This window comes from Miscanthus floridulus, chromosome 9 (genome assembly GCF_019320115.1).
Source record: "Miscanthus floridulus cultivar M001 chromosome 9, ASM1932011v1, whole genome shotgun sequence".
Taxonomy (NCBI): Eukaryota; Viridiplantae; Streptophyta; class Magnoliopsida; order Poales; family Poaceae; genus Miscanthus; species Miscanthus floridulus.
Genome location: NC_089588.1, coordinates 131437237 through 131509325, shown reverse-complemented (window position 1 = coordinate 131509325; position 72089 = coordinate 131437237). Strand labels below are relative to the sequence as shown.

The 72089-nt window shown below is 43.8% G+C and overlaps 1 protein-coding gene and 3 pseudogenes across 1 annotated transcript; 3 read left to right on the top strand and 1 right to left on the bottom strand.

Annotated features, from left to right (window-relative positions):
• LOC136482966 (protein CYCLOPS-like) overlaps positions 1 to 1795 on the top strand; it is a 3035-nt pseudogene extending 1240 nt beyond the window's left edge.
• Positions 1796 to 38858: 37063 nt separating this feature from the next.
• LOC136482965 (uncharacterized) lies at positions 38859 to 41045 on the top strand (annotated as a pseudogene).
• Positions 41016 to 42047, top strand: LOC136480952 (uncharacterized; the record flags this gene model as incomplete). Its single annotated transcript, XM_066478367.1, has 3 exons — positions 41016 to 41491; positions 41570 to 41833; positions 41924 to 42047. Coding segments are annotated over 3 exons (864 nt in total), but the record flags the coding sequence as incomplete, so codon positions are not given.
• Positions 42048 to 67954: 25907 nt separating this feature from the next.
• On the bottom strand, positions 67955 to 69879 carry LOC136480950 (scarecrow-like protein 9; annotated as a pseudogene).
• Between the last annotated feature and the right edge of the window lie 2210 nt (positions 69880 to 72089).

Sequence of the window (72089 nt, the reverse complement as noted above, 5' to 3'; positions counted from 1 at the left end):
GTGCACTATTACCTTCCCGCATGAAATATATGGTTCTTGACTCAATTTTCTTGGTCATATTTACAGGAGGAGGTATGCTGCAATGCAAACTAATTTGGCACCAATAACTATAGGAAGCATTGAAGCAACTAACCAATTAAAACAAGATTTTACAAACACAACAACAGCACACCAATGAGCAACACACCTGTTCATACACCAAAGTTTGTATCTCCTTCAAGTTCATCAACATCCCCTCTGGATAATCCACATATGGCAGCACAAGATACTGTTACCTCAGTGGTGAGCATGCTCAAGGACACGCTTGAGCGCAAGAAGCTTGGTAGCCATGCTAACAAAGACACCTCAGTAGGCAATTCTTTTGGATTCTATACTCAGCAGTTTCAACAGAACATTCTTGGAGGAACAGATTTCTTTCCCATAGTGACAACTGCCCAAGTTGAGGATTCCCTGATGCTTCCCAAGGTTGAGAGGCCCATGGAACCAAACAATGGTAACTTCGTTGCTCCTGCAAACCAGGTTTGGTTCGTGCAGCGTCTCGAGAGCCTTCGCACAGTGGATCCTCTACTGCTATGACCACTCATTCAGCTGGATTTGAAATGTGTGATGAGCTACCTCCCACAGGGCAAGCGATGTCTGTTTGTGAGAGCACTAGAAAAAATGCTGCAAATGGAACAACCGACTGCAAATCAAAAGGCAAAGGTATACTTCTATCAATACAGATATCCTTGAGTTTAGCAAAACTTTACTTGGCCTGACACAAATACTTATGAGTCACAACATGGATGTGAGAATGCTTGATCTTTTCTCCTATAACGATGTCATTGTTATCATGCCATGGGAGAATAAAATTGTGTTTATATTTGTTCAAAATGTACAGAATACAGAGAGAGGGTACAAAAGGATACTTTGAAAGATGAGAGAAAGGTAAGTTCAACTCATACTTCTGAGCATCAAAAGTTTGTTCTGTTGAATTATTTTAATATGGATCATTTTTCTCATTTGCAGAAAGCAGCCCTAACTCGAATGGGATCCATTTCATCGGAACAAGCAGGTATATCCAACAGATAACTTATTTTTAGGTACCAAATAATGGTATATGGTCATTTCTCGAAATAATCACTCACCCTAAACACATGTTCATAAGATATTTGGGGGAACTTGAATATATGAAATTGTCATGTAAGTATGTACTTGTGTCAAATGAGCATAGTCGCTTAAATATCATATACTACCGTGCAGTTTCTTCTTAATCACCAAACAATCTAATTAGTTAACTCTGCAGCTGATGATGGAGATCCTACAAAGAAGCGCAGGGTTGAGCGCTCACGCAAGTATGTGATGGTTTTCTCTTCTTTCAACAAAATGGTCTTGACCAATGAGTTATAATTATCATACAGTATGTGATGTTCCATTACATTCTTATGGTTTAGAATGGCAGAAGCAAAGGAAAGAAGTTCCACACCAGTAATACCATCTGACATGCAAGCCGTACTTAAACGCTGCGAAACCCTAGAGAAGGAGGTCCGATCACTAAAACTTAACCTGTCTTTCATGAACAGGTGGGTACACTGCTGCAAGGACAAGTTTCCAAGGAAAATTCTTGTCAAGTAATCACAGGCCACCTTTGTAAACCTATTTAATTAAATTAAATGTTTATAAACACGATTTCAGGAAAGATTCAGAGCAGACCAAGCAGATCGAGGAGCTACAGAAGCAAAACGAGGACTTAACCGAAGAGAAGGAGCGGCTGCTGGAAGAGATCGAAAGAATTGTCTCCGACCCCAACACATGAGCACCCAATCATTTTTACCCTTTTCTATATACTAATAGAATTAGACTTGAAATGGTCCTAGATACAAATACATACACAATCCAGCAGGGCAGCAAGAATTAAGTGCTGGCCTAAATGTACTATTCTTTCCTTGTTATCACAAGTTTAACGTATACGAATACCAACAAGCAAAGGGGTCAGAGATTACAGTTTACTTCCTATGACTTAATTGATTACAGCATGAAATGGAGCCCAAAAAAAGGTGGCAGCATCTTGGCCTCTTGGGTATCAGAACAGGAACTACATTATTTCAAGGTTGGTTCAGATTTGAGTATACAAAGACAGCACCACATATAACAAAGAGCAGGAAGAACTTTCATTTCAGGGATATTTCAGAGACAAAACCACCACATTTCATCATGATCCCAGTATTGTATGGTATGTATGTGCCTAAATGCAATAGTATTGTATGGTCCGTGGCGTGCGTGGGTCTGGGTAATCGCAAGATTACCGTGTAATGCTTAAACCATCTTCCTCTTAATGAAAAACGTGCTATGGCACGGCGCGGGAAAAAAATGCCATGTTGTCACTGTAGCAAACTAGCACTTCATGCGAGCATCTGAACATATGATCTGTAGTTTCGTTTCAAGCTTCGACAGATTAAAAGATGCTAAGCTTTGACAGAACAAAAGATGCTAAATGATTTCCAATTTACCAAGCATGAAGTTTCAGTTAAATAGTTAATGATTCAAACATGAGAAATAAGACAAACATGTTTATTCAAATGATTAATACAGAACAACCATCAATTCGATTCCATTTTGGATATAACCATCATCTCGATTCCATTTCATCATCATTCCAATCCAGCACGATTCCATTTCATCACCATTCCAATCCAGCAGTTGCGACACAACCACACATCACATTTCCAAGAATAGCACCCCACGATCGCCAACGAACAGATAAAAAAACTAGAGCAGCACATACAACGACCTCCGCTCAGTGCTTGTTCCTCGGCGAGGTCCTCCTTGCCCCAGCCGCCGATGATGGCGCCGCGGCCTTTGCAGCAGCCTTCCTCTTTGGCGACGCCCACGCCGGCGCCCCAGCGGGTGCAGAAGCCTTCCTCTTCGGCGACGCCTCGCCGGCGCCGCGACCTCAGGCGCGGAAGCCTGCCTCCTCGGCGACGTCCTCGCCGGCGTGGCGGCACCAGCCTTCTGCTTCTTCTCCACCATCTGCTGCTGCGGCTGCTGCTCCGCGGCGATGCGATCGAACTCGTCGCTGAGCTTCCTCGCGCGCGTCTTCTTGGCTGCGGTGACGATGGCCGCGAGTGGCTCGTCCTCCTCTTCCTCCTCCGACTCGTCGGACCCATCGGAGTCCTCGTAGTCGTCGACGAGCTCCCGCTTCATGGCCCGCTCCCGCGCCGCCACCTCGTCCTCGTCCTCGGAGGCGTCGTCGTCGGATCGATCCGCGCGGCGGCGAGCAGGCATGCATGTGGCCGGCGGAGCGGGTGGCCTTGGCCTTGGCCCTGGCGTCGCGGCGCGCGCTGCGGCGGAGCTTGTCGATGGAGCCCTCGATGCGGCCCTGCAGGCGGAGGCGCTTCACGCTGAAGCCACCCATGGACCAGTGCGCCTCGCGCGCCCACTCAAGGAGCGGGTCCGTGACGGATGCCGGCGGGTCGACACGGTCGCCCGGGAAGAAGCGCGGCCTCGGTAGGGAGCTGCCGTAGAACCGGCCGGGTCCGAGCGCCACCACCATGCTGATCTGTCGCTCTCGGTTGTGGATCTGTCGCTCTCGGGTAGATCTGCCCTCTCTGGATCTCGGTAACTGCAAGCGGCGGAGTGTGGGGGAGGAGAGAGGAATCGGGGGGGGGGGGGGGGGGGGGGGGGGGGGGCGGCGCGGAGTTTATAGGAGGAGGGGGCGCGTGGCGGGTAGGATAGGCGAGTTTGGCGCCAAGAAAGTGGCGGTAAAAGGCTCGGTGGATCGAAATGGGGATCGGGCGGCCGGGCGCGGGAAAGTCGCCGCCTCGTCGTGTGAACCGGAGGGAAATATGGCGGGAGCCCGCTGCTTCCCTCGCGGCGCTGACACCGGGGCCCCACCGGCCCGCTGCACTTCAGTTCACACGAACACACGGCCCAGTTGAAGATTGGAGACTAAGAGTTGACGTAGCTATTTACTGGACCGGCCTAGTGGACTCGCTCGTCGTGCTGATCGTCGACCTGTGGGCTGGCTGACTAAGATATGGCGCCTCCTCAAGGGCTGAGAGAGGCTGGGCCGACCTTAATATTTTGTTTGATTCTTTTTGGAAAAAGTCCACGTTACCTCCTCAACTTTACGAAAATCTATTTTTTCTTCATGAACTCTAAAACCAGGTAAACCACCTCTCTAAACTTTTAAAACCGTTCGTTTTACCTCCCTGACCGGTTATAAGCAGTTTTCAAAGGTGGTTTTGTCTTTTTCGGCTGAATTTTTGAAAAATCATAGTAAATCATAGAAAATTAATAATAGAAAATCAAATTTTGTTGGACTCTACATGAGTAGATCTACACATTGAATATATAATATAGTATGCTTTAGTACAAAATTTTTGTTGTACCTTTAGATATGATTTTTTATAATTAAATAACTGTAGTTTTTATGGTCCAATTATGGTGAAATTTGTATGGTGGGCTAATTATTGTATCCTTGAATTGTAGTAAAAATTTCATACTCATTAGATCATGTATAACATAGTTATAGATTTATTTAGGTGTATGCTTGTTAAAAAATATTTATAACAAGCATATATTATCATAGTATTGTAAATATTAACTTATATTATGAACGCCATGGTCATCATAAAATAAATTAGTTTTTAAATTTATAAAAAATTATAAAACATAACTAAATAATATATAACATTTTTATCATTGTTTGTCACATGTTTAATAGTTTTTTTCTCCGTTGCAACACACGAGCATATTTGCTAGTACGAGAAAAAATGCAAAAAAAGGTGACACATTGCTGACTGTAAAGCATATAAAAGGTAATCATGGCACCTAAACAAATCATTAGTATCAACACCGGCATTAATAATGTTGCAATCCATAGCCCATCGCCTCGCATTCATCGACTACCGGTGAAAGGTCCTATATGACTAGAGGGGGGTGAATAGCCTATTTAAAAATCTACAAATCAACTAGAGCAATTTGATTAGTATGACAATAGCGTAATGCAAACTTGCTCTAGCTCTACAAGGGTTGCAAGCCACCTATCCAACAATTCTAGTTGCAATAATTACTTAGGCACCCAAACTTGCTATGTAACTACTCACTAAGAACTCTCAATCTTGCTACTCTAAAGAGCTCAACTAGATGAATGACAATAATTAAGCAAGCTCTTAATTCTAATTACACTAAAGAGCTTATATCAACTAGTTTGTAAGAATATAAATAGGTGAGTAGGGTGATTATATCGCCGTGTAGTGGATGAATCAATCACAAGATGAAGATTAAGCCAATCACCGGGAGAATGCAAATGACAAGAGACAACCGATTTTCTCCCGAGGTTCACGTGCTTGCCAACACGCTAGTCCCTGTTGTGTCAACCAACACTTGGTGGTTCGGCGGCTAAGAGGTGTTTCACAAACCTCGTCCACACGATAGGACACCGCAAGAACCGACCCACAAGTGAGGTAACTCAATGACACGAGCAATTTACTAGAGTTACCTTTCGGCACTCCACCGGGGAAGGTACAACTCCCCTCACAATCACCGGAGATGGCCACGAACAATCACCAACTCGTGCCAATCCTCCACCGCTGCTCCAACTGTCTAGGTGGTGGCAACCACCAAGAGTAACAATCGAAATCCGCAGCGCAACACGAATACCAAGTGCCTCTAGATGCAATCACTCAAGCAATGCACTTGGATTCTCTCCCAATCTCACAAAGATGATGAATCAATGATGGAGATGGGTGGGAGGCCTTTGGCTAAGCTCACAAGGTTGCTATGTCAATGAAAATGTGCAAGAGTTATCCCTTGAGCCAACCATGGGGCTATAAATAGAGCCCCCATCAAATAGAGTCGTTATTCCCCTTCATTGGGCAAAACGCGCTCTGACCGGACCCTGGACACAGCGTCCGGTCCACAGATGTAAGCCACGTGTCATTCTGAGTTAAACTTGAGCCACCAGATCACAACGGCTATTAACTGACCGGACGCTCCGACAAAACTGACCGGACGCTGAACCACCAGCGTCCGGTCGTTTACAGTAAGGGTTCAAATCCGGTTTTCTTCGATCGGACGCGTCTGGTCCACCTTGACCGGCACAGACCAACGTCCGGTGCTAAACCCTAGTCACTGTGTCGCCATGTCAGTTTGATCGGACGCAGAAACCAGCGTCCGGTGCTTCTCAGGTCCAGCGTCCGGTCAGTTGAGCGACGCCAGCGTCTTCGCGATCAACTTGTTTTCACTTCTAATTCTTCACCCTTGCTCCAATGAGCCAACCACAAGAATTTGCATCCGGCGCAATAGAAAATAGGCATTCCATTTTCCGAAAGCGCCGAATATCCGGGACCCAAACCCATCTCAACCCTGCAAAACCTACCTCCTTTGTAGATGTGCCAACACCACCAAGTGTATCACCTTGTGCACAAGTGTTAGCATATTTTTACAAACATTTTCAAGGGTGTTAGCACTCCACTAGATCCTAAATGCATATGCAATGAGTTAGAGCATCTAGTGGCACTTTGATAACCGCATACCGATACGAGTTTCACTCCTCTTAATAGTACGGCTATCTATCCTAAATGTGATCACACTCACTAAGTGTCTTGATCACTAAAACAAAATGGCTCCTACATTTTATACCTTTGCCTTGAGCCTTTTGTTTTTCTCTTTCTTCTTTTCCAAGTTTAAGCATTTGACCATCACCATTGTCATGATCTTCACCATTGCTTCATCACTTGGAGTAGTGCTACCTATCTCATAATTATCTTGATAAACTAGGTTAGCACTTAGGGTTTCATCAATTAACCAAAACCAAACTAGAGCTTTCAACCGGGCTGTAATGAAAATTATTAAAAAGCTAATAGAGGCTGACCACCACCAAAGGCGTTGTAATTAGAAGTTTCTAATCTAAATTATAAACTACTACTGTAGCAACTATTTACATATGCCCTTTGAAGTTAGATTATTGACCGATGAACTCATTAACCACCATGTGAATGTGATTAAACTGTTGAGCCTCATACAATGATTTTATGCTAAAGGAGTACTGACATAATTAGTTTCTTCGCTCGTCGTCTCTTAGAGAAGATTATATTTCTTTGCCATAAAGAGAAATACAATTTTCTATACCTTTTAGACCCCCATGATTTTAATATAATTAGTGAAAGCATATATAATTCTTTGAATCGATGTGATATTGCCCTATGAGAAAAGGGGAAAAAGTAAAGCCGCAATCTTTCTTTCAACATGAAACATGCCATCTCGTAAAAAATGAAATCCTTTTGATACAACAATACAATACACTATATCCATTTATATTTCATAGTAAATTTTTCTATACTTAGTGAAATCACAGAAGAATAGCAAAATTGCTGGTCCTTTTCCTAAAATAGTATGAAAAAGAAAGGTACCAACATACATTCATACCCCTGCGTTGCAAAAACAATTCTTACTTTATTTGGTAAATTTTATTAAGAAGTATTAATATGTATGATACCGAGTAAGAACCTTCAAATCTATCAAAAACATATGTTTACATTAAACATATTTAAAACTATAAATATTGATATAGTTAACAAAACAAAATTAGTTAAACTTTAAAAAATGTAGTTAAGTCTGTAAAACCTTTTTGAACGGGGGAGTACTACGTCCGTTCCTAAATAAATCAATTCTTAGAATTGTTGTAATCAAACTTTTAAGAGTTTGATTGTATTTATAGAAAAGAGCACTAAAATTTGTGACGTCAAATTAGTATCATCAGATACTCCCTCCGTTCCAAATAAGTATTTGCTCGCTTTGACTTTTTTGGTACATCTATTTTGATATGCATAGATATAATAATATGTCTAGATACATAGCAAAATGGATCTCCCACAACTAAAAAGAACAAAACGTGGACACTTTTTTGGTACGACGTTCCAACATGGGCCTATAGTCCCGCCTCCTGCCATCCCACACCCCACGCTCCTTCTACCCGTGCCTAGCGAAAAAGGAAGGGGCTTCCCCCGACGTGCGCGTGATCTCATCCCGATCGCTTTTCCCACCACGCGCAAAACTCCTCCTCCAATCACGCAATCTCCCCCTCCAATCACATACACGGAAGAAACATCCAAGCACGCAATCTCCCCCTCCAATCGCAGATTCTCTATGGCATGCGATCTGTGGCTCCAGCATCCGCCCTCGCTGTGTAGCGCCACCACCGTGAGACCTCGCCCTTTCCCTCACGCCACCGTCGCCAGGAGCCCAGGACCGCCGCCTCCTGCTCGTACCTCCTTGTCCTCGCGCCGCCGCGTCGCACACCAAGAGCTCCTGTCTTCGTCGGTTACTTCGCTAGATCTTCATGAGGCCCTTCACCTATGATGAGAACCCAACAGGTATGCCCACCATTTGTGGACCCGAGCATTTGGTATTCAAATCTTATCTGATTAATTGCAAGTGTATGCAAGTATTATGCCTACGAACCTAATGTCCTTTACTGGATCCACGCCTGCGATTCTGTGTGCTTTGATCTTCTTTCCTCTGAATGTTCCTAGCCCTTGTGCTTGTAGCCATGTAACTATAGTCCAGTTTGGTCATATGTATCTTTCTATGCTTGATGCTGCAGGCGGGCTGAACAAACAAGGCATTGTATAACCAAAATAATATTAATGCTTGTCATTTGGCAAATGCAGCAGCGGGTAATTTATAGTTCAGATTTACTAGCATCACTGCTCTCTGCTTATTTGCCAGCCAAACCGATGGATATCATGATTCAAGTGTTGTCTTGTATTCTCTTTTTTTTCCATGCCCATTACACCTGCTTTTTATCCGTTTGGCATACGTAGTCATAATGGGATGGTGCGTCGCAAGGTCTTGTGCTCCGGTGCATGGTCATGTGCTCAAGAGTTCTTCATCCAAAGATGCAGCAATCCTTGGAATATTTTAGGTGTCCATTAGTGGTGGTTTTACTACAGTCGATTAGCATGACTCTGGCACCCCTCCCTTTTTGTCCCTTTGTTTTCTACTGAACCTGTGATTTAAGTCCTCTTATATGGTCGCTGGTGGATGAAATTATCCTCTATCCAGTTCCTGTCCACATGGACTGAAAGTTACACTTATGAGTCCGCAAATGCCTTCCACTATGAAATAGCAGTGGAAATCTAAATGACCAAACTCTCTGTGGACTAAGTATAGAGAATAATTGGACATAAGGATCGCTTACTTAGTTGCAGGACATAACAAAAATAAATGCTAATTTAGTTTTAGATACTAGCACAAGCATTCAGTTTGGTGAGACAGAGTGACAAGCAGAGTTTCTTCTTTATGCTCACTGGGTAGTTTAGTTCTAGATTACTCAAGTTAATATGTATTTTTTATCTCATTGACGTGCATGGTTATGTGCAGGAATCAGCACAGGCTGCCTATAGGTAAATAGGAGCATCATACTGCTTAAGTGGATCCCGAAGTCTTGTGCTTTTGACGGGTTCCACAATAGACTTGGCGACGGATCTCTTAATTTTGGTATTGCTGATTAGTTCTTAGTACTACTATAACAGTCGCCTGCATCTATTGTCAATAATATCCATTTTTCCTACCAATCCATATTTTTAGTACTAATGCATTTGGCACATGGTTCTCTGTGTGATATACATGCATTTGATGCTTAGCCTTATTTATATCTCAGTAAAATCATGAATTTTGTTAACTAGGCCGCAAAATCATGTCTTTATCAACTATCATGTTCAGACCTTATGTGCTTCACTACATCTGCTATCTTGCTGTTGCTTTTTTTCTCGTGGTTCAATTTATGGTCTTATGGTTCAGTCTATGGCGCTTTACTTAAAAAAGGGTTACATGAGAAAGATAAAATTGTAATACTTCTTTGATATGTGTATGTGTACATAAATTATCATTCTATTGCTATTTGTTTAACTGGCTCATGCTCTCCTATTTTGCGGTGTGAGCATTGGTGTTGTTGAGCTTCAATGGAGATGGTGGTTGTTTTTTTTTTGGCTGCTTCTTATATAAAGTTAATATAATAATACCGATTTGGTATCGTGGACACCAAGTCGATTTTGTTCATCCATTGCTCTCTGATGCATTGCAGCTGATATCAAGGCAGGGCGTTTTTCGATTTTTGTTGTAGTGCGGCTGTGCATGTCAGTCTATCTATTTTCATTGTTTTTTTTCTATTTTTTTTGAGGGGTTTGCTTTTTCTATTACATATGTGCAGACTAAGCGTCTGATGAGAAATTCTAATACAGAAACATAGAATGAGTTGATTCTTCTAATTTCCCTGGCTCCCTACCTGCTGCCTTTGAGATGCCTAAGAATAGGCCTTCTATTAGTGCCTGACACTCGGTGGCAAATAGTTCCACACTATCAGGAAATCCGTGTTACAGTGCTCAGATTCTTTTACAGTGCATGTGCTTAAAAAAGTTTAATTAATACATATGACTGAACCAACATGACTCTGGTCTATATTTACGATCGAGCTTAGCATTGTCTAATATGAGTTGTTCATGTTATTCACATATATGCATCTCTTGCTTAAAATTTACTTTGTTTACATGAGAGTTTCGCCATCTCTTACCGGGTTGGGATTACGTCATGCCAAGGTGTGTGCTCTATAACTGAGACAACTCTCTGCCTATGCGACACCTTCCTTATTTTACATATCTCTCCCGCACGTTGTTTCCGCTCACGCCTGTAAAATAAGGAAGGTCCCCCAATCTCCGCTGCAAATCAAAATCATGTGCCGCCCTCACAACCGCCCCCTCCAGCTAGACTCCTCACCCGCCCCTGCCCCTGCCCCTGCCCCCGCCCTCGACCCGCCCTCCAGCATCGCCATCGTCGGCCACCTCGCCTTCGCAGTCACGCGCCGCCCTCACCCTCGCCCTAGAGCCGGCGGTGCATGCGCTGCTGGTGGGGCTCGGCGAGGACGACCTCCGCGAGGGGCTACGTCGGACGCCCATAGCCATCGCCCGCCGCCATCGCCTTCGAAGTCACGCGCCATCCTCAACCTTGCCCTAGAGCCGGTGTGTAACACCCCAGGTGTTTGCCACCAGTTAAGCAATGGGTTTGAGCTAAAACATGGTATATTAAGTGATGATGAAGAGGTCAAGGTCGAACCTATAGAAACGAGCCCCAACCTAAACTTGGAGATTGCACCTTTGCTCGCCTATAGACCCCTTTTCAAGATATATGCTTGGGTGGTGTTATTGGAATATCTTCATGTGTCTCACATCAATAACCATCTATATTGATCCATGGAAAAGTTTCGTGAAGTTTGGAATCAAGAAGTCACATGAAATGACGAGTTATGTCCTTGCTTGAATAATTTTATAAAGCGAATGGAATTCTTGATCGTCAACCAAATCTTGCAACCTTGCCCAAATGACTCTAGATGAACTCTACAACGAAAGTCATGAAAGGTTCATGTTGAGGAGAAGTCAAGAAAATGCCTCAATCGGTCAATAACTCTAATTTAAGCTTTATAGTGACGATACTTTGACCTATGTTGACCAACCACTTACAGTGCTTGCATGGAGTTGCACCTTAAATAAAAGTTGAAGATTGGGTAGAGTAGAACAAACTTTGTTTTTGGACTAAGAGCTAGATCAACTTGGAAATAAGTCAAACAGAGGCTCGAAGTTGGAACCTGCTGCTGATTTCAGCACTTAGAAATATTCTAAGTCTGAAATTCATCGACATCGGCATTGACGTCTCGCGTTCTCCAAATTTCGTTAAGTAACTTGACTTGACCCCAAAATAAAAGTTGGAGCTTACACGATGGGGAAGAACATACAAGAAGATGGCACCAGTTGCATTTCATTTCGACCATCAATTTTGGATGTTTGCTTGTCGCTGTCAAATCACTGACACTATCAAGTTTAGTACTAATTATCTACTAATCCAACAGCCTAATGGCCGAGCACCCTTAATCAAGTTTGTAGAGCATCAGAAGATGAAGAATTTTGCTTCAAGGACCATAGCCCAGTTCGGAGCAGAGCTGGCCCAAAAACGGACTCCAAGTCGGGCACAGAGACGCACGCCACGTGTTCGTTGTTTTGTCTCCGTGGCAGCCATGCAACAGAGCGCGCACTCCATTGCCGCCGCGCGTCCCGCCTCCGCGCCACGCGCTGCCCTGCCCCTGCGCCTCCAAATGCGAACGCCCGAGCTGCCCGAGCACTCACTCGCCTCCCCACTCTCCTTCCCTCGCTCTCTGGTGCTGCGCGCGCTCCGGAACGCAGCCGCCATGGTTGCCGCCGCGAGCTCGAGTTTGGCCGCTGCCGTTCCCGCCGCTCCCAGTCTCCTCACTCCCCACAAGCACCGCCCTAAGCTTCGCCGCCATCTCCTTCACGTCGCGCTCGTGCTCGCCGTCGCAAACCGCCACCGTGGCCGTGGAAGCTCCGGTCGCCGCCGCTGCCCGCGCGTGGCCAAGCCGCCATGGGCCACCTCGGGTCGAGCCGAGGCCTCCGGCGGGTGCGTAAGGGCCCCCTAGTGCTCCCCCGCCCCTCAGCCGACGACGACGTGCCTTCTCCGGCCGGATTCCGCGAGCTCCGACGACCTCCCTGTTCAAAATCCCGCCAGGGACGTCATACGACAATTCGACGAAGTTCAGGGTCCTATCTGCATTGTCATAGACTCAGGTGAATAGTGCCGTAGGACTGGTTTGTAATTATTTTGCAGGAACTTTGGAAATTCATAGTAAATCGTAGAAAATTCGTAAAATAGTAAATGAAGACTTTTTGGAATCCTTGTGAAATTGTCTATGCAGTGGATCTATAATATGGCATGTTTTAGTTTAAATATTTTGCGGTAAAAATAGATTTGTTCAGGAAGGTTGTAATGCTAGTTGAATTTGTTATTTTTCATAACTGTAGATCTAGGGCTCCAAATGGAGTGAAATTTTTGTGGCATGCTACTCATATGATAGTTGATGTGTGATAAAAATTTCATGAGTATTGGATGAAGTATGAGTGAGTTATTGGTTTATCTTGCTCTCACATGAATTCTTGCTTTAGCAACTTGTCTTTTTCGTAGAGGTTGCTATACATATCCAAATGGAGTGAAATTTATACAGTAGACTATTAAGAGGATATGTGAGCCACTGTAATTTTTGTAGAAGTTATTGTGCACTTTTGGTATATGTTCATTAAGTCACCTTATTATCTAAAATAAATTAAGAAATGCATTAAAAGAATTTATTTGGTCATGGACACTAGGTTTTCTGGTGTTCTTTAGTCATGTGTGACATGTTGGTAAAGTTGGTTTTGCCTAATTATGTATTTGCAACATAAGTTAATAATTATTTTCTTGCCAATGTGGTTTATGGATAGATCTGGGAACTTAGCAAAGTTCTTCATGATAATGTGCTTTGTTGTGAAACTTGTTTATACAAAAGTTGTAGATAATTCATGTATCTAGCTTCTATTAAAATTTGGTGTCATTTGGCCAAGTAGTTTAAGAGTTACAGCTGTTTAAAGTTGGGTTTCAGAAATGGCTGTTTTCTGTCAATTGTGGACCAGTTTCTGTAAATGGATATATTTGACTTAGTTAACTTGAGAATCATGCTAAGATGATTAAAGATGAAATGTAGATAATTTCCTAAGCTTTCCAGAATGTCTTGTTTCATATCATTTGGATTTATAAAACTCCAGATATGATTGATTTATGAAGCTGCTGTTTGCAAGTCCAGAAATTGGCATATTCCGGTGATAGTTGTTGCTTCACCTTGACTTGCTTTGCATGTTGCTAAGTGTGGTTCACGTCCTTGGTAATTAAGTTAAATACACCTGAGATCTTGTGAGACTTATGTGCCATGTATAATATTCTTTGTTATCTTAGCATGATAGATTGTGTGATGTTAGTTAAATAGTTATTGGTGTCTATGTCTTGCATAATAACTTGTTTGTCTCGTATGCTTATGCGATGCATCTTGTGTTACCATTCATCACCTTCATACACATGCATCTGGCATCTCATCTAGGTGCGCTAGATGAACCACGTAAAGAACGTGATGTTGGAGCCAAACCCGAAGACGGTGTTTGATGGATCTGTCCCGAAGATGGAAGGACTAAGCGAGTGCTAGGATCTGAGATGTCACCAGGATGGTGCAAGCTAACTGAACTGACTTGTGTCGGATCCCAGGCAAGCCCCAGAGCATTATAAGTCTCCTACTTTATAAAAGCAATTCTTTCTATATATATGAGTTTATATATATTGTTGCATTAAGTTGTAGGAGTTGATTGAAACCGTTGATGCATTTATTACTATCCTTGCCTACCTTACTACCTTGTTACCCTGTTAGGTCAGGATCGAATAACTGCTTAGCCTTGCTTAGACCGGTAGTGATCGGTGATATCCGGTCACCTACATTATAGGTGGTTACTGGAAGAATTTAGCTATGGAAAGAATGATATCCTGGAATTAACCATATGTGATGGATAATTGGAGACCGGACGGAAAAAGTTGGAGGCAACCAGACAGGGTTCTGGGGTGCTGTTAGTTTCCGTCTGTGTCGATTAAGGACCGATCGTTGTTGGCCCTCGAGTCATGTTGAACGCATGCCTTACATTTAGCTGGCCGGATAAAGTACCTTCCGACCGCGAAGCTGGGAGATTTTTCGGGCCGAGTAGATTGCCCGCAGCGCACTGTGCCGGAGCAGGTGTGGTAGGACACGGGGGCGAGATGATAAGACCAAAGTGCAGTCGGTCGGCCCCCGGGTACATGTGGTTCCTGGCAAACTCGAGATTCCTGGAAAGTTGACTCGGTGATCAATATCTCACTTTAGCGGGTGAGTGAGGTTTGTGTAAGGAATAAATCACCAGCTGGTTAGGAATCGATTCGAATCGCCATCGCTCCTGGATAGTGAGCACTTGACTCGAGTTACTGCATCGTAGTAATTATTATGGAACAATGATGGTTATCTGGATGATATGGGATATGCTAAATCTAAATTGGTAACTGGATGTTATTGGTTAATCAAGTGATTGCTATAGTACATGTGCTTACCTAGATGGATAGGCCATAATAAAGATGATGCAAAGTACTTAAAATGGTTTCTTCATGATAGCTTATGCTTTTCGCAAACAAGTCAGCTAGCCCACTAAAGAAAGCCATGCATAATCCTTGGTGTCAATTGTTTTGGTTTCCGACGGGTAAGTCTGGCTGAGTACATTCGAGTACTCAGGGTTTATCCCACCTTGTTGCAGGTGATGTTCTCGACCTGTTGATGATGGTGGCTAACCACCGGTGGGCTCGGTGATTCTATACTTACTTCTCATCTATATGCTTTTGTCGGATGATGTCACTTATGCTAGCACTATATTTGGAACTTATATTAATGTAATCATTTGAAAGCTATGTTGTTTTCACTAAGCGGTTTTGAAACCCAAACTTGTACTATTATTTGTTAACCCCTTTGTAATATTATTTCCGCTGCAACCCAATGTATGTGATGTGTATTTGCTTAATCACGCGATCTTGGTTGTGATGTTGATTTACCGAGGTCTTTCGGGACACTCGGCGGACTACCGGGTTTATATGAGTGAAAGTATGGGTGTGTCAACGTGTTAGCGGGGACAACCGTACTTGATCTTGTATAAATTGGGCGGTTCTGTCACAGTAGGTCTTTTTGTTGACAACTTTTCCTGATCTGTCGAGTGCTTGTCTTCTGTGCCATGTAAACAACTCGTTATATGTAGGTCTTTGTGTTCTTGGGTATCTCCAGTGTAGCCCCCGAGCCTCTTGCTATTTGGAACAATTAGCTGGAGGGTCTTGTCTTGAAATTGCTCTGGTCTATGCCTAGGCTTAGTTTCAGTTGTTTTGCTTTTTGTTTCGGGTGTTAGCTCGTTAGCTATTCTCATCGGCGGGCTCAAGCGTTTTTTCAGCTATTTTGCTCTCGACCGGGATGCTCATGCGTCTTTTCAACCATTTTGCATTTTATTTCGGGTGTTAGCTTGTTAGCTACCCTCATCGGCGGGCTCAAGTGTCTTTTCAACTATTTTGCTCTCGGCCGGGATGCTCAGGCGTCTTTTCAGCCATTTTGCTTTTTATTTCGGGTTTTAGCTTGTTAGCTACCCTCATCGGCGGGCTCAAGCGTCTTTTCAGCTATTTTGCTCTCGGCCGGGATGCTCAGGCGTATTTTCAGCCATTTTGCATTTTATTTCGGGTGTTAGCTTGTTAGCTACCCTCATCGGCGGGCTCAAGCGTCTTTTCAGCTATTTTGCTCTCGGCCGGGATGCTCAGGCATCTTTTCAGCCATTTTGCATTTTATTTCGGGTGTTAGCTTGTTAGCTACCCTCATCGGCAGGCTCAAGCGTCTTTTCAGCTATTTTGCTCTCGGCCGGGATGCTCAGGCGTCTTTTCAGCCATTTTGCATTTTATTTTGGGTGTCAGCTTGTTAGCTACCCTCATCAGCGGGCTCAAGCGTCTTTTCAGCTATTTTGCTCTCGGCCGGGATGCTCAGGCATCTTTTTAGCCATTTTGCATTTAAGAAACAACTCAGAGAGAGCCATGAGACATATGTTTGTCGAGAGATAATCATCTTTATTGATCATGAATATTGATGTGTTACAATGATACTTAGCGCTATCTTTGTTGATCATGAACGTTGATCTCTTGTGTCTTGTATACATATTTGCCCTTGAGCTATTTTTATGCATAGAATCTTCATAGCTGACTGATGTGCCATGTATTGTTGACTTCTTTTCCATCTTTAGTTATGAGCTTGTATGTGCCTGGTTCGATGACTTTTGTGACTATAAAAGGACCTTCCCATGGACTGAGTAGTTTGTGGCGTTCGTCGGTTTTTTGTACTCTTCTTAGTACTAGGTCTCCGACTTGTAATGATTGAGACTGGGTATTCTTGTTGTAGTGGCGCCTTAGTCCTTGGAGGTATCTTGCTGATTGTAGGGTAGCATTTACTCTGACTTCTTCTGTACTGTCGAGTTCTAATCTTCGTGTGTGTTCTGCTTCTCCTTCGTCGTATTGCTCTATCCTTGGTGACGTCCAGATCAAGTCTATGGGTAGTATGGCTTCTGATCCATACACCAGGAAGAAAGGTGAGTATCTGGTGGCTCTGCTTATTTGAGTCCGTAGCCCCCATACAACCTTGGGTAATTCTTCAATCCATTTTGATCCATAGTCTACTAGTTCTTCATACAGTCTTGGTTTCAATCCAGCTAGTATGAGTCCATTAGCCCTTTCTACCTGTCCGTTGGCTTCTGGATGTGCGACTGATGCGTAATCAATGCTGAAGCCACAATCCTGTGCCCAACTTTTGAATTCTGTAGCTGTGAAGGGAGAACCCAAGTCTGTGATGATTCGATTGGGCATGCCGAAGCAGTGCATAATTTTTTGGATGAACTCGACTGCTTTGGCTGCGCTGTATTTTGCGAGTGGTTTGTATTTGATCTACTTGGTGAACTTGTCAATTGCTACAAAGATGTACTCGAAACCGCCCTTTGCTTTCTTGAGAGGTCCTACTTGATCCAGCCCCTAGCAGGAGAAAGGCCAAGCGGGTGGGATGCAGATGAGGTTGTGGGCTGGCACATGAGCCTGTCTTGCGAACATCTGACAACTTTTGCATCTTCTGACGAGTTCTTCTGCGTCTTTCAAAGCGGTTGGCCAGTAGAAACCAGTGCGAAATGCTTTGCTGACTAGTGTTCTTGAAGCGGCATGATTTCCACAGCAACCTGAGTGTATTTCGTCTAGGATTTGTTTGCCTTCTTCAAATGAGACGCATTTTAGGAGTACTCCTGATGATGCGGCTCTTCTGTATAGCTTGTCTCCTACTAGAACGTAATTCTTGCTTCTGCGAACGACTCGTGTGGCTTCCTTTTTTTCCGCTGGCAACTTATTCTCTTTGATGTAATCAATAAAAACCTGGGTCCATGAAGTGGTGATTACCAAGATCTGGGTGCCTTTTGCTGAGATTTGAGGGGTTATTTCTCCGGGTTGTTTGATAGAGGGGGCTGATAACTCCTCTATGAAAACACCTGGTGGGACCTCTGCCCTGTCTGATCCAAGCTTGGCAAGGACATCTGCTGCAATGTTGGAATCCCGCAGGACATGTAGAATTTCTAATCCTTGGAAATGTTTTTCGAGTTTTCGGATTTCAGCACAGTAAGCACCCTTGTTTTCTTTGGTGCAATCCCAATCTTTGTTGACTTGGTTGATGACTACTGCCGAGTCGCCGTATACGAGTAATCGCTTGATTCTGAGGGTAATAGCCACTCTTAGCCCGTGTATGAGAGCTTCATATTCTGCTTCATTGTTGGTAGCTTGCCATAATATCTGAAGGACATACTTTAGTTGTTTTTCGTCCGGAGAAATTAGGAGGACGCCTGCACCGGCTCCGCCTAGCTTGAGTGATCCATCAAAGTACATTTTCCAATGATCAAGGATGGCGCTTGACACGGGTTGTTGGATTTCTGTCCATTCAGCAACAAAATCAGCAAGGGCTTGAGATTTAATTGCTTTCCACGGGGTGAAATCGATGTTGAGAGCACCGAGTTCAACCGCCCACTTGGATATGCGTCCTGTTGCGTCTTTGTTGTGTAAGATGTCTCCTAGTGGGAAATCTGTCACCACGGTAATCTTGTGGCTTTCAAAATAGTGACGAAGCTTGCGTGAAGTGATCAGTAGGGCATAGAGTAGTTTTTGCACATGCGGGTACTAGAATTTTGATTCTGACAGTACTTCACTGATGTAGTATACTGGGCGTTGTACTTTATACACGCGCCCTTCTTCTTCCCTTTCCACTACAATCGCCGTGCTGACTACAGTAGAAGTTGCTGCAATGTATAGCATCATGTCTTCGTCTTTCTTTGGAGGTGTGAGGACTGGTGAGGAGGTGAGGTATGTCTTAAGTTTCTTGAAAGCTTCATTGGCTTCTTCTATCCATTCGAATTTGTCTGTCTTCTTTAGTAGTTTAAAGAAAGGCAACCCTTTTTCGCCGAGTCTTGATATGAAACGGTTGAGTGCCGCCATGTAGCCCGTTAGTTTTTGTACATCTTTGACGCTTCGAGGAGGGCCCATCTCTGTTATGGCTCGAATTTGCTTGGCGCTTGCTTCTATTCCGCGATGACTGACCAAGAATCCGAGTAGTTGTCATGAAGGAACTCCGAATACACACTTGTTTGGGTTCAATTTCCACCTCCACCTTTTTAGATTCTGAAAGGTTTGTTTTAAGTCTTTAATCAGTGTATCCGGGTTCTTTGTTTTTACAACCACGGCATCCACATATGCTTCTATGTTTTCGCCGATCTGATCACCAAGGCATGTTTGGATGGCTCTTTGGTAAGTGGCTCCAGCATTCTTAAGTCCAAACGACATGGTCCTGTAGCAGTAGGCGCCGAACGAAGTGATGAAAGATGTCTTGCTTTGGTCCTGTTCTTTTAATGCGATCTGGTGATATCCGGAATAGCAATCAAGAAAGGATAATAGGGCAGATCCTGCTGTTGAATCAACTATTTGATCAATGCGTGGTAGCCCAAACGGATCCTTTGGGCAATGTTTGTTGAGATCTGTGTGGTCAACACACATGCGCCACTCATCCGTGTTCTTTTTCTGTACCAGAACTGGATTTGCTAGCCAATCTGGATGGTGGATTTCCCTGATGAATCCAACTGCCATTAGTTTTGTAATTTCCTTTTTTATTGCTGCCTTCTTGTCGGGAGAGAATCGTCATAGTCGTTGCTTCACAGGCTTGGAGCCTTCATTGACATCAATTCCGTGCTCAGCCAACTCTCTTGGGACCCCTATCATGTTAGCCGGCTTCCAAGTGAAGATATCCTTGTTGTCCCGAAGAAAGTTGGTGAGCGCGAGTTCCTATTTTGCTGATAGATGGGCACTGATGGTTGCTGTTTTTGAGGGATCACCGGTGCCTAGGTCGATCTGCTTGACGTCGGCTTCTTTTGGTGGTGCTAGGATGCTTGGTCTTTTAGCCGGTATCTCTAGTTCTTCTTGGTTTGTTTCTGCGGCAATGGTGGCTATTTCTTTTCTTCCATTGTTTGCCTGTGCTTTTGCTGCAATTTGGATTGCTTGAACATCACAGTCAAATGCACGCTTTAAATCACTTTGAAGAGAAAGAACGCCGTTAGGCCCTGGCATCTTAAGCAATAGGTACGGATAATGCGGTATTGCCATGAATTTTGCTAGTGCTGGGCGCCCGAGGATTGCGTGATATGATGAATCGAAGTCTGCGACTTCAAACTTGATGAATTCTGTGCGGTAGTTCGAGGGAGTCCCAAAAGTAACCGGTAGAGTGATTTGTCCAAGTGGCATCACTGCCTTGCCGGGTACTATGCCATAAAAAGGTGTGCTTGTTGGTGTGATCATCCCGGCGAGTTGTAGTCCCATCTTCCTTAGAGTTTCTGAAAAAATGATGTTGAGTCCGGCTCCTCCGTCGATTAGTACTTTCGTAACAGTCATACCGGCAATGGTTGGATCTAGGACCAATGGGTAATGGCCTGCGTTTCCTACGCTGGTCCATTGGTCTTCTCTTGAAAATTGGATTGGATACTCTGACCAGTTGAGATATCTTGGTGTAGCAGGTTCTGCTGCCATGATGGTTCGTAACGCTAGTTTTTCTTGATGTTTGCTTCTGGAGTCTGGAACCCCGGCAAAGATTACTGCCACTGTCCCTCTAGATTTTTGGAATCCCTTGTCTTCATGGTTGTCTCCTTCTTTTTTCTGGTTGTCTTCTTTATTGTTTCCCTTGCTATCTTTTCTAGTGTATCTTTCGTTGAAGGTGTAGCAATTTCCGATGGTGTATTTTCCATTGGGGTGCAAAGGGCAACGTATGTTCTCAATGTCGTCATATCTTCTGGGCCTGGTAAATTTCTTTGATTTGTCAGCCATTGCTACTGTGTTGTCTGGACCTCGCTTTCTCTCCTGATGTCTATTGCATCGAGGATTTTGCCTGTCCGGGTTGTCTCTGTTGTTTCTATCCGGGAATCTTTTTCTCATTTTTTTCTCTGCGGTAATCATTTTTTCCACTGTTCGTCTAAATTCTTCATTGTTTCTTGGGTTTTCTTTGCAGAAATCTTGAAATTGCCACCTAGCCATGATTCCGTGAGAGAAAGCTTCGATTACTTCTCGTTGTGTGATGTCATGTACTTGAGCTCGTAGTTCGCCAAATCGTTGATAGTAATTTCTGAGACTTTCACCTCCTTTCTGCTTGAGTCCTTTTAATTCTACGTGGGTGATTGGGTGTGTAATAATTCCCGCGAAATTTTCACAGAAAGCTCTTTGCAAGTCTTCCCAATTTCTGATTGATCCTGGATTCAATTTGTCAAACCATTGAAGCGGCATGGTTTCTAGGGCCATGGGAAAGAACAAGGTTTTGATGTCATCGTCTCCCCCAGCTAATTCAATCGATTGTGAGTAAATCCTGAGCCATTGCTTTGGTTTGGTCTTGCCATCGTACTTGGAGTGGTTGGACGGTTTGAACTTGTGAGGTAGTCGTATTGAAGCAAGTCTGTTTGCAAAACAGGGGAATCTATCGTGCGTTCTTGTTTCCGTATATTCTGATTCTGCGCCCCCTTCTTGCCAACTGTCGTCTTGGTGAGAGTAGTTTTGCGTAGCTGTCCGAGTAGGTGCTCTGTTTCTGGCCTTTCTCGGTTGTTCGACTCGGTTGTTTTGACTATGATTTCTTCAGCTCTCTCCGTTGTGACTTTCGTTTGGTCCAAGCCTCTCGAAAGCGGTCTTCCTTTGGTTTTGATCTTCCTTTTCATGAGATGTTGCTCTTCCGTCGTGTGTCCTAAATACTGTTGATCGAAGGAAGTCCCGGGGTTGTTCTTGTTTTTCATTAGGATGTGAAGTTGCTCTGAGTTCTTCTAATGCTTCTCGGATCTTATCGTAGGGTGTATTCGTTGCTCGTCCTTCTTTGACTTCTCGCTCTGATTTTCTTCTGTTGTACTCGGCTAGATCTGACTCATATTTGATCCAAGTGTCCTTTCGCTGCTTAGCACGGTGTTGACGTCCTTGTTTCAATTTATTCTTTCTTTCTCTCGCTTGCCTTTGACTTTCGGTCTCACCATCGTACCCCTGGATAAATGGTGATATGTTGGATTCGGATTCATCTGAAGACCTTATGTCGGGTGCTTCTGGGGGGATCAATGGTGATTGAGGACGGCGAATCATCAATACTTCTCTAGCGTGAGTTATTTTGTGATCGTTGTTGATCTTCGTACAGCCAGAGCTATGATAACTTCAGTAGAGGTTTCAAGGTTATAGATTGAATCTCCTTCTTGGTAGGGTAGAATTGCTGTTGTCGTATCATCAACTAGTTGGGTGTTGTCATCCTTAGGAACGATACCTGGCTAGTGAACGATGTAGTCTTGAGATGTTATAGTTAAAACGAGACCTTCCTAGGCTCCTTTCAGTGGCATTCTAAGCACAGGATATGTGGGTCCTTCGTGCCATGTCTAATAAGGTGTTGCCATGTTGTGGAGTCCGAACGAAAGAGGACTCAACTTCTTTGAAGTACTTTCAGTGAACTCCAAGTAGTATTCTTGATATGTTGACATCATGTTCTAGAGCTTTGTCAGAAAAGAACTCGATTTTCTAAAAGAACTCGGATAAGACTTCGTCTCGGAAATGGAAATTGAGTCTGAATCGGATGCGTGAAGTCACGGAATCCGAGCTGGATTGGATATTACGAGCTGCGTGAATCTTCCAGCAAGCTGATCTATCGTTGTCGTCGAAATGAAAGAGTCCTGATGATGATCTGAATCTTCGAGGAGATGGCCTTGGAGTCTGCCATCGTCGCCTGCCTCGCAGATCTATGAACCGAAGATGAAGGTCGATCCCTTCGAGAAGATCATGTTGTCGAGGTCCATCGAGCTCTCGGATGCAAAGTCGCCAAAATCCCCTACCTGGCGCGCCAGCTGTCGATGTTTGATCACTGATAGCCTACCACGGGGGTACCCAGGGTAGTATGTTCGGGCTTCAGCGTATGCAGAACTCGACGGTAAACGCAAGAGACAGTCGATTTATCCTGGTTCGGACCCTCGATCTTTGATCGAGTAATAGCCCTACGTCCAGTCAGCGTTAGCCTTTGCGTTGGATTGATCGTAAAGTGTTGTGTTGTACAATTGTTCTCTTGAACTCCCGATCCAAAGAGCCCTGCCCTCCTTTATATAGTCAGGAGGCCAGAGTCCTAGTCGGTTTACAATGAGAGTTCCTAGTAGGATTGTAGAGTAATACTGCTACTAAGATTACAGGAGAAGAATCATAATTGGACTAGGTCTTTTCCCTTCCTTGCGGGGTATCCCGTGGGTCCCGCACCGACACCTTCCAAGAATCCAAAGCTCACTTTGGGAGCCGAGGAAGAAGCTGGAATTGACAAGAACGATCTTGCGTTCCAGTCACTCACTCAGTAACGGTAGTCTTCCATCTCCATATCGGATTCTATGTACGTACCTCCTGCAATGCCATGCAATCCTATCTGTGAGTCTGACTTGTTCTTAGTAGTAACCCCTTTTTAACCTTTAGATAAAAAAACAAGTAGTTGAGCAGTACATACAGTACTTACTAGTAGAGAACAAAAGTGGCAGATTCGGCCCAAAATCTCTTGGAATCCGAGGGATTCATAGCTCAGATCGTACAAAATCATGCTTTAAGCTGCAAGTAATCCGGCTGTCAGTGTCTCAGCGAGCACATCACCGTGGTAATTATAAACATGCAGCAACTTTTCACCCTCCCCCTCTCTCCCCAGCTCCTAATCATGACCTCAAATCTTTTATTTTCCCATATTTGGCAAGCAAGCAGGAATGATGCCAGCATAGTACGTAGTTGCCTAGGCCCTAGCTGAAGCAGAGCCTTTTTGCTCTTTGGGTAAGCACAAGACAAAATGTACATGGCATATGGCGACATGGCTTTGTTCCGCATCATGAGGCATCATTGGCCATGCTGCTGCCATTGTGCCTGAGAGGAGCAAGCTATCATGATTCATGATCCTTGGGCGTCCATGGCGACAACCCTCCAAAGTGCAGGATCAATTAGAGGATGGATGGATCGGCCAGGCTAATGAGCGTCCTTGATTGCAGAATCATGTGCTCTTTTTTTCCATTTTACAACCAAGTATTGCAATCCTCCTTAATAAACTGCCTGCTACTACATGCCTGCAACTGCAGTGCCACCATTGCAGAAAGCCAGAAACACACACACGCAGCGCCGCAGTGGCAGGCGAGGCGAGTGGACACTGGACAGCGGTGCCTGCCTCAGTGCCTCTGCTGGTTTGCCATCAAAGCGCCGTGGTGGTGGCCGTCTGAAACTCTGATGAAAGCCTCTGAGCCTGATCAAAGAAACAGAGTTGGAGTTTCTTTGATCAGCCAGTAGCTAATCAAAGAAATAGAAAGACACCCAGCTGATGCTAAATCATGCTGTGGAGTTTTATAAAATCCTCTTTGCAGAGGAAGAGGATTTGGGTGTTAGCTTAGATGAGTCCTTCTAGGAAGCAGAGGATTTAGTTACTATATCAGAAAATGAGATGTTAGAGTGTCCTTTCTCTGAAGAAGAAATTAGAGTGGCAGTCTTGGGCTCATATGCTGAAGGTGCACCTAGACCTTATGGGTTCCCTTTTCTTTTCTATCAAACCTTCTGGGAGGATATTAATGATGATTTTATGAACCTTGTTAGACGCTTTGAAGCTGATAACCTGAATCTAGATAGAATTAACTATGCTATGATTACTCTGATCCCAAAAGAACAAGATGCAAAGGATCTTAAAAAGTTTAGGCCGATTAGCCTAATCAACTGAAGATATCGAAAATGCTTGAGGGCTTCCTGGATGATGCCTATCTATTAGTGTTGACACCGTTTTTTGCACGTGTCAAAATGATCAGAGTGGGCTAATCGGCAGGAGGAAAGTTACTGTATACGCTGACAGCCGATGAAAATCAGCTTGTAAAGATGGTTGCCGATGAATGGTGGTGATCGATGGAAAGGTTGATTTAGACTCGGGCGTTGCCGATAAGGTTGGAGATGTTATTGTCGATGCCGATGAAGGAAGGCTTGAAGACTACTGCCGATGAAACAAGGAAGTATGCCGATGGAAAGGAGGTCGGTGAGATTTCCATCGTAATTGAGGCGGACAGGGAAATAGTTAGGAGTTGATTTCCTTTTCTATATTTGTTAGAATATGATTCATGTAAGAGTCACGTGTTTCCTTAGATATGGACTTGGTGTCCTAGTTGTATTTGGTTATGTCTCTTTAGATCAGGGTATAAATATAGATTGAGGGGCAATGTAATATAATATATATCAATCAATATCAAAACCAATTTTTACTCCTATTTGCATCTACTTACTTTTCGGCGACTTCGTCAATTTGCATATTTTTTCCTTTTTACGAGTTCTCATTGATTCGGCGAGTTGCATAGCTTCAGTGCGACCTTCGGCGATTCTCGAGTTCCGCGTGAGTACCTCTTGGCCGTGACTTCCGGGCGTATCGCTGTTGTCAGGACCAAAGTGCTCGTATCTTCATCCTTGTCGATTAACAGGTCAAATCGACTGGCACGCTTTGGATATCGATTCGGGTATTAGCCCTTTGTGTTTGCAGATCCACTTTTGCATCAACACATCTTTTGGCACGCCCGGTGGGACCAATCAATCCGATCAATATGTTCAATTCCGAGATCAATTCAGAGAACATTATCGCGGTATCAGAAGAAGATCTTAAGGAAGAGCAGAGGCAGGCTATGGAAAAGGCTGTAGAAGAATACAGGCAGCTTTGTCTGAAATCGTTTAGCCTGAACAAGAGTGGACAAGTCATCCAGAAGCAAGATTTGCCGTTGCCTCGGCAGGTTACCTTTGACTCCAATCCTGGTAAACTTCAAGAGATGGTTAATTCTGCAGTAAATCATGCTTTGATTAATCATTCCAATGTGCTGTCCAATACTGTTCATAATGCTGTGGTTCGAACTCTCAAAGAAGGACAAGCGTCACCGCATTACGTTGGGCCTGCCTATCACCAACCAGAGCCGGCATCTGTCAATACTCCATCGGCTCCCTCGGCCGTTGTGGGTACAGAAGTTACTTCCCCTCCAGTATCGGCAGGCTTACCTAATATTCAATCTACACCGATACGATCAGATCCGGTACTACCAGGAGGACGAGTTCAGCTTAATACAGATCTATCGGCATCAGCTATGTCAGGCCCTGTGTCTCAGAATAGCCAGATTCCTGCTAATTGGTGGGGATATGGTATGCCTCCGGAGTCATCTGCTTTCAATCCTGGATTACCTCAAGTGTTTGATGCAGTAGGAAAAGCTCCTATACCATCGGCTGTTTCGCCGATGGCTCAAGTGCCTCAATATGCCACAGCAACTACTGTGCAACCAACTCCAGGAGGTTTCCAGATGCCTTTGGTTCAAACACCCAATTCAAGGTCCATCGGCAAGCTTACTGCCGATGCAGCAGAAAGCCCCTGCTATGAGTCAAACTGGGGTTCAGTTCATGCCTCAAGCTGGTTATAATTATCCAACAATGTCAGCAAATTACCAGCCATCGGTAAGTTTTGTACCGATGAGTTCTAATAATGGTTGGTCAGGACAGTTACCTGTTCAACATACAGTTCAGCAAAATCAGCAGGTTGCAGGGATTCAACAAGGTCATATGCAAGCTGGTTTCCAGAATCAAGCATCGGTAGCTCAGCCGATGAATCCTTTCCAGCAGGTTAATGGACCACAAGTAACGGCAAATATGCCGATTGCTGGAGATCGTGGGCCACAAAGATATGTGGAGGGATATCAGCAGGTACCTCCTGTAGAAATTCAGCCAGTTCGTCAGCAGGAGGCTGATGCTTTTTGGGCCGATAAGATAGCAGAAATTATGAAGGATCAGTTTGGGATAAAGCCCAAGGTCAATACTTATTCTTATCGGACTCCATACCCTCCTGCATATGATTTAATTCCTCTCCCAAATCGGTACAAGGTACCAGATTTCACTAAATTCTCTGGGCAAGATGATACATCAACAATGGAACACGTCAATCGCTTCATTATTCAATGTGGAGAGGCAGCTAGCAGAGATGAATTAAGAGTTCGATTATTTTCATCATCTTTGTCTGGATCGGCATTTACATGGTTCATTTCATTACCACCAAATTCTATTATTACTTGGGCTGATCTAGAAAAACAATTTCATAAGTATTTCTTTGCTGGAATCCATGAAAAGAAGCTTACCGATTTAGTAAAATTGAGACAGCGTAATGATGAATCGGTAGAAAGCTTTGTGCAAAGGCTACGAGATGTAAAAAATAAGTGCTACAGCCTGGTGCTGGATGATCGGCAGCTTGCCGATCTGGCTTTCCAAGGGTTATTGCCACATCTTAAAGACAGATATGCTTCTCAGGAGTTTGAAAGCCTCAGTCATCTTGTGCAAAGGATCTCTGATCAAGATACTAGGGTTTTTGAACCTAAAAAGAATTGGAGTAAAAAAGTATCATTTGTTGAAGAAGTAGGAGATTCTGATTCTGATGAAGAACCAGTTATCGGCTTAGCTGAGTGGGTTAAGAATAAAAAGCCGATATCTTGTCCCTTTGGTCAGAAAGAGCCAGAAAAGTTTACCTTTGATATCACCAAGGCCGACAAGATATTTGATCTTCTGCTTCAAGAGGGCCAAATTAAGCTGTCACCTAATCATGTGATCCCATCGGCAGAAGAGTTGAAGAAGATCTTGTACTGCAAATGGCACAATGCAACTTCACACAGTACAAATGAGTGCAAGGTGTTCAGGCAACAGTTACAATCGGCTATTGAATCTGGGAGAATTAAGTTTGGTACTTCCAAGGCCCAGAAGCCGATGAAAATTGATCAACACCCTTTTCCAGCAAATATGTTGGAGGCCAAAGGGAAGACCAAGGTATTGACGTCAGAGGCTGCTGAGAAAAACGCATCAGTGGATCCCCAACATCGGATAACTACCGATGATGCAAAAAGTAAGGGTTTGCTGGGAGAAAGCAGTAGTTCCAAAAATCCTCCTCGACCTGGCATTGTGATTACTCATCGAAGGCAGCAGGAGGGTTGGCGTCAGCGTAATGACCGATATCGACAACAGCAAGAAGAGAGACGTCGGGAAGAATGGTATCGGCATAAAGATCATTGGAGGTGCCCGTTTTTCATCCATTGCTGGGAAGAAGGTATTAAATTGCCAACTGTTGAAAATTGCCCTGAGTGTAATGGTTATTATGGGGTCAATCGGTCAGAAAGGAGGTTTCAACCTGGCAATCAGGGTTTATTTATCAATGAGCCGATCAGAGGCAGAGCATCAGTGCATGATCGGCTGGGGGGCAGACTTAGTGTACATGAGAGGCTTGGTAAACGCGCTGGATATTTTCCAAGGAATCAAGAGGAGCTTGAGGAGATGGCAAACGCAAGAGTTCCCGATGAAGAAATATTCTACAGGGACCCTAATATACGCCGTGTAGAATCAACTAGGACCTGTTATCAGCCGGTTTGGAAAACCAAGTTTCCTCGATGGTGCCCGGAGGGTCTGACAAAGACACAGAAAAGGAGGATGCAACGTGAGCATCAGGAGGATTTATACCGAGAGGAAAATTCCTCCAATGAGAGGTCTGGTCATCAGCAGTGGCAGGTAAAACACAAAAATAAGGGTCCATCGGCAGATGTTAATATGGTATTCATGTTGCCGATGGAGTTTTTGGCACTATCTGATAATGAGGAAGAAGTTGTTCTCTCTGATCAAGTAGCTCAGTTGACACTAGATCCAATGATGGCTGTTTTTGAGAAACCTACCGATGACGAGAGACAGCATCTTAAGGCTTTGTTTGTGAAAGGCAGAGTTGATGGGCAGCCTGTATCTAAGATACTTATCGATGGAGGGGCTGCGATTAATATTATGCCTTATGTGATGTATCGGAAACTTGGTAAGGGAGATCAAGACTTGACCAAAACCGATATGATGCTGAAGGATTTTGAAGGCAATGTGTCACCGGCTAAAGGGGCAGTATGCGTTGAATTGACTATCGGCAGCAAAACCTTGCCGACGACGTTCTTTGTTATTAATGGCAAGGGTGCATATAATCTGCTTCTAGGGAGGGATTGGATTCATGCTAATTGTTGTGTTCCTTCTACAATGCATCAATGCCTCGTACAGTGGATTGGGGATAAGATTGAGTTTGTCCCTGGTGATTCTTCTTATATCATCGCATCGGCAGAATCAGATACTTATGAGCGAACTAAATGCATATCAGGAGAAGTTTGGGAAAAAGAGTTCCTTAGAGTTGTTGATTATGAAATTCCACCGATCCAAGCAGTCGGTTCTGAAGAAGAGTTTTAATGGATAGGTTTGCCGATGATGGAAAATTAGGTCAAGGGTTTACATCGGCAGATGATTTAGTAGAAGTAGATATTGGTGATGGCGATAGGCCAAGACCTACTTTTATTAGTGCTAAGTTAGATTCCAAGTGTAAGCAGCAAATAATTGATTTGTTAAAAGAGTATAAAGATTGTTTTGCTTGGGATTATACTGAGATGCCTGGATTAGACCGATCGGTAGTTGAACATCGGTTACCTATCAAATCTGGATTTCGGCCACATCAGCAGCCAGCGCGCCGATGCAACCCTAATATACTTCCTGACATTAAGGCCGAAATAACTAAATTAATTGAGGCAAAGTTTATTCGGCAGTGTCGATATGCAGAGTGGATCTCTAATGTGGTTCCTGTTTATAAGAAAAATGGAAAACTTCGTGTTTGTATTGATTTCAGGAATCTTAACAAAGCCACACCGATGGATGGCTATCCAATGCCGATTGCTGATTTGTTGATTGATGCTGCAGCCGGACATCAAATTATCAGCTTCATGGATGGTAATGCAGGTTACAATCAAATATTCATGGCTGAAGAAGATATTCCCAAGACTGCTTTTAGATGTCCAGGTCATGTAGGGCTGTTTGAGTGGATAGTCATGACGTTTGGTTTGAAAAATGCCGGCGCTACTTATCAAAGAGCTATGAACTTTATTTTTCATGAATACATCGGCACATTAGTGGAGATCTACATTGATGATGTAGTGATTAAGTCTGGAGATATCACAAAACATCTAGCCGATCTACGAAAGATATTGGAGTGCACAAGGAAGCATGGATTGAAGATGAATCCTAATAAATGTGCGTTTGGTGTATCGGCAGGTCAGTTCTTGGGTTTTATGGTGCATCAGCGGGGCATCGAAATCAGTAGGAAGTCTATTGATGCAATTAACAAGGTGGTTGCTCCTGCCAATAAAACTGAATTGCAATCTTTGATTGGTAAGATTAATTTCATTAGAAGATTCATATCTAATCTGTCGGGTAAGATCAAGGCTTTCAGTCCATTACTTAAATTGAAAGCCGATCAGGAATTTGTATGGGGAGCTGAGCAGCAGTTAGCCCTAGATGAAATTAAGAAATATTTAACAAATCCTCCAGTGCTAGTTCCACCTCAACACGGGAAACCTTTCAGGTTGTATTTGTCAACTGATGATACCGTTATCGGTTCAGCTCTTATTCAAGAATTTGAAGGGAAAGAACGTGTTATTTATTATTTGAGCAGAAGATTAGTGGATGCTGAGACAAGGTATTCGGCCATTGAAAAATTATGTCTGTGTTTATACTTTTCTTGTGTCAAATTAAGACATTATTTGTTATCTGCCGAATGTACGGTCATATGCAAAGACGACGTAGTCAAGTATATGCTGTCGATGCCGATATTAAGTGGTAGAATCGGCAAGTGGATTTTAGCATTATCAGAATTTGAACTACGTTACGAATCGACTAAGGCAGTTAAGGGGCAAGTTATGGCTGATTTTGTCACTCAGCATTGTAATACAGTGGACTCTCTGGAGGTTGCTCCTTGGACACTTTTCTTCGATGGGTCCACATGTGGTGAAGGAGCAGGTATCGGCATTGTGTTGATTTCACCTCAAGGAAGGAAGTATGAGTTTTCATTGCCGATTGTTGCTACATCGACAAACAATCAGGCTGAATACCAAGCCTTGATAAAAGGGTTAGAATTGCTGAAGGAGATACGTGCCGATGCTGTTGAAATCTTTGGTGATTCTATGCTAGTTATAAATCAATTGGCTGGGATTTATGAATGCCGAAGTGAAGTTTTGATTTCGTATTATGAAAGATGTTTGCAATTGTTGAAAGGATTTAGAGATTTTCGTCTTGAACATATTTCTCGACTGCATAATGAGGAGGCTAATCGACTAGCTCAGCATGCTTCAGGGTATCAGCCTATTCAGGAAGTGCTAACATCGGCAGTCGATACCGATGACTGGAGAAAGGAGATTGTCGATTATTTAAAGGATCCATATAAAAAGGTTGAAAGACGTATAAGGTTCCAAGCTACCAAGTATGTGCTCCTCGATGATGAATTATATTATCGAACTATAGATGGAGTTTTACTCAGATGTGTTAGCAGTGATGAATCGAAAAGCTTGATGGGTGAAATTCATGAAGGAGTGTGTGGGGCGCATCAATCGGCTTTCAAGATGAAGTGGATGATCAGAAGGAATGGATACTATTGGCCGACTATTCTTGAAGATTGTTTTAAATATTTTAAAGGATGTCAGGGGTGTCAAAAGTTTGGTAATATTCAAAGAGCGCCTGCATCGGCTATGAACCCTATAATCAAACCTTGGCTGTTCCGGGGATGGGCTATCGATCTCATCGGTCAGATTTATCCGCCATCGAGCAAAGGACATAAATTTATTCTGGTTGCTACCGATTATTTCACAAAATGGGTTGAGGCAATTCCTTTAAAAAAGGTGACATCGGCTAATATGATCGATTTTGTGAAAGAGCATATTGTTTACCGATTTGGTATTCCTCAGACTATCACTACCGATCAGGGTACTATGTTTACATCAGGAGAATTTGATGAGTTTGCTGTAGGTATGGGAATTAAAGTTTTAAATTCTTCTCCATATTATGCTCAAGCTAATGGTCAGGCTGAGGCTTCTAACAAAGGGATCATCAAACTCATTAAGCGCAAAATTAAAGAAAATCCTAAGAGGTGGCATACAGTATTAAATGAAGCCTTGTGGTCATATCGGATGTCATATCATGGTGCAACCAAAGTAATGCCTTATCAGTTAGTATATGGACACTGATGCAGTATTGCCTTGGGAAATTAAAACTGGCTCTAGGCGAATACGTTCTCAAAATCAGCTGACAGCCGATGATTATGATACTCTTATGAAGGATGAGTTGGAAGATGTGGTGGGTCATCGGTTAAGGGCTTTAGTTAGCATCGAAGAAAATAAGAAAAGAGTAGCCAGATGGTATGACAAGAAGGTGAAGGTAAAGGAGTTTGCCGATGGAGATCTGGTCTGGAAATTGATTTTACCGATTGGGACTAAAAGTTCAAAGTTTGGAAAGTGGTCTCCTAATTAGGAAGGTCCATATCGGATAAATCAGTCTGTTCCTGGTAACACATATATTCTAGAAACCCTCGAGGGGGTTGTCTTTCCCAGAGCATTAAATGGAAAATATTTAAAGAAATATTACCCTAGTATCTGGATGGATGCATAAAAGTATAAGTGCCGATAACAGTCCTATCGGCTAGAATTATACAAGGATGTCGATGTCTCATAAAGTGCCGATGCAATAGACAAGATTTACAAGTTTAACAAGGATTGGATAGCCAATATCGCACGCAGGACGAATCTGGTCGGCTTCCTTCATTTCTTTGATCTCTTCATCGGTAGCACCCTCCACAGGCTTGAGTTTTTTCTTCATGGCCAAGGCTTTGCGAGCCTGGATGTCTCTTTCTTGCTGAAGGGCCTTGATGGCATTGGGTAACTGGCTTTCTTCTTGTTGGGCATGAGTTAAGGCTGCCTCGACTTCTTTCAATTCAGCCAATAGAGCCATCCTCTTTGCCGATAAATCTGAGATTTTCTGCTTAAGTTCAGCGCCCGAAGTCTGCAAGTTGCCGATGCCCTTGTGCTTCTCATTGGCAATCTGTTTCAGTTGTAGCATCTCTTCTTTGAGTTGAGCCTGAGCTGCTCTATCGGCAATGCGTTGAGCAGCCCGTTGATATTGCAGTTGGCGGCTTTCTAAATGGGCTGCTGGGAAGAGTACTTCTTCAACATCGGCAGGGACCTGGCCACGGATTGTTTTGAAAATTGCCTTTGCGGGGTCCGAGTCATCTACCAGTTGGGCGGTATCCTGCTGTAACAAGTTCAGGAGAGCTTCCAGCTTGGACTTAATTTCTGCCGATATTGTTCCCAGTGCAAGGGAAGAACTTGTTTCCTCTCCATCATCGTCAGAGACGTCAATGGCAAAGGAAAATAGACTGTTTGGGGAGTCTTGTTCCTGAGAAAAAGAAAAAGAGGTCAGTTAAGGATAAGTATGAATGTTGTAAATCGACTAGGTCAATCGGCTTACCTGTTTTAAGGCAATTTCCTATATTTGGCTGGAGGAAGCAGCCTGGAGCATGCTGTGTGGAGGATCGGCTGAGCTTGCCGATGGGATATCTTCTGTGGCCTCATCGGTGGTTGGCCCTTGGGGTATGATGACCGATGGTGTGTCCTGTACAGGAGGATTAACTGCTTGCTCAGTTGCATCGACTGATTCTGGCTGGCTTGCAGACATTAGGGCAGATGTGGGGATCGGCATGGACTTCTGTCATTTTGGCTGTGCTTCGGCATCTATTAAGGCTTTGCGCTTTGCTTGGGCCTCAGCAACGGTTGGCTGGGGGGCATCGGCACTTGTTGGTTGTGGATCTTGAACATCTAGTACGCTTGCCGATATACCCATTTGTTGCTGTAAAACAAGTGTAAGGTATGATATTTAACAGGTAAAATGTAAAATCAAAGGAATACCTCTGAAGGTTTGCCAGAGGTAGTGGTGCTTGATGTCGGAGGAATTGCCGATGATGATCCAGCAGCGGCTCTTACACCCTGATGATTAATGTTAATACAGTTTGTGATCGGCATGAGTAGAAATAAACAGGGTTGTTACCTTGAATGCCTTGATCAGGGTTGTAGCAGCAGCCAATGGAGTGGCCCTAGCTGTAGCCAATTTGGACTTGGAGGTGATGGTCTTGGCACGGGTCTTCTAGTGAGTCAAAGCAGCTAAGGTAGGGGCGTTGTAGCCGATCGGTGATATCGGGGAAACAGGCTGAAGATCGAAGGGTTTCCCACTTTTGCTCATAGATGGTGCTGGGTTGTTAACCTGTCATGAGAAAGTCTGTTACCGATATATGAAAGGAAAAAGCAGAAGGGAGTTAAAAGAAACTTACTGCGTCATCGGGGATGGCGTATTCAGGGTCGATCATGTGCCGATATGTGTGAGCAGATGTTGCAAACAATTGTTCCTTCCACTCTCGCCACCATTGCTTATATGATTCGGTGATGAAAGATACTGGCGTCCAGATGGATATATCGACATCTGTAGTATCGGCATCGGGGGAGAGTCGCACTACCTTGCTCCAATCTGTTCCGCAGGTGATTGTTTCTCTGGGTTTGATCACATCGGCAAAACAAAGTTTGATTGGCAGTTGCCCAAAAGCCAATTGACGGGATACTGCCGATGGGTTGTAAAATTCATACGTGATATTGGTGTTTTTCCCGCTACCGAATGTGTTTACTGGGATTGCCCTGGGAGTAATGATGGCCATCATGAGTTCATTATCCTGATTCAGAGTGTCATAGGCAAAGTTGAAAAGAAGGGGGAATCTGTTTTCTTCGTCAATATAAGGTACCCAGGCCCTATGATCATGAGAAAGACCATTGTAGAAGCTTTGGAAGAATGTGCCGATCTGGTCTTCATTGGCCTCTGTTCCAGGGAGGACAATTATGGCTTCACCAAAATTGAGGGGTGAGCGTGTTGCCGATTCCTCATCCCCAAGCACGTGGTCTTCAGCAATTTCTCGTGGGAATTGTTGGGCGAAGAAATCCCATTGCAAACGTTTGTGCATATGGGCATTCAGCCACATGTTGATAAACCACCACGGGCCTCCTAAGTTGCCGATGGGTTCGCCAAGCAAAAGTTTCTGAGACACTTGATGAAGAAGATGATAAGTGGAGCTCAGAAGGTATCGGCCAAGAGGGAACTTTACACCATTAGCCAAGAGTTCAGCCGCGGGGAGGAAGGCGTTGGTTGGTCCTACTGATCGACCACAGAAGATAAATTTTTCTAACCACATATTCAGGAATGTGGCATGTTCCCTCTGGTTAACTGTCCTGGTCTTCTGGCATTCTTGAATGTATCCCGTCCAACCGCCGATGTTGCGGGTATTCACCCTATATTCAGATTTTCTGCCATAGATGGAGCCTTCATCGGCAGTTGAAATATCCAAGCCAGTGAGCATGTAGACATCGGCAAGTGTGGGAGTAGCTGGGCCATGTCCAAACATAAAAGTGTTTGTTGTGTCTGACCAGAAGTAAGCAGCTGCAATCATCATTGACTCGTTCTTTTGCATATCAGCAATGGATAGCCTAATGCATTGGTCTAGCTTCCGTTCTGCCCAGTGTACTTGCATCGACCTGTTGACCCTCAAGTACCAATCTTTCCATCCTTTGGTGGTTTTGGGCCAAGATCGGAATGTATCTTTCCATAAATTCAGAGAGAAATTTTGGGCTCTAAAAGGGATTCTGTTAACCTCGGCATTAATCAGATCAGTTGGATCTGGGTTGCCCATTGGTCCTAGGCATTGGACATGCGGCTGATCGGTTGGAATAACTAATTTGTTGCGAAGTTCCTAAGTTTGGAAGATCCAAAGAACAAAGAAAAAGAGAAAAAATTACCAACTGTATGAACTCGCAAAGACCAGAGGAATCGAGGTAAAAGGTAATGGAAGTGGAACGAACCGTAGGGACGTCGAAGCTGATTGCCATTATCTTGAGGTGGATGGGGGCACGAGCCGGAGACTCGAGGTTGACGCTGGAGAAAAGGTCTTGTTGGTTGAGGTCGCGCAGTTGTTCGTCGGAGTCGCCGCCGGAAAGAGAGAATGCCAAAGATTGGAATCTGAGGGTAGAAGACGGGCGTTCCGGAGAAATCTATTTATAAGCCGCTCGGGAGTAGGGGTATTTTGGACTTATCTCTATGCCGCGTGCATGTGGGTTGAGGTGGTTCAGGTAGATATGGTAACTGTTCGCACGATAATCAAGGGATTGTACAGATGATTCGATGGCAAGTAATCATGACTTGGAAGAGATCTCGGTACAGGATATTTTAATTCTGAAAATGGCGGCATTATTATGTTAGGATCTTGCCGATGGATTATTGTTTCAGTATCTTAACCATAATCAGGGCAAGAGTGGTTGAAAATTGTGCGATATTTGCTGAGGTGCGTGAATCAGGACTAGATTTGATTAGATTTGATAACAGATCAAGTTTTGGTTTGGAGGATGAGTTACGGTAATTGGGCGAAGGCAAACGTTATCTGGAGTAAATTTCGGAGCATTAATGGTTTTATACTCCGAAATTGGGGGGCATGTGTTGACACCGTTTTTTGCACGTGTCAAAATGATCAGAGTGGGCTAATCGGCAGGAGGAAAGTTACTGTATACACTGACAGCCGATGAAAATCAGCTTGTAAAGATGGTTGCCGATGAATGGTGGTGATCGATGGAAAGGTTGATTTAGACTCGGGCGTTGCCGATAAGGTTGGAGATGTTATTGTCGATGCCGATGAAGGAAGGCTTGAAGACTACTGCCGATGAAACAGGAAGTATGCCGATGGAAAGGAGGTCGGTGAGATTTCCATCGTAATTGAGGCGGACAGGGAAATAGTTAGGAGTTAATTTCCTTTTCTATATTTGTTAGAATATGATTCATGTAAGAGTCACGTGTTTCCTTAGATATGGATTTGGTGTCCTAGTTGTATTTGGTTATGTCTCTTTAGATCAGGGTATAAATATAGATTGAGGGGCAATGTAATATAATATATATCAATCAATATCAAAACCAATTTCTACTCCTATTTGCATCTACTTATTTTTCGGCGACTTCGTCAATTTGCATATTTTTTCCTTTTTACGAGTTCTCATTGATTCGGCGAGTTGCATAGCTTCAGTGCGACCTTCGGCGATTCTCGAGTTCCGTGTAAGTACCTCTTGGCCGTGATTTCCGGGCGTATCGCTGTTGTCAGGACCAAAGTGCTCGTATCTTCATCCTTGTCGATTAACAGGTCAAATCGACTGGCACGCTTTGAATATCGATTCAAGTATTAGTCCTTTGTGTTTGCAGATCCATTTTTACATCAACAATTAGCATGTTATATTCTCCAGCATTTATTATTGTCGAATTCATGGGGCACGATGTAGTTGAGCCCTTTGTTTGGCCTCACTCTCCGACACAGCTGGCCGCAGAGTATACTACTTAGCCGCGTTACTCTGACTGATCCAACTCACCGAATACGCGCAAAAAGCTGGGTTTATATGTGCAAGCTATATAGAATCCAATCATGCATTTTTTGAAGCTGCAGCTTTAACTTTGCGGAAAGATACCGTGTGTGCTTTTCTTCATCTATATCTGATCAGAGGAGTGATTAGCTAGCAGGCAGCCTTACTTTGAGCTTTTTCTATGATTATTAGCCTGCTGCTTTTGGTTAGCTTTCCGAAAAGTTTGGCTGTGCTGCACTGCAGTGCTTTGCAATAATCCTACAAAGTTCAAGCATTTGGGCTTGACAAATTTTCCACGAGTTTGACTGTACTATTTGGATGACTATAATCAACTGCAGTGGAAGCATGCCGCATGGGAGGAATCAACCAACAAGAAAGCTATATAAAGAAGAATTTCGTCATAGAATTCATATGTACCTTTTAACCTTTCGGCTATGTTAATAATTTCTGGACTATGTATTAAATTCTCGGATAAAAAGCAGTTACAAAGATATTTCATTAACTTTAAGTGGTCCCAACAACACAGCAGTCTAAATACTACGTCTGCAGCTCGTAAAACAAACCCAGCAGATGATCTGTAGTCAAAAGATGGAGTTGGACCATTCGTTCTTTCCTAATCATATTATAAAAACTATGATTCTCTTCGGTGATCTACAGAAGCATGGCCATGCAAATTTGAATATAATCAATTACAGAGGGTGCATATTGAATGACAGACTTCAGATCTAAACGTTATTGGCTAAACTTTCATTTTGCGGGCTGTTTGAACTTGAGTATGCAAATGCCTTTGTGTAGTCATTCCTGCCAATATCAAGAGGTACCCTACCCTCCTGATATAAAAAATGATCTTGTATGCCATAGCTTCAGGCATGATGAAGGAGGCAGTGACCAAGTCTGTTGCTTATATATAATATATGGGTCCCACAATGTGTTAGTCCATCTTGCCATAAGCTTTGTTTGTATAGCTTTCTTGTTGGTTTATATGGCATCTGGTGCATGTGGCAAGATAGAGTATCTGGTGATAGAATTTTAGATTTAAAATCGAATTGTGGCTGCAAGAAACTTCCAACACAAGAACGGTCAGCATCGTTTCAGATATTCTGTCCTGTTATTGTGCTCAAACTGCTCAGGCTGTGTTTCCTGCAATGCAAAGCCTGGGTTTACATGGTGATTGGAGACTACAGAGATATCATTTTCTGGGCCGCTACTAGTACTACTACTACTACTACTACTACTAGTACTACTACAAGTACTACTACTACTACTACTACTAGTACTACTACTAGTACTAGTACTACTACTTCTACTACTAGTACTACTACTTCTACCACTAGTACTACTACTTCTACTACTTATACTACTTTTTTTCTTGCATCTCTTAGAACAAGGCATGAAATGTCGCGAACATCAAAGAGTGCATCCCGATGCCCCGTGAATGATGAGCAGCCATCCCATGGAGAGTAAGAACTAGATGATCAGCTTACTCAGGAGCAGTTCGATAACGAGTTAGAAAAGGGTCTAGAAGTGATGCTTACTCAGGAGGACCTTGTCGATGATGAGGATCCAGTGGGGGGAGCCCAGGGAAGAGAAGGCGGAGAGGATGCCCAAGGCGAAGAAGGGGATGATGATGACGACACCTCATCAGGGGGATATGTAAGTCCCGAGGATCCTTTCCCACAAGAACCCAGACGGAGGCCAACGGAGGACGAGTTGGACAAGGATTTTGATCCGAACGACGAGGTACGGATAAAGCCTTAGTAGCTTGTAAATTTGGCTAATGCTATGGCTTGATGTTACCTCTGCTAACACTTTTGACCTGCCGGATACACAGGTCGTCCCTACTCAACCTCTGAAAAGACGATGTCGGCCTCCGGCTCGTCTTGCCGGACATACATAGCGGGGCAAAGGAGATCAGAGGAAGGAGCCATAGGTACTCACAATGAGGCCTCCGCTCCACAACCTCAGGACACAACCACGACTGAGACTGCCCAGCCAAAGAGGAAACGAGGGGGGATTAGAAAGCCAAACCAATATTACGACAAGGCATGCTATGTGATAACGGAGGTCGGACCAGACGGGCAGATCCTCGAGCCATATACATACAGGGCGAAATTCTGTAATCACATCGGGTTTGTAGTTAGAGATAAGTTGAACCCAACTATCCGTAGCTGGAATCTTGTACCTATGAGCCAAAAGGTAGACCTATGGGAGAAGCTGAAGCAAAACTTCAGGTTTCCGGAGGGAACGCACGAGTTGGTACAACAAAATGCTTTTAAGATAATGGGGCAGAGCTTCCGACGTTGGCGGTCAGATCTGAACAAGAACTTTATCCAATAGAAGTTAACTCCTTTCCACGAGTATGGCAACATAACTCCTAGTCAATGGGAGGAGCTCGTGGCTGAGAAGACTTCAGAGGCATCATTGTCCCTCAGTGCCCGTAACAGCGAGCAGGCGAAGAAGAACCAACACCACACTCATCTAGGCCCCGGTGGCTACGCTGGCAAGCAAGAGGTCTTTAGGAAGATGGACGCAGAGGCCGAAGCTGCCGGGAATACGGAAGTGCCGAAGTTGAAGCCACGCCTTAAACAGTGAATATACATGAGGAGTGTCAATTCATCCGGTAGTAGCCTCAAGTTTGCTAAGCCGGAGACCGGAGAGGTAGTATCAAAAATACTAAAACTTGCTGAAGACAAGGAGAAGGGCGCATTCAACCCTTCCAGAGAGAGGGACGAGCTTACCGTTGCCTTGGGAAACCCCGAGCACACAGGACGCACCAGGGGGCTAGGGAAGAGGATGTCCTGGAAGCACAGATTCGTAGAGGAGAGGCACATGTACAAGAAACATGGCAGAGACCGAGAGTCTAATCTTGAGCGCCAAGTGAAGGCTCTAGTTGAAAAGATGTTGGTGGAGAAAGGACTGTCTACGATGGAGCCACAGACACCAATGGGGCCGCCCAGAGAACTGGCGGTAGTTGGTAGCCCTCCGGATGTTCCCAGCAGTCAAGGTTCCAATGCACCCGGAACCCCCATCGATCGCATACGGGCGCCAACCAATTGCAAATTGGTGGTTCCAATGGGCAGGCAAAGCGTGATCATTGAGGTGGCAACGGGCGTGGCACATCCTCCGGGCGACACGTGGCACAATAGGGACATCCCGCAGGACTACACTCGGGTTGAGGTGCATACCGTGAAGCCCGAGTTCATGACTTGGAAGATAGAACACCCTACTCCCGAGGGGCTCGTGTTACTCGGAGACGTCATGAACTAGTTCATCCTCTGGCACAGACAGGACATTGTATTGACCGAGTCTTCGCCAACTCCGACTGAAGTTCATCCTCTGGAGCGACCCATCGAGGACGGGGAGGTATACTCACCGGCCCATGACCATGACCACCACACGCTAGAGACTTCTCCACCTCATACCGAGCAAGGGCATGATGACATGCCACATCCTTCTCCACCTCGTATCGAGCATGGGCATGATGACATGCCACGTCCTTCTCCAGCTCGTACCGAGCAAAGGCATGATGAGATGCAACATCCTTATCAACAAGCGCAGCCGATACATGAACAACAAGTGTCTCATGAACAGCAATTGCCTCGTGAATAGCCGATACATGAAGAACAAGTGGCCCCTAGAGCAGGTGATGCACAAGTTGACAAGGACGTGCCCGAATGGGAAGCTCGAAACAAAATCCCAATCAAGATAAGGCCATCGTATGTGGGCATTAATGATATCTCGTCGGTGCACAAGTGGATGGCTCATGACCAGTTCAAGCCTAAGAACCAAGTAAAAGAATTCAGAGCACCAGCTTCTGAGGAGGGCACCACTGAGGAGGGCACCACTAGCAAACTGCACAAAGGGTTTAACAAGTATCCTGCTGTTGATAACCTCAAATGGTCAAATGATTGCCCGGATAAATATGAAAAAGGCAAGAACTTCATACCAAACCGAGTCATACAGTGCTTGCCACGTGGAATGAGAAAGTTCCACGATTGGTACTTGCGTGCTCAGATAACTGAACTAAAAATCTTACAAGCATGGATCCCTGCCGGCACATTTGGAGCCCCAGGTGGGCAAATTGCCGTTGAGTTTAAGGATATCCAGGCATGCTTCCACCTCGGACGAATGAAAATGAATCTGATTCGCATATGGTGCCTGTAAGTCCTTGCCCTCTCGATATGATATGAATGTAATCTTTTAATTTTGTTGTAACTAACCCGCGCCGTGATTTGTAGAATGCAAGCGGACTTTGTGAAAAAGAGGTCAGCTCTGAAACACGGGTATATAGACCCTTCACCTATAGCATCAACAAATTTTAATTACCCTAAAGAGTGGAAACTAGATTGCAAAGAACTAGGAGCTAGAAAGACACTTAAGAAGAAAGAGGACATCAGGAACAAGAAAATATTGGAAGAGTCCCTCAAGGTTGTGGCATACATTGCCCTATGTTTTAAAAATCTCCAACAACACGATAATATATGGATACCATACCACTTCAAGTAAGTTCGACTATATACTTAGCTTTGTTCAAATTACTTTGTTCGATGCAAAAGAGCTTATGTGTTCCTTCTATGACTAAATTCATGCAGCGATCACTGGATTTGCATAGGCGTCTGGCTCTCATATAGCATGGCATGGGTCTTTGATTCAGCAGATTTCCCAGTCGAGACATACAAAGACTTCATAACGATTGTTAAGACGTATACATATTGACAATCCTCATTTTAGCTACTATGTTTGCATACGTACTTGTAAGGTTCAATGTGGGATACTAACAAGTTGCATTTGCTAAACCACTATGTCCAGGAACATAAGGGGAGGCATCATCCAAATAGGAAGGAAAAGTTGTATATCAAAACTCTATGTGCGGTAAGTGTCATTTACTTTGGTACTCCATATATTACGTGTCTGTCAATAGCATTACTTAACATCTCCATATGCAAAACACACAGTGCCCCAAGCAGAAGCCTGGGAGTCTACATTGTGGATACTACACATGCATTATGATGAGTACCATCGGTGGCTACAACAGAAACCCCAATCTGGTAAGTTTGAACCTCTTCGCTCGTAGTATGAAAAGTTCGCATATGTCGTGATATAGTAAACCTAAACTTGTTCTCTTGTAGTTGGAGAAAGATAAAGACACGAGAAGGAACCCATACAAGGATGACGAGCTCTTAGAGATGGTCGGCGACCTTTGCAACTTTATAATGGACCAGATTGTGTATCATATAGGCACTTACCATCATCTTCTTTTCGACTTAGGTAGTAATCCTCTGTACCAACACCTTCGGGAGACTGATAGGTTAGCCCTAGGCCGTTGATGACAATGTGGACTTGTGGTATGATTTGAATCAGACTTTGGAATGGTTTGGACTTTGTTTTGCATGTGGACTTGTGGATATCTTAATGGACTATGTTATAATGATGGACTTCATAATGGACTATGTTGTAATGATGAACTTTTGTGAATTATGATTTGTGATGATGGTCTTGTGTTTGTGGATGTATATATGTATATTTGTGGCGGTCAGATTCGAATTTGAATTATATATATATATATATATATATATATATATATATATATATATATATATATATATATATATATATGTGGTCAGATTTGAATTTGAATTATTTAATTTTTTTGCTGGAAAATCCACTGTAGGGGCGGTTCTTGATTGAACCGCACTTACAAATACACACAGCAGGGGCAGCTGGTGATACAGCCGCCCTTAGAGAAGTCCACTACAGGGGCGGCTGATATTACCAGGCGTCCTTATAGAGGGCACTATAGGGGCGGCTGAAAACACCAGCCGCCCCTACAGAGGGCACTGCAGGGGCGGTCATGAAACCGCTCCTACATAGGCACCCTCTGTAGGAACACCCTGGGAAGGGTGGCTGGCGCAGCTGTCCCTACAGAGGCTCTAGAGCCGTCCCTACAGTTAACTTCTGTAGTAGTGATTCTAGAAAATTACCCACCTGTGCCATTATTAGAGGTAAAAAGAAGCAGAAAAATAAATCTATATTATACTTTAAAATCTACGTATATAGCAAGAAACAAGGAAAAGATAAATATATTATTTTCCCTATACCAGGAGCCGGAAGGGATCGTCGCAATTCACCTGCCTGAGGAAACAAGAGGATGCCCCGCCTCAAGACGGCTCCACGCAGCTCCGGCCGCTGGGCAGCTGATGTGTGGTCGCCGGGCCAAGCAAGCAAGGAGGAAGCCAACACAGCGCACAGGCACGTACATCTACACCGGCGCCCTTGCTCGGATCGACAGCAAGACCGGTTGGTGTGCCGTCTACAGGAGAAGTCCAGCCTCCCGCACTCATTTGAAGGTGGACACACCCTGGAGGCAGGCAGCACGCGGATTCTACAAGTTGGTGGAGGAGCAGCAGTGTAGAGGGCACGTAGAGGGGACGTCTACCAAAACGAAGGGATTATACGTTGCCTGCGCTTCCCAACGATTAAGCACGTAGAGGGGACGTCCACCAAAACGAAGGACGACCGGCAAGCCACGTGCATTTGACGGCTGAAGCAAGCGAGATCGATGGCAGGCTGCCTGCGGCGTTCGTGCTGACTACAAAAATCAATTTTTAGGGATGGCTCCTAACTTTTTGTAGGAGCGGTTTGACCAGCCACCTCTACCGAGCCGTCTCTACAAATCATGCATTTGTAAGAGCGGTTTTCAGGCCGCCCCTACAAATCGATTTGTAGAGGCAGCTGGTACTATAGCCGCCCCTACAAATCGATTTGTAGGAGCGGCTCGTATTATCAGCCGCCCCTACAAATCGATTTGTAGGGGCGGCTGTAGTACCAGCCGCCTCTATAATACCTGTTTGTATGGGCGGTTCAATCTATAAACCACCCCTACAGTATGTTTTCCCGCAAAAAAAAATTCAAATTTACAATTCAAATTCAACCAAAACGCTGTTTGTTTCCGCGTATTCCATCCAGCGTTCATGTTGCCGAACGCCCCGTGACCAACGTTCCGAACCGCGTTCGCGTTGCCGAACGCCTCGCGACCAGCGTTCCGACTACGACTACAAGCACAAGAGTATTATATAAACTACAATTACAAGTCCAATTCACAAGAATATATACAATCCATCATTAAATATACAAATTCCATACACATTGTTATCAACATCCTAGAGCTAGCCTTTCAGTCTCACGAAGGTGTTGGTACTGAGGATTTCTACCTAAGTCAGACTCTCGGTCATGGTAGGCGCCTTTGACGTGTACAATCTGGTCCAATATGAAGTTGCAAATGTCGCCGACGAGCTCTAAGAGTTGGTCATCCTTGTATGGGTCTCTTTTCATTCCTTTCTCTTCTCTCCACTACAAGAGAACAAGTTTTAGTTTAGTATTTTATACCATGTACGAAGTTTTTATACTACGGGTGAAGAGGTTCAAACTTACCCTTAAGGGGTGTCTCCTGTAGGCACCGGTGTTACTCATCATAGAACATATATAGTATCTACAATGTACACTTCTAGGCTTCTGCTTGGGGCACTGTGTGTTTTGCATATGAAAATGTTAAGTAATGCTTTTGACAGCCATGTAACGGAGTACTGAAGAAGTAAGTTACACTTACCGCACATAGTGTTTTTATAGCTAGTTTTTCCTTCCTTGCTGGATCATGCCTTCCGTGATGATTAGTGACATAGAACCTAAATGCCTTGTTCGAATTATTTTGGCAAATACAACTTGTTAGAATCCAAAAGTGAACGTTACAAGTACGTATACAAACATATAAGCTAATGAGGATTGTCGATATGTATCCGTCTTGAGAATCGATATGAAGTCTTTGTATGTCACCGGGTCCCTATCTATTGAATCAAAGACCCATGACATGCTTCTCCCGACATCGACGGCTATACAAATCTAGTGGTTGCTGCATGGATTTAATCATGGAACTAGATAAGCTCTTTTGCATCGAATAAAATATATCGAACAAAGCTTTAAGTATAGAGTTGAACTTACTCGAAGTTGTATGGTAGCCATATAGTAGAGTGTTGTTGGAGATTTTTGAAAGCCAGGGCAATGTATGCCACAACCTTAAGGAACTCTTCCCTTAGTTTCGCCGTACGGATGCGCTCTTTCTCCCAAAGAGTCTTTGCAACAGCTAGCTCTTTGGCATCCAGTGTCCACTGTTTAGGGTAATTAAAATTTGTTTGGGCTATAGCTTGAGGGTCAAGATACCCGGCTTTCACACTTGGCATTTGTTTGACAATGTGCACTTGCATTCTACAAATCACGGCGTGGGTTAGTTACAACAAAATGCAAAGATTACATTCATATCATATCGGGAGGACAAGGACTTACAGGCACCACGTGCGAATTAGATTCATCTCCATTTCCCTAGGTGAAAGCATGTGTGCATGTCATTGAAGTCAAAGACAATTTTTCTGACTGGGCTTCCAAATGTGCCGGTGGGGAAGCATGCTTGTATGAGATCTATGCTCGTTGGGAGAACACGCAAGTACCAATCATGGAACCTTCTCATTCCAAGTGGTAGGCGCTGGATGTCCCGGTTTGGTAGGAAGGGCTTGCCTCTTTCATATGTTTTCGGGCAATCCTTTGACCATTTGATGGCATCAACATTTGGATACTGCTTTGCAATTTGGTGGAGTTTGCTAGTGACGGCCTCCTTAGAACCCCGTGATGGGACTTTTTAACTTGGTTCTCAGGCTTGAACTGGTCATGGGAAAACCACTTGGACACCGATGAGACATCTTTCATCAGAACATAAACTGGCCTTATGGTGATTGGATGCTTCTTTTGAAGTTCCCATTCAGGCACGTCCTCATCTTCTTGTGCATCACCTTCTTTAGGAGGCCCTCGTTGTTCATGTATCAGCTGTGCTTGTTGAGAAGATTGTGACATCTCATCATGCACTTGCTCGGTACGAGCTGGAGAAGGTTGTGGCATCTCATCAGGCACATGCTCGCTAGGAGGCGGGGAAGAATGTGACATCTCAGGAATGTGGTGGTCACGAGATGGTGAAAATATCTCCTGGACCTCAACAACTCGCTCCAAATTTGGGAGAGGGGGAGGCGGCGAAGAAGCAGTCAATATAATGTCCCGTTTGTGCTAGAGGATGAACTGCCCCATAACGTCTCCGAGTAACACCAGCCCCTTGGGAGTTGCGTAGTCTATCCTCCGCTGCATGAACTTGGGCTTCACTATATGCACCTCGACTCAAGTGTAGTCCGGCGGCATCTTATTATTGTGGTGTAAGCCACCGGGAGGATGTGCCACACCCGTTGCCACCTCCATCACAGTGTTCTGCCGGCCACTGAGAAACACCAAGGTGCAACTAGTTGGTTCCCATATGCGATCGATGGGGGTTGTGGCTGCTAGGAACTTTCGGAGGGCTGGCAACTAATGCCAGTTCTCCCGGCGATGTCACTAATATCCGTGGCTCCGTAGACAGTCCTTGCTCCTCCAGCGCCTTCGCAACTAGAGCCTTCACTTGGAGCTCAAGACTAGTCTCCCGGTCTCTACCATGTTTCTTGTACATGTGCCTGTCCTCTTCGAATCCTTGCTTCTAGGTCGTTCTTTTCCCTAGCCCCCTGGTGCGGTCTGTGTGCTCCTTGTTTCCCAAACCAAGGCTAAGCTCGTCTCTCTCTCTGGAAGGATTGAATGAGCCATTCTCCTTGTCTTCAGTATATTTCAGTATCCTTGATACTGCCTCTTGGGTCTCCGGCTTATCAAACTTAAGATTACTGCCGGATGATTCTGTACTCCTCGCATATATCTAATTCCTTGAGCGTACCTTCAAATTCGTCACATCAATATTCCCAGCAGCTGTGGCCTCTTCGTCCATCTTCCTAAACTGCTCTTCCTTAGCATAGTAGCCACCGGGGCCTAGATGATGGTGGTGTTTGTTCCTCTTCGCCAGCTCGGTGTTAAGGGCACTGAGCTCTAATGCCTCTGGTGAAGTCTTCTGAGCCACGAGCTCCTCCCATTGACTAGGAGTTATTTTGCCGAACTCGTTGAAGGGAGTTAACCCCTTTTGGATATACTTCGTGTTGACCTCTGACCTCCAATGTCGAAATGACTCTCCCATCATCCTGAAAGCATTTTTTACCAGTTTGTGCTTACCCTTCGGAAATCTAAAATTGAGCTTCAGCTGCCTATCCCATAGTTCATTCTTTTTGTTCTCTAGTACCTCTCTTCAGTTAGGGATTTCTGGGTTCAATTTATCTCTTATTAGGGCCCCGATCACATTACGGAATCGTCCTCTTAATTCCTTTGGCTCAAGGATCTCCCCTACTAGCCCGACCTCCGTTATCCCATAGCATGCCTTATCTGGATATAGATTTCCTTTTCTATCCCCTCGTTTCCGCTTAGGCTTGGTAGTCGTGGTTGTGTCTTGAGGTTGTGGAGCAGACGCATCGTGATCCGTCTCTGTGGCTGTTGCCTCTGCTCTCCTTTCCTCTACTACGTCTTGTCCAGCGAGATGTCACGGACGTCGACGTCGTCTTTTCTGAGTTTCAGGAGGGACCTGTATATACGACAGGTCAAAGTGTTAGCAGAGGTAACACAGCCAAAGCTTTAGCAAAATTTACAAACTAAGGCTTTTTCCCTACCTCCTCGTTCGGGTCAAAATCCTTATCCAAATCTTCCTCCGTTGGCCTCCTTCTAGCTTCACGTGGGAAAGGATCCTCGGGACTTACATATCCCTCTTCTGAGTCCTCCTCCTCATCATCATCATCAACTTCTTAGCCTTCAACAGCCTCTCCTGCTCTTCCTTCTGCTCCCCCTTCCTCCTCGTCACACTGCTCCTGAGTAAGCATCACTTCTAGATCCTTTTCTAACTCATTATCGAACTGCTCCTGAGTAAGCTGGTCCTCTAGTGCTTGCTTCTCATAGGTTGGCTGCTCATCATGCTCGGGGCATCGGGCTACACTGTTTGGTGTCCGCGATATTATTTCGCGCTTTGTTCTAATAGATGCAAGAAAGTGTGCATTAGGTACGTGAGAAGGTATAAGAAATCAAAAAGGTCTATAAACCAAAGTAGTCCTATAAAACAACAATATATCAAAATATGAGAAGTAGCAGTAGTAGAGGTCTCAGAAACATGTCAATCATCATTTGATCTTGAACTTGGAGCATCAAGGCATCATAACAGAGAAGAGAGGAGAAGGTAATGTAGGGGCGGCTGCTAATGATGCCAAGTTCCTCACAAGTTCTTGATCATCAGCTCATATTCCATATAATGTATGGACTTGGACAATTTCATCATCGGCAAAACAAAGGAGAGGAGAGGAGAGGGGAGATTTGGCAAAAAAAGCAACAGCTGCTTAGCAAACATAGAGAGGAAAAGGTGTGAAAAAAGCAGCTACTGCTTCCCAAATATAGAGGATAGGGAAGTGAGCCACTTAGTAGTATAGGGAAGTGAGTAGAGTAGCAACCAGCAGCTAGGGAAGAGAGTAGAGTAGCAGCTAGCTAGTAGGAGTAGGAGTAGCTAGCAGTAGCAAGTAGAGTAGTAGTAGTTCAGTAGAGTAGAGTAGTAGTAGTTCAGTATAGTAGTAGTAGTAGTAGTAGTCTTGCTGCTGCTGCTGCTGCTACGCACACACCAAAGATGGCCTGGCGGATCAGCAGGCTTGGCCGAGTAGCCTTGCTGCTGCTACGCACACACCAGAGAGAGAGGAACAGATGGAGATAGCTACTAAAAAATGAAACTAAAATTGATAAGCAAACATAAACTAAAACTAAAATTGATAACATAGCTACCAGACTCTAAAAGCTAAAATAGCAATTACTGCTTAAAGAAATAGCACAAATTAAAGCCTCACTGTGCTGCTGCCATAAGCGAAATGCACTGAAGCAAAAATACTCTGAACTATTTGAAAAATAGTGACTACAACTGGTACTAAACTACTCTGTTCCTATCAACACACATGCATGCAAACTGCTACAACCAATATATCCTCTATCATATGACAGACAAGTTAATAGTGCAACAATGCCTTGGTTGGAGATTACAGATCTACATGACCACCTTGCCATAGCTTCATTACATATACTTTTTTACCGTTGTAGTGCCATGTTGGAACTAAAAACTAACCAAAATAGTCTTTTGCCAGTAGGTTATCAGTTTTAAAGCAACATTCAGACTTTATTATATTGTAAAGGAAGCATGCTATATTGCAACCTAGCTAGGTAGCAGTTAAAGTTCAACGGTTGTCCAGTAAAAAGAATAACAACAACTAGCTAGGCCCTTCTTTTTTTATAGAAACACATGTACACTCACTTCCAGTTAAAGATCTTAAGGTTAAAGGAACAGTGACAATGCAATTTCCAAAAGGAACCAACAAGCACGATCAATGGCAATAAGCAGAAAGCAAACACCTATCATTCTAACCGCAATTCCAATACTCAAATTGCCAAAACAGGAACCCATGATGAAACAGAAAAAAAGTTAATAGTACGCTTTCACTGAAATGGATGCCACTTGCACTTAATAATAGCAAATTGATGCCACTTGCTATTTCACTGAAAGGAAGAGCATTTCAGTCTAAGATCGCTCCTAGTACACAAACAACGCTAAAAGCCAATTTGAGTGGGGTTTAAAAATGCAAGTGTGAATGACCTTGAAGGCTAAAGCCAGTTTGAGTGGGGTTTCATACTCATTTAATGAGGTAAGACAACAGTAGACAGTAAAAGGGATGAGGTAGCAAATAAATATAAGATAAAAGGAACTGAAATCATCCTGAAGTTTCCAAAAGAACTAAATAGTGCAAGGATATAAGTATGTAAAGAAACAGCAGCAAAAGGAACTGGCAGCAGCAATGAGGTAAGACACTCCTGATGGAAGTGTCGCACCTTCGATGTTGATTTAAGATTTTTTTCTTTTCTGAATGCAACTAACACAAAAGGATGAATATACAATGTAAAGTTGAGAGCTTGCATTTTTTTGTCTGCTACTCGGATGAAAATTCCAGGGTACAAATCTAGATACAGATTGGAGAGAAACCACATGGGGAGTGCCAGAGAGGAAGAAATCACATGGGGAGTTCTACCTACTAGTTCATTGATGAAATAATCCTATGTTGTATAGTACCGAGTGTGAGTGGATTATTAGCCCTTTTGCAGAGGCAGGTAGCAAGTGATTTACAACTGCACCTACCACTAACCACTCCGATAGCAAATGCAAGCATTTCCTTTTATAAAACAAAGAAAGGTTATATGAAATACTACTAGTAAAAGTAACCAATATTCTACGAAAAACATGGCCCAAGGTGAATGCAGATTTTTAAAGCTTGGCCGCACGGATCTCTCTGTAGTTTTTTTAGAGAGTAAGAAAGTGTAGGTTTTGTCTAAGATACACTTAAAGGCCTGCATTTTTATTACAGAATCTGTGTGATTGCTGTGGATATGTTACTATCTGGAGTGAGTGGCTGCGAGTTGTGTTGGATTGGGACGCTCCTTATCCAAGTCTCACGTTTAAGCTGTCAATTCAGAGACAAACACTTTATTGGAGATCACTATATATAGTTGCCTTGCACATTTTTGGCTAAAAAAATCCATGGCAGGGGGTTTAATAGTATCGACTGTACAGGCTGAAAAACCATCATCTGGATTGAGTGGCTGAATCTGACGGCTGTTGGGTAGGACTAGGACAAATGGACAGCCGATCGATCCTTATGAAAAAAGAAAGTGTTATCGACTAAATTTACTAAAGATAAATGATGTTCACCTTGTACAGTTTGACATAAGAAAGTCAGGTTTCTGGTTACATATCAAAAGATACTGCTACATCATTTTGTTATCCATCCATTTCAATAATGTACTTATATGCTAATTAAACATGAAAGGAAAACAAAACTGTCAGGCTACAAACCAATCAAAGACCACATGTTCTGATGGTCAACATCTCCTAGCATCATTCAAACCGACAACATCGTTCTAGCATCCTACTGAATCAGCACTGCACTGGTGTCTACTACCGACCACATCGATCAAAGACCACATCGTTCTTCCACTTGTTACACTACTGAATCGGCACTGCACTGGTGTCTACTACTCCTAGCATCCTATCCTATCGATCTAGCCTGACACATCGTTCTCTCATTTAATCAGTGCCCTATCTAGTAGTTGAAATCTCAATCACTACATGTATTCCTGTCAATCAAAGCATCAAGGTTTAATCGAACTCCTCCCTCGATGAGGGTCACCAAGAACAGAACATCACAAGAACTTTGACAAAGAAATTGTGAGACGCTAGAAGCCAACCTCACCGTTCTGCAGCGCACCAAGCCTCTCCGTCGTCGATCCCTGCCTCAGCTAGACCGTCCTCGCTCGCACCGTCTTCACCTCCTGCTCGGCGTGCCCTTGCCCCAGATCTGGTCACAAATCAGGCAGCGTGCTCTCTCAAGGCCGCCATTGGCTACACGGCGAGGCGAGCAGTCGTCGAGGTCTCAACGAGTGGTTGGGGAGGTGGAGGGCGGCGACTGACAAGGAGGCAAGGTGGACACCGCGCGCCAAACCCTAGGCCGCCGTTCGCACCGCCGTGACCCACCGCCTTGCGTCGCGAGGAGGAAGGGGAGTGGTGGAGGACTAGGAGGAGGAGGAGGACATGGGTGGCTGCTGCCGCGCGGAGGGCCAGCCACCGCCGAGGTCGTTCACCCTACACTTGGGCAGCCTGATGGCGTCGGGAGAAAGAAGAGAGCGCCAAAAACATTTTCACCCGAGCGCCATCCGATTTTATACTCAGGACGATTTGAAGGGGCGGTTCCTGAACCAGCCGCCCCTACAGATGCATTTCTAGGGGCTGTTCTTGATCCAGCCGCCCCTACAAATGCATTTGTAGGGGCAGTTTCCAGCCGCCCATATAAATGCATTTCTATTTTATTAAATTATTAATTCTATAATTTTTAAATCACAAAAAGACAAAGTAAATGTATATAATATTTTGTATTATTCTACATATGCACAAATATATATAAAAATAATTGTAGTTATAAAAGTTGTAAACATAACTCAATCTTGTCATGTGACTACAATTTGAATTTTAAAAATTTGAATTTTAAAACTTCGACTACAATTTTAGGGCATTAAATGACCTAAAATGAAAATATTGTAAACATAAAAGTTGTACAACTCATCAACATATACAACTTTTATTTTGGTCATCTTGTCATGTGACTTTGTTTAAATGATTCAAAATTTAAAATTCAAACAATTTTAACTTGAAACAATATTTTGAAAGAGTAAATGATTTCAGCTAAAAAACTCATGAATACAAAAGTTGTAGAACTCATCAATATGTATAACTTTTATTTTGATCATCTTTTAATTTGACCAAATTTGGATAGTTGAAATTTTGAATTTCAATAAATGGCAACTTCAAACAAGATTTTGAAACCTTAAATGATTTCAACAATAAAAGTCATGAACATAAAAGTTGTTGAACTCATCACTATCTACAACTTTTATTTTGGTCACTTCTTCATGTGCCAAAGTATTAGTAAACATTGTTCACAAATTCACATATGACTCATAGTTTCATGAACTATACGAGAGACATGTTGATTTGTGAACAATGTTTACTATCACTTTGTCAGATGAAAAAAATGACCAAAATAAAAGCTGTAGATCTTGATGAGTTATACAACTTTGGTATTCATCACTTTTTCAGCTGAAATCATTTAATGGTTGAAAATCTCGTTAGAACTTGTCATTTTTTTAATTTGAAAATTTGAATTGCTCAAACTTTGTCAAATGAAAAGAATGACCTAAATCAACACAGTAACTTGATAGGGCATGATTTTAGAAAATTTTAGAAAAAAAATCATCACATTTGGAGCTAGTATGAGGGAGAAAGACTAGTTACAAATTTTACCCAGAGATTAAAAAGAAAAATCATAACTATTCATGATGATCAATGATGAACAAGTATGATTTCTCTTTTTAATCATGTGGCTAAAACTTGTAACTAGTTTTTCTTCCTCATACTAACTCCAAATGTGATGTTTTTTTCCGTAAAATTTTCTAAAATCATGCTCTATCATTTTAGTATAGTCATCTATTTTTGTCACTAATTTTACTATCTCCTACTTTTATTTTGGCCATTTCTTCATTTCATAAAGTGTTAAGTGATTTCATAAAGTTTTAGTAGTAATAGAGTGGATGTTGAAATAGATTCATCTGTATGTTGCAAAGGGTAATCTCACACACATGCATAAAATGAAGTCTAACACACATACATAAATATATAGTCTTACACACATACATAAATATATAGTCTCACACGCTATGCATAAATGAAGTCTTACAAACACACACTTACACAAACACTCCATGTTCAACAACTAGCTAGCCCGCTGTAACGACTTTCCCCTTGACACCTTTTCGTTCCCATGGCAATATGTCTTTGGGTAGGTTCTTTTCTACAACACTGATCTTCTTAGAAAAGTCTGTGAATAGCGATATCTCATCGTAGTTATTGTAAGCTTCAACATTGTCCACGCCATCAACTCCGATAATGTGCTGTTTTCCAGAGGCAACCACATGCTTTATCTTCTTCTTCAGGGGGAGGTTACTTTGTGGGTAAGACATATAGAAAACTTGTGCGACACGTGAAGCGAGCACCCAAGGGTCATCTTGGTAGCCTAGATTCTCGAGGTCTAGGACTCTCAATCTGATCTCATTCAGTTGGTATTATTTGATCCAGCGGCATCAAAACAGGGCCACCGTTATATCCCTTCCATAGTCAAGTTCCCATATCTCTTCAATGATGCCAAAATATTGGATCTTTCGCCCCAATCCATCAAGAGCCTCTATTCGAACGCCGTTGTTTTGGTTCACATATTTACTATCCTTTGCGTTGGTATAGTACATATACCCATTGATGTCATAAGCATTCCAAGATGTCACCTGTCTCGATGGCCCCTCCGCCAACCTACTAATGGTAATAGAGTCTATGGTTTCTCCAGGAGGTATGTTTTGGTCCTTCAACCATGTAGTTAGTCGTTGCTTATGCTGTTTCATGACCCAATCATCTGAACGACCATTTCTCTCCGCCATAATGATAGCCAAGTGTTCATCAATGTACGGTTACATCAGTTGTGTACTCTGCAAGACACTGTAATGCGCCTGACTCACCTCTTTGTAATCATGGTCGGATGAACACTTTTCTACCACTGGTGCCCTTCCCAGCTAGCCTATCCTTGTGATGAGAATCGGGTTTACCAATCCCTTTCTGTACTTTTAGGTACTCTTGACAGCACTCGATGACTTCTTCAGTACTATAACCCTCTATCATGGAGCCCTCTGGGTATGCTCGATTATGCATGTATCGACTTAGAACCGACATGAACCACTCGTAGGACCACATTTCATGCAAGTAGCAAGGGCCCAGCGCCTGTATCTGATGAACCATTTGAATCATGAGATGTGGCATTATATAAAAAAAGCAGGAGGTAAACACATCTCTAGTTGGTTTTGTGTCTCCACCACAAATTCATGTAGGTCACTCAGCTCTTGCTTACCAATAGTCTTCTGTGAGATCTTCGAAAAGAAGTAGCACATGTGGGTGATGGCCATTTTTAAGAACTTTGGCTTTATAGCCCTAATTGCAATAGGTAGAAACACTGTCAGCATCACATGACAATCATGAGCCTTGTAGTGTGTTATTGACAAGTCCTTCATCGACACTAGCTTCTTCACATTTGCTGAAAACCCAGTCGGGACTTTGACCCCCTCAGGAAAGTGCATATAGCTCTCTTCTCGTCTGGTGTTAGGTTGAAGCACGCCGCGGGCAGAGTGTATTTTCCATTAGCCTCAGGTACCAGGTGAAGCTGTGGCATCACGTTTAGCTGCACCATATATTTTTGTGCTTTTAGACCATCGTTTGACTTGCCTGTGTCCATCAATGTAGCAATGAGACTCTCAAAGACATTCTTCTGCACGTGCATAGCATCAATGGCATGGGGGACCTCTAAGTCTGGCCAATAAGGTAGATACTGAAAGAAGATTGACTGTTTCTTGAAAGGTACGCCTTCGATAGGAGGTGTGCTTTTATCTCTATTTGTCCCATCCGGATTCTTCTTTCCATAGACGACGCGTATATTTTTTACCATTCTGTACACGTGTTCTCTGTTTTGACGTCTCTCCGGAGGGGGTTCAATCTCCGAGGTGTTGTCATAAAATCTAAAGAATAATTTGCTGTGGTACTTGTGACTTGTCTTTAAGAAGCGTCAGTTCCTTAGGTAAACTATCTTCTTGGATGCATCCAGGTACACCCATGTAGTACCATCCAAGCAAACCAAGCATCCCGTCTTCCCTTTAAGCTGTCCAGACAAAGCAAACAGTGCGGGGTAATCATTGGTAGTAACATATATTATTGCTCTATATATGAAGTCCTCCTTTCGGAACACATCGTACATCGGCTCCCCATGCCTCCATAGCCTCTCCATTTCTTGCATCAAAGGCTCAAGGAACACGTCTATATCAATGCCTGGTTGTTTAGGGCCAGAAATAAGAATAGTGAGGAGAAGGTACTTTCTCTTCTAACACAACCATGTTGGGATGTTGTACATGGTCAAGATCACTGGCCAAGTGTTGTGGTCGCTCATCCTCTCATTGAAGGGATTCATTCATCGGTGCTCAAGCCAAACCGTACATTCCTTGAGTCATCGCTGAATTCTTTGTGCTTCTCATTCGAACCTTTGCCACTGACTACAATCAGCCGGGTGTGCAATCTTATCATCATCCACCTTGCGCTCATCATCCCGCCATGTCATGAGTGTGGCTTCTTTAGGGTTTAGGAAGATATGTCTCAAGCGGTCGGTCACTGGCAGGTACCACATTACCAAGGCAGGAATTCTTCTCTGCTTTGCATCGTTGCCTATTGGAGTGTCCTCTGGGGGCTGAGATTCTTGTACCACCTTTTTTGTATCCTTCCTATTCCTCTTTTTCCCCATGGAGGCTTCATCCCCACCGTAAAGGTCATTGTTCTTGTACCAGCTGGTCCCACACCGGGGACATTTATCCAGTGACTTGAATGTGTCGCCACGAAAAAGAATACAGTGGTTGGGGCATGCATGGATTTTTTCAACCCCCATTGTCAATGGACTTATGACCTTCTTCGCTTGGTATGTGTTGGCGGGAACTGAGTTTGGTTGTGGCAGCACCCATGACAGGAGATGCAATAGATCATTGAAACTACAGTCTGACCAACCGTACTTAGCCTTCAGGATGAGTAGCTCAAGCACAAAACGTAGCAATGTCCAATGTGTCGGACAACCCTTTTCAACACCATACATAGTCTCCTTCGATGCTTTTGTCACCCTTTCCAAATTTTCTAGACCTTTCGGGCTATTTAGTAAAATCTCTGGTCCAAGGGCTCGAATCATGTCCTCCAAATCATCTTCATCCCTGACACATGCTCCACCATCATTATTGGCACCACCTTCATCGTTAACATCCTAACCACCAGCACCACCACCTTGTTCATTGTCAAACTCAAAATCTATTCGTGCATCAAGCTCTGCTGAATATTGGGATAGTGATTCTATGGTTTCATCGTCGTATTCCTCCTCATCCTCGTCGTTAACAATATCCGTTTCACCATGATGAATCCATACTGTGTAGTCGTCAACAAATCCTCGCATAATCAAATGTGATCTGATGATAGTCACATCTGTCCATGCCATACCGTTCTTGCAATCTTTACAGGGACAAATAATTGTATCCTTATTCTCTGTCAATATCGTTGTATGCTTCTTTGCGGCTTCAATAAATTTATCCACCTCTTCACGGAAACCTGCCTTGAACTTTAACGAACCATACATCCAAGAGTTCCTGTACTCCATCTTTTACAACAACAAAACAAACATTAAAGGACTACTTATTCAGATATATATAAAAATGAATAAAATTAATAATTACTTGAGAATAATTGTATATACTTCAGATATATATGAATATAAATCAAATATAATTACATGAAGCATATAAACACACCATGGTAGAGGAAAATTAATTAATGGCCCATTTATCTATAAATAATTAAAATACATATTTGTTGATTACAATAAACAATTTCAAAGACAACAATTAGCAACAATTATATTTTACCCAATATCTTTCATCCAAACCCTAGTCCAATTTCATCAAACATAAATTTACAAAAATGAAATTAATAAAAAAAAACAAACCCTAGATCTAGATCCACATGCGCATGAAACATCCATAAAACTAACTAATTGTTCACTAAATTCAAGAAACATGGACCAAATAAGGGTATGATCTTGTTCCCCTCCCTAATTTACCCTAGTACATTCAAAACTTGGGTCTAATTTCCTTCATAAGTAGCTCAAGCACCATAGAAGAGAGAGAAAAACAAAACTCAAATTACTCACTAACCAACCATTAAAACTTCAAAAAAAGTGTGGAATAGCATTTTCTTACCTTCTACAGCCTCTCCATCAAAGGATTTGAGACCAAAACCTTCCCCTTTAGTAGAGAAATTTTTGGAAGGTGCCCAAGGCCTCCCCATCTTTCTTTTACGGGTTGGAGTGAGTGACCCGAGGAGGAAGAATGTGCTGCAGTTTGCTTTATATGTGGCTGATATGTAGGGGCGGCTGGTGATTGAGCCGCCCCTACAAATCGGAGGTATTTATACGAGGTCATTTGTAGGGGCGGCTCAATCACCAGCCCCCCTACAAATAGCAATGCCGAGGGCGACTGGTGAGTGAGCCGCCGCTACAAATCAGACCCATGCTGTTCCCACTACTAGAAAACAGACCTTTCATCCCGCCTCTATTTTTTTCCTTTAGTCCTGGTATTTTTGTGTTCGGGACTAAAGGGACTATTAGTCCCGGTTGTATCCTCAAACAAGGATACAAAGTTCCTGCCCCAAGTGTGTGGCGACGGCAGGCAACAATTAGTCTTGATTATAGCCCAGAGCCAGGACTAAAGGTTATCCTTTAGTCCCGGCTGGACCCTCCAACCGGGAATAAATCTTTACTCCTAGCTTGAGGATCCAGCCGGGACTAAAGGATGACCTTTAGTCCCGGCTCTAGGCTATAACCGGGATAAAATCTTTCTTGATAAAATAATATAGTCGCGCTGGACAAAAAAATGGGGCAGCCAGGCATTGAACCCACGACCTCATAGCCGAGGTCCAAACCGCAGCGCACTAGCTAGCCATCTAAACTAAGTCACTTTCTCGACAAGAAAGCACCCAAACATTTATTTAATAAGAGAAAAGACCCTTTAATTGATTATATTCTTTTGTTAAGTATACTTTGAATTTTCTGGTCCATGTGCTTTCTAGTGCCTGATTGATCTCATAATTTTTATCAGGTTTTCAAATGCCTAGTGTGAAGCCACCACCAAGTTCGAGATTTTTCTGAATTGGTTTGGTAATTTTTTCACTTTAATTGAATTTCCACGCGACTTCACCGATTAATTATATGTTGAACTGAGTCCACCCCCGAAAAGATCCAGAATGGTGCCAAACTTTGTCAAATGGTCTCTTGTGCCCTAGGAGACAAATATTTGTGGAGGTTGATGTAAAATTATATTGTTTTGAATATGTAATTCGCCGTATTTCGTCTCACGCGGCACAAAGAAAAATGTAATAATAAAAATAATTATCAGAAAAACCTAAGATCTTGTGTGGGCCATATTTTGGGTGTAAATGACTGCCAAAAATTTTTTAAGCCATTTCGACATAGGCGGAGTCGACGTGCTTCTCAGAGGTATATAGAACCTTTCGTCGAACCCTATCTATACACCTAGGTTCTCTGGGATTCTGAGGTCCATGTGCTTTCTAGTGTCGGATTGGGCTGAAACTTTTTCTCAAGACTTCAAATGCCTTATGTGTAGCCACCACCAAGTTTGAGATTTTTCTGAGGTGGTTTAGTACTTTTTTCACTTTAATTGAATTTTCGCGCGAATTCACCGATTAATTATACATTGAACAAGGTCTACCCCCTAAATGATCCGGAATGGAGCTAAACTTTGCCAAATGGTCTATTGTGGCCTAGGAGACAAATATTTATGGAGGTTGATGCAAAATTATATTGTTTTCAATATGTAATTCACCGTATTTCGTCTCATGCGGCACAAAGAAAAATGTAATAATAAAAATAATTATCAGAAAAATCTAAGATCTTGTGTGGGGCCATATTTTGGGTGTAAATGACTGTCAAAAAAATTTCAAGCCATTTCGACATAGGCAGAGTTGATGTGCTTCACAGAGGTATATAGAACCTTTCGTCGAACCCTATCTATACACCTAGGTTCTCTGGGATTCTAAGGTCCATGTGCTTTCCAGTGTCGGATTGGGCTAAAACTTTTTCTCAAGACTACAAATGCCCTGTGTGTAGCCACCACCAAGTTTGAGATTTTTCTGAGGTGGTTTGGTACTTTTTTAACTTTAATTGAATTTTCGCCCGAACTCACCGATTAATTATACAATGATTAATGAAGAACCTAAAGATTTACGTTACAATTACGTGAAAACTAATTTCATGTAGAAAACCAATAAATTTAATAATTTCAATTAAAGTATATATTTTTGCATTAACAAAAATAGTGAGTATTAGTTGCATTATGTTCAACATTTATAATAAAAAACACAATAGTTTAGGTCACATATTTTTTTGTGTGCAGTAAATGAAAATAAAGTTTATTACTTTATCTAAAAAATTTTATGCCTAGTATCGAATTTACTGCGCTCATAATAAGACTTAAACATTTAAATACAAAACATATATAAAATAAACTGATCTGCTTAAAAGTTGGCGGGAAATGAAAATGTAGCCCACCTTTAGTTCTGACTCCTGCCACCAGCTAGGACTAAAGGTGGGCTGCATTTGGCGGCCCGTCAAAAAATCCTTTAGTCCCGGCTCCTTCCAACAGCCGAGACTAAAGGTCCCCCCTTTAGTTCCGGCTGGTGGCAGGAGCCGGGACTAAAGGTGCTTTAGTCCCGGGCGTGGATGGAGCTGGGACTAAAGGTCCCTCTCCTATATACCGTCGCCTCCCTTCTCTCTTCCTCCTCATCGATCATCTTCATCTTCAGCGCGTCCCCAGAGCTTCGCCGCCGCCAATTCGCCTCCCCGGCCACCCCCGACGCCGCCTTCCTCATCGGAGGGCACCCCGAGGCTCGCCCACCTCGCCGGAGTAGCCCCGACGCCGCGCCCCTCACCGAGGAGCCCCCGGCCGCCCCCGACGCCGCGCGCGCGCCACGCCACCGCCGATTTCGCCTTCCCGGCCACCCCCGACGCCGCCTTCCTCACAGGAGGGCACCCTAACGCCCGCCCACCTCGCCAGAGTAGCCCCAACGCCACGCCTCTCAAGGAGGAGCCCCTGGCTGCCCCCACCGCCGCGCGCGCGCCACGCTGCCACCGATTTCGCTTCCCTGGGCCACCCCGGCCCGACGCCGCGCCTTCTTCCTCACCGGAGGGCATCCCGACGCCCACCCACACCTCGCCGGAGTAGCCCCGATGACTCCGCGCCTGGCCAGGAGCCCCCATGCCTCGATCCAGCGCCACTGTCCACCACCGCCCGTCACCGACACTCCATTAATTCTAAACCGCCGGTATATATATATATTATATTTATTATATTTATGAATTATATTGACGAAATGTGTATTAATGTATATATGTATGAAATTATATATGTATGAAATGTGTATATATATATATATATCAATTAATGTATATATGTATGAAATTATGTATGTATGAAATGTGTATATATATATCAATTAATGTATATATGTATGAAATTAATATGTGTATATATATATATCAATTAATGTATACATGTATAATTTTTCCTTAGAAAAAAAAATCAATTGTGTTATATTCTGATACCATGTGGCCTATACCCTAAACCCTAAACCACCCTAAACCCTAAACCCTGAACCACCCTAAACCCTCCCCGGCCACCGACGCTGGCCGACCGCCCCGCGCAGGCACCACCGCCCCGAAATGTGTATGAAATGTCTATGAAACCCTAATTGCATAATTATTGTTTTATAATTGTTTAGGCTCTCTATGGCCGACCCGAGAGACGATGACCTGGAGGCGGAAATGATGGATATTATCAACGCCGGCACTGAATATTGTGCCGATGTTGATAATGACCAGTAGGAAGACGACGGGAGTCAATACTTGAATCTCGATCATATTGTTGAGGAAGTTGTTCATGAAGATAATTCCGACGAGGTATATATTTCTCAATATCTAGCTCTCATTTATTTATTATGCATACATGTAGCCCACTGGATCGACCTTCGTTTTATAATACTTTTTGTGTTTCTATGCATACATAGCCGTCAGGATCGACGACGACGACGGGGAACACAAAGAATGTTCGAGGGGCCAAAAAGCCGTTGGAAGGCCGCTACATCATCTCAGAATTCAACGTGGCTACAGGCGAACCACTAAGACAATATGCACAGAAATTCATGTACCACTGTGGGTACCTTGTAAGGGACAAGCTCCCGATCAATGCCCATGAATGGAAAAAAAATAACAATGCTCCTCAAATTAGTTATGTCTCTGATAAGGACAATGAGCTGATTTGGCAAGATGTTCTTGCACATTTCACGCTCCAAACAGATGATTATCATGATAAGGACAACCAACCACTACTGGAATCGCGCGATTTGCCTAGTGCCGCAGGCACTAGGCAAAGGCCCAAAAACACTAGGCAAACAGTTTGCCTAGTGGGTCGGCAGAGGCGGACTAGGCAAAGAGCACTTTGCCGAGTGTCAAACCTCGGACACTCGGCAAAGTGTTTGCCTAGGGTCAAGGACACCACTCGGCAAAAGTATTCCACTGACGGTGGAAATCGTAACGGACGTTTTGCCTAGTGTCGGAGGTCTGACACTCGGCAAAATATGCAAGGTTTGCCTAGTGCCAGGCGTCCGACACTAGGCAAATATGTCAAGCTTTGCCTAGTGTCAGGCCGCCTACACTAGGCAAATATGCCAAGCTTTGCCTAGTGTCATGCCTCCGGCACTAGGCAAACTGCCTACTTTGCCTAGTGTCAGTTTTCTAACACTAGGCAAAGCCTGATCCCAGGTGTGCCACATGTGGCCCCTTTGCCTAGTGTCAGACCCCTGACACTAGGCAAAGTAACCAGAAGCTGAATTTTTTTTTGATTATTCCATTTGCGACACAAATATAAATCATATTCAAACACCACAAATATATCACATGAATCATAAATAAGAACCACATGTTCACATATATCACATGTTCATACCAAAAATCCAAATGTGCCACAAGTTCACAAGTTCATAAGTGCACAACCAAATTTCTTAACAAAGTTCACAACAAGCTGATCACGACGATTGTCAAGGGTGAAGAGGCCCGTGGTTTGATGCTCCAGGCGACCCTTCCACTTGATTTGGCTCAAGCTGTGGTGCCGGCGATGCTCCAATCTGTGAAGCCGGCGACCCTTCCACTTGATTCGGCTCAAGCCGTGGTGCCGGCGACGCTCCAATCTGTGAAGCCAGCGACCCTCCAATTTGATTCGATGCCACGCCCGATTGATGCTGAAAAAAATGAAAAGGATACCGTCAATAAAAAATTTCAACAGAACCTCCCCTGCACGGAGATGTTTCCAACCCCTACAAGAAAACAAACGGCACGATGACCGTCAAGAACATACATATCAATACACCGCCACCAACACCACCACCACCCGAACACCACAACTACCACCACCACACCACAACAACAACCGCCGTCACCACCAACACCATATTGTATGTTTGAGATTGCATATTTTTTCTAATGTGCCCTATGTCAAGTGGGAACATAATAAGTAATATAGTGGTACTCACAAGAGTAGCTGCTTGAGGAAGTGGCAAGACTAGGCTAGCTGGCATGGTCCGCCCCATAGCGGCGCCAAGAGTGGACACGAACCCCACCAGCTCCTCTATCCTCTGTATGCTCCAATTGATTGTTCCATTCCAATTCATAACTTGGAAATAGGCCTTACCAAACAGGAAGGAAATCCAAAAGATCAACATGACCTTCTGTCTCAACAAAATACACCAGTAGTGGACAAGATCCTTTCTAGCCTGCAACATAGAACCAATAAGGCAAATTAGTCAGTAAACTGTGAAAAAACAGAACAGCTAATCAAAGCAGTCATGCTACTCGAATTGAACATGAAAGAAAGGTTCGGTGCCAAGCTCATAGCTGGTCTCTAGAAGGATATGCAGGATTGGAATGTGAAGGCATGTCCAATTCAGAAGAGAGGAGTGTGGCATAACGTAATACGAGCTTTTCATCTAGTAATAAGCATGCACAAGGAAGAGGCTGTAGCCATAGAGTTGTGTTGAACAAGAAGATTAGTAAATGGATTTCGTCAGTTGATCAATCAGGTTACTACAGGATGAACTGTTCCAGCATTCTGTCGACCATCAAGCGCGCGGTGGAGGACGAGAGGCTAGAAGCAAGTAGAAAATACAGAGCAGAGTAAAACCCAAGGCTAATAGCCATTCCATTCTGAACAGATCATCCTGAAACAGCCATTCCATTCTGAACAGAGCCACACCCAAGGCTAACCACAAACTGTCTTGACGGATATCAATAGAAAACAAAATATACAGTTAAAATAGATGAGTGCTCAGGGAATTTTCAGCATATACAGTTAAAATTTGCCTAAAACCCATGCATATATATACATTAAAAAAACACTTTACAAACAGGCTTTTCTGAACAGGTGATCTAGACTCGAATAAGAAAAGCTACCACGGAGGCCTAAGAACCGGAAGAACGGCATTGCTTATGCCCAACAGATCACGATTAGTAGTTATGTGAGCAAATCACGCTCCAACCTACCAATCAAATGTGAGCAGTTCACTGGTATAACCAAAGCAGTAGCACGCGCGATGGATCCATGTAATCACAGTACAGCTACTAACTGCTCGGGCAACGGCAATCCCATGCAATCGCACAAGCTCGTCTCCGTTGACTGCAGCGATGCGCGACCATTTGTTGCAGCGTCGAATCAGATGGGAAACGGGGTGAGTCGGGCACTGTTACCTTGCCGGAGCGCTTGAGGAGGGCGGAGTAGGCCTTGACGAACTCGTGAGGGTTCCTTCACCGTCCTCGCCGTAGATGCCGCCGGCGGCGGCGGCAGCTCCTCCACCACCGCGTCGAATGACCCACCAGCCGCCGCCTGCTGCTCCTTATCGTCAGTCCAGGTGGAGGGGGGCCGAGCGCCGGATCTGGTGGAGGGGGCGCCGAGGTCGGAGAGGATGGTGAGGATGGGGCGGCACCGTGGGAGCAGACGGACGGGCCACGCCGAGGAGCGCTCCCAAACCCTAGCCGGCCCGGCAAGGACGGAGGTCGAGGTCGAGGTCCGAGATGGGGCAGCCGGCCGCGGGCGAGCGCTCCCAAACCCTAGCCGCCGTCGCGGCCTGGGGAACGGCGGTGGATGGGGTTCGCAGCACAGGAGAAGGTTTCGGACACCGCGCCGCGCTTGCAGTGGCCGCCGGCGATGGTGGCGGCGGCGGAGGCGGGTGTTCCGGGGCTGGGTTTGGTCGATTTGGGTTTAGCTCCTTTTTCCCCCTTTCGATTTTGCTACGTTTCTCTCGCACAATTTGATGTCAGATTTTGGAGGGGAAGAGTGTGGAGGGAGAAGGGTGTCACGCCGTTGGTGCGGGGTTCGCTCGCGCGTGTGGACTGAGGTAGAGACAAGTGGAGCACGAGCGGCCGGTTTTCTCACTTGTCTGTTGCTCTTATAAAATTTACTGCCTTTACATTTTGGCTGGCCCGGTTAAGGCGCGTTTGTGAGACTTTCTTTTCAAATAAGGATTCTTTGCAGTTTTTTCTCTGAAAGACAATTAATCCACACCAAACAAAATCAATTTCAAAATAAAATTGCAAAATTTGAACCTTTAAAAATGGGAAAATTTTAAATTTTAAAAAATTAAAATCAAAACTACTAAAATAATTTTGAGACACCAAATGATCTCAAATGAAAATTTGATAAACATCAAATTTGATTAACTTTACCGAGTGTCGATAACCCAACACTAGGCAAACACTATAAAAAATAAGTTTGCCTAGTGTCTTCCATGAGACACTAGGCAAAGAGGCTAGTTTGCCTAGTGTCTAGCTGGCACACTAGGCAAACTTATTTATTTTTTTTCAATTTTGGTCTTCAAACTTTTTATCGAGCCTCCCTACATAAAATGAGACTACATGTTGAAAGTTGGCACAATTTTATAAAATTTTGCTATATTTCTTTAGTTTATTTAATTTCTTTGAATTTTTTCGACAAATGCAAATTTGAACTGCAAGTGTGACGAATAATGGCAATTCATGAATGCAAAAATGATATTCATGTTAGTAAGTGTTAGTTGAGGCTGTATCCAGAAACAGACAAAAAATTTCACACATCTTCACGTCGAGACATGACCACGAACTTGCGAGCAAATAGTTTTTAAATTCTATTAAATGAAAACGGAGTCTGAAATTCATGAAACTTGTCGACAAGTCAAGATATCGCATGCGAGTGCCATGATAAAAATTTAAAAAGATTTCGGGCACATCGTCACGTATGATGCTTAGAAACCCTAACATCTCCACAGTGTGTGGAGATGTTAGGGTTTCTAAGCATCATACGTGACGATGTGCTCGAAATTGATGTTAGGGTTTCTAAGCATCATACGTGACGATGTGCTCGAAATCTTTTTAAATTTTTATCATGGCACCCGCATGCGATATCTTGACTTGTCGACAAGTTTCATGAATTTCAGACTCCGTTTTCATTTAATAGAATTTAAAAACTATTTGCTCGCAAGTTCGTGGTCATGTCTCGACGTGAAGATGTGTGAAATTTTTGGTCTGTTTCTGGATACGGCCTCAACTAACACTTACTAACATGAATATCATTTTTGCATTCATGAATTGCCATTATTCGTCACACTTGCAGTTCAAATTTGCATTTGTCGAAAAAATTCAAAGAAATTAAATAAACTAAAGAAATATAGCAAAATTTCATAAAATTGTGCCAACTTTCAACATGTTGGTCAAGGCATAGTAGGAAAGCTACATAAAAAAATTGGAAGCTAAAATAAAAAAAAAAAATATTTTGCCTAGTGTCTCTGTAAGACACTAGGCAAACTGGCCGGTTTGCCTAGTGTCGTCCAGAGACACTAGGCAAAGTTCTAATTTTGCCGAGTGTTAACGGAAGACACTCGGCAAAATGGTAACGGCGGTTGCCCTCCGGCAGCCTTTGCCGAGTGTGAGGGTATGCCTAGTACTGACACTAGGCAAAATGGTCATTTACCGAGTGGATTTCTTTGCCTAGTGTCGACACTCGGCAAATCATTATTTGCCTAGTGCCTTTGTTTTGTCGAGTGCTCCGGGGTCTAACACTCGACAAACAAGCTCTTTGCCTAGTGTCCGATGATTGGCACTAGGCAAACCATTAAACACTAGGCAAACCTCGGTTTTCCAGTAGTGAACTGGATATGCTACCGTCTCGGTGGATAAAGCTATTGAAGGTTTTAGCGATGTGCCTCTTGACATTCATGGATGTGATGGGGAGAAGACCGTGGGAGAAGCAGAGAAGTCATTCATTGTATGGCGCAAGCGCTACATCAATATTCCCGGGAAGCCGTTGCTGCACAATAGGTACGGATGAAAGTGAACGAAACAATTTTTTTTATTAATTTTATATTGCCTCTTAAATAACAATTGACTCATTGTCTTCTGTAAGCACACAGCAGGGCCTCCCTCAACCTAAGTCCAATAGTACAATCACCAGACCAGCATAGTGCTCCGGACGGCGGTTACGATGGGGTAGAAGACACGGCTGCATCCCCACCATCTCCACGGCGTGGCCCTCTTTCATCCATGGCAATTGCACAGCGTGGCCCGTTTCTTCAGCACTAAATGAAAACCCGTTCCCAAATAAGCAAACCAAATAAATTGTGCCATCAGCTACCATATTACATTCCCGTTCTAGTGCCGAACCAAACAACACCTTTTTTTTATGAAGAATTCCAAACAGCACCTTAGTTTTATACTATGTTATAATGTGTTAGCAAACTGTCCAATCACCTCTATCAACAATTCCACATGTTAGCTACCTCAATATATATCTCTCTTTTTTGCATTGCTTGGAGCCGCAGAATGGTGTATTGCTTGGAGCTTATTAATTATGGCTCGCAAGAAATGATCTTGTTTTCAGAACGTAAAAATATCTTCTCCTGATGTCATAGTGCATCGCTCATTAATTTCTCTGCAGACATGGAAACTCCTCCTCAGGACCACAGGGACCTGAACTGGGCACGGTGAAGGTGACGGAGATATCGATGCTGCAGTTGTCAGCCCAGTCTGTGGATGATGCGGATACTATAGATAGTTTATACTTGCTTGGCTATGCGTCCATGCTTTTATAGAATGCTTAGATCAGGGAGATCAGAGAGAATGTTTCTCCGCTCGATGGCAGTAAACTTCTGAGACTAATCTTGTATTAAGCTGGTATCCCAGCAAATTAAACATGTACTTTTTTTTCAGTAAAGCGGATCCAATAAGGTCTTTGTTCTAAATAGGGTACCACTGAACACATGCTATATCATTCGTCATCAGAAAGCTAAAACTTCATCAAGAAGAGGCATCTTCTGCTACCCATGTTGTGTGGGCAGAGAGGACAAGCCCCTTCCATCCTTGCAGAAGCCATTGGCCATCCTGGCATATCATAAAGTCTTTGTGGTAATGCTTCGTGACCTCGTCTTCTACTGCCTTTACAATGCTTGATTTTAGTGGCAGCTGCCTTAGGCCTGCACGTTGGTTTCTTGTCTGCCATTGTCTATATTTCTCAGGGCGTTGCCACTAGGTCCATGCCTTCGCATGAAATGTCATTGAAAAAATAATGTCCAAGGAGGACATGCTCTAGCACCGATCGAGATTTACTCTCCCTTGGGATGGTTGCTGTCCAACATGTCAAACTAGTGGCATGTAAAGGAGAGCATCTCCCGAAACCGTGACAAGAAGGAGGAACCATACGAACGATTAAAAATGCTCTGGATGAATACATCTGGCCTCATCTTCTTGATGTTATTGAGGACAGTATCCCGAGGGCTTGGAGCATCGAAGAATATGCTCTCTTCCATCAAGCTGCTGAAACTGAAGAGGTCACTCACGACAAGCACCTCATCATCGTCTGTGTGCAAGTCCGTGATGGAAATATCCTCCCAATTTCTCATGATTGCGTGGAACTTGAACAAAGGCAAGCCAAGCTCATGGGCACATTTCATGAGCTGGCACCCTATTTTCTCAATCTGCTCACTTGGGTAGTCTGCAGGCTTGGGGTGGCTTATGGCGGTGAACTTCACCTCCGGCGGGCCACCTTCTTTACTTGCTAGCAAACGGAGCAAGCCTGCCCATTGGAACCCGTAACGCATACCATAATCCAGGATATGCAACCTGCTCTTACCCACCATGGCCTGCATGATGGTCATTGTTGAAAAAATGAATGTCACATTGAGGAAGCAACAAGCTTTAGTGTAAAGGTTGTAGGCCTTGAGGAACTCCACAACTGAGGGGTGCTCTAACATAAGCAACTGCCAAATCTGGCTCCCTTTGCCCCCTATGCGTGCCTCTAGCCCCTTGGTGAAACAATGGGCTAGCCGTTGGGTGGAGTCCCCTGTTGCCGAAGAATGTTGCTTGATTTGCTTCAGGTGCTCACGCGCTCTCATGTGATCGCCCTCTCCCACCGCCTGCGCACAAGAGATCAACAACATGCCAATGTCGACCATATTGCTCCTTGCTGATTTGATCCTCCCACTCTTCTTGTTTCTTTTACCTGCGCCACTATTGTCCATGGTGACACGTTCCATGCCCTTGACGATGCATGTCTCATACGCATGCAACATCATTTCGTCAAGCATCTCGTTACCACATTTCTCCTCTGGCTCCTTGATCATCATCATAGCTTTGCTGGTACTTCTTACCTCCTCCTCTAGAAGGTGATCCCTGTTATACCTTTTCTTGATCCTACTACCAATAACGTTGCTTTCCCTGATTTGATTCACCTGCTCATACTTTGTAAAGTTGTTGTCTTTGGGCAAGGACAAGTTGGCTTCTTCCATGCACTCCAAGGATGCCCCTACCACATATGTACCGTTGGATAAGGGCAAACTAATCCCGCTTTCGCCACCATGGCCTTCATGCAAAAAATCTTTGGGCCCCTCCCTGTTGTCGGTGTTAGCATCGAAGGAAAGGGGGCAGAGGATTTGCACAAAGGGCTGCTGCACCTGGAGTAGCATAGGGTGATCAGTGAGCTTATTATCGCCATCGTCGTCCTCCATGAGCATGCGTGAGATGTAAGGGAGCGTCATGGCGTTAGGAACATGATGCTGGCGCTCGCTGCTGCCATTGGGCTTCTGGGGAAGGTCAGGGAAGACAGGTGGGGATGCTGGTGGCTGCTCCATGAGATCCTTGACGAAGAATTCCTCCGGTGTGGTGGCCATGGTGATCAATGGTAGTGGGGCTTGGCAATTGGTGGCACAGTAGCATTTGGTTGACATATATCATACATACTGAGATATATATACTTTTGGTTAATGATTCCTACAGGCAGGAGTGAAAGAGACGATGGCTGGCTGTAACCCCGCTGCTGCTTGGACGCTAGAGACGATGGCTAGCGATATTTCCAATGCTGCTTGGATAATGGTTGCCAAAGCTAGCTATACGATACACAGGACACATCAAAAATAATATTTTGGAAAGATCATCGTAACAAGCCCCCTATTTCTTTAACCTAGTGAAAATGACAAAGCAAGAAGAGAAATCGAGGAGCAGAATTTGAACGCAAGCAGTAAACCGCTTTGCTAGTTGTTTATATAATTGTTTGCAAATGTGAAAGAAAATGAAGCACGTACACGATATGCCGATATTCAAGACGCGACTATTGAGCTCTGCAACATTATTTAGTATACAAAATGGGTAAAAGCGAAGATCAGCTGTGAGACTATTGAGCTATGCTGGAAACAGACGCCACCGAAAGGAACCGCTTTCTCACGGCCGTGCACCGATTCAAAAGATATTTTATTTGTTGCAACGATCTCTCTGCGGTGTTTACAATACTGCTGGCCATTTTTGCTAGAACAGTAAAAAAAGTGCTTTTCAAATAAAACAAAAATAGCGATGACTCCGCCCGGCACCTCTTCTTCTCTGTAAAAAAAAGGAAAGTCCCTAATCTCCGCTCGCAATTTCGTCCACCGATCTCGCTCCCGTCCTCATCCCCGCCCCGCTCCTCACGTACGCCCGCGGCGGCCGCGCCCACCTCGCTCCTCACGCCTGCGGCGGCCGCCAGGTCCGTGGAGGCCGGGGGGCTCCAACGCCCAGCACCGAGGAAGTCGCAGAGCAGGAGTGTCCCAGCTGTTCCTTCGTTTTAAGCTGATTGGCGCTAGCGCTTGCGCCCCTCCCGGCCACCGCCGGCGCGCAAGGCACTGCAGGCCGATGTGAAAGAGATGGATCTCTTTGGCCTGATGAGCACATATGTGCACGATGCTGAGGAGGATGAGCGCAATGGCGGTGGCGGAGGGAGAGTAGAGGAAGACATATGAGGGGCGGGTCACAGGTGCAGTTGAAACGAAGGAACGCCTGAGATTGGCTTCCAAACTCGATCCTGCCGGCTTTTGGTGTAGCGCTGATCTTGGAGTTGTTTTTGCAGAAGTATCAATACTCCCTGTGCAGCAGCTCGCAAGAGTGTTGTGTTGCAGCTGCAGCCTACTCGATCCACTCCCTCGGGTGAGTCCCCAAACCATTGATGCTTATGGGTTGGGATTTGAGATATTATGTGCCTAGACTATTATTCAAACTGAGGGATTCCCCAAACCATCGATGCTTATGGGTTGGGATTGCCAGGCTACAGATTTTATAGGCCAGTTAGCATCTTGGAACTGTCCATTCTTTTTTATTTTTCGGATCTTCATGTTTCTTTGTCATTTCCAGGCAAAGTACAAGCAGATCATTGCTTGGGCACATGCCTCAACATCTCCATTCTTAGATATTCGTTACAGAATGTTCCTCGTGAAAATCAGCTGCATGCCGATTAATACTGCAGGGATTAAATCAGAAGTTCAAAGAATGAAGCCAGCAGATCAGAAATTAGATTAGGTGATGAGAATATTGTACATGCCAGTGACGCAGCTTGCCAGCAAGTCCAAGGTGAATACAATGGTGGGCATGACTGAATCTCGGTCCTTATGTGTAGGCGAAAAATGACACAAATTTTAAGCTAAGCATGCATGGGTCATTAGCTAGATGTGGCACCACTTAAATGATTTTGTCTCAAAGACTACAAAGGTGTCTTGCTTCTGCACAAGCCATGTAAAAGTAAATCAATTGATTTACTTAGAAATATGAGGATACATGTGTCTCAGCTCATCAAACTTATTGAACAGAATCAAATAGAAATGTCATGAAAGCTTCTAAATTTAGAATGAGTTTAAGGTATTTGATTTTATTTACTACAAAGAAGATGAAATGTTAAGATTATTTATTGCACAAGGAAATAAAATGTTCTTAGTATGATACTGTTTTAGAATAAATGTTTTATTATGAATTTTGTATTGCCCATGACCTATTCTCCGCATTCCTTTGCCATCATCGAATCCCAATACGGCAATGCCTGCTGGCCCATCTCAGTGGATGGAGTGTTAGCTTGGGTGTTTGTTGACCTCGACTGCGGCCGCTGCTTGGCCAACAATGAGGTGGTAGGAAATTATTTTAT